Below are 72,089 nucleotides of genomic sequence, written 5' to 3'. Positions count from 1 at the left end.
GTGAACTATAAAAGGTGAACCCGAGGCACGGGTAGGCCTCAGAGCGGCAGCGGCGGGAATCTCGGCAGCGGTGAGCTATAAAAGGTGAGCCCGAGACGCGGGTAGGCCTCAGAGCGGCAGCGGCGGGACTCTTGGTGGCGGCGAGCTATAAAAGGTGAGCCCGAGGCGCGGGTAGGCTTACCAATCTCAGAGGGAGAGAAGTAAAAAGTAATCGAAGTGTGACATCACCAGAAAGCAGGTAAGTGATTGGTTGGTAAGTATTTCTCTCTTTTTAAACTTTAACTCTGTGGTTTATATTTTCTAAGCTCTCTGTGGTGTAACGGGAACTGTTTGTAAAACAGGGCCCTTAAATATATCATTTAACTGTAGTGAAATTGGTGGGATTGATTTGTTTAATTTAATTTGAATTAATTAAAGGGTAAGTCATGGCAGGACAGCCTGGTGCAGTGGTATGCTCCTGCGCTATGTGGGAACTCAGAGACACTTCTTCTGTCCCTGACAACCATGTGTGCAGGAAGTGTGTCCAGCTGCAGCTACTGACAGACCGCATTGCGGCGCTGGACCTGCGAATGGATACATACTGGACCATTCACGATGCTGAGGACATCGTGGATATCACGTTTAAGCAGTTGGTCACACCGCAGATAAAGGTGGAACAGGCAGAAAGGGAATGGGTCACCAACATGCAGAGTAGTAGGCGCAGGCAGGTAGTGCAGGGGTCCCCTGTGGCCATCCCCCTCTCAAACAGATATACCGCTTTGGATACTGATAGGGGGGATGGCTTACCAGGGGAAGGCAACAGCAGCCAACCTTTGGCACCAGGGTTGGTTCTGCTGCACAGGACGGGAGTAAAAAGAGGGGGAAAGCTATAGTAATAGGGGATTCTATTGTAAGGGGAATAGATAGGCGTTTCTGCGGCCGCAAACAAGACTGCAGGATGGTGTGTTGCCTCCCTGCTGCAAGGGTCAAGGATGTCTCAGAGCGGTTGCAGAACATTTTGGAAGGGGAGGGTGAACAGCCAGTTGTCGTGGTGTATATAGGTACCAATGATATAGGTAAAAACTGGGATGAGGTCCTAAAAGCTGAATATAGGGAGTTAGGAGGTAAATTTAAAAAATAGGACCTCAAAGGTAGTAATCTCAGGATTGCTACCAGTGCCACATGCAAGTCAGAGTAGAAATAGAAAGATGTTTCTGATGAATACGTGGCTAGAGGAATGGTCCAAGGGGAGGGATTCAAATTCCTGGGACATTGGAACCGGTTCTAGGGTAGGTGGGACCAGTACAAAATGGACAGTTTGCACCTGGGCAGTGCCGGGACTGAGGTCCTAGGGGGAGTGTTTGCTAAAGCTCTGGGGGAGGGTTTAAACTAAAATGGCAGGGAGTTGGGAACCTTTGCGGGGAGACAGAGGAAAAGGAAACAAGGATAAAAGCAAAAGATAGGAAGGCGAAAAACAAAAGTGGCAGTCAGAGAAAGCAAGGGTTTAAATCAAACATGGCCACAGTAAATAATAATTCTAAAAGATCTAAGAGCGTTAAGAAAACAAGCCTGAAGGCTTTGTGTCTTAATGCGAGGAGCATTTGTAATAAGGTGGATGAATTAGCTGTGCAAATAGAGGTAAACAGATATGATATGATTAGGATTACGGAAACATGGCTCCAGGGTGACCAGGGCTGGGAACACAACATCCAGGGGTATTCAATATTCAGGATCGACAGGCAAAAAGGAAAAGGAGGTGGGGTAGCATTGCTGGTTAAAGAGGGGATTAACACAATTGAAAGGAAGGATATTAGCTCTGATGATGCGGAATCTGTATGGGTAGAACTGAGAAATACCAAGGGGCAGAAAACGTTAGTGGGAGTGGTATATAGACCTCCAAACAGTAATGCAGAGGTCGGGGATGGCATTAAACGGGAAATTAGAGAAGCGTGCAATAAGAGCACAGCAGTTATCATGGGTGACTTTAATCTACATATAGATTGGGTTAACCAAATTAGTAACAATACTGTGGAGGAGGAATTCCTGGAGTGTATACAGGATGGTTTCCTGGACCAATATGTCGTGGAACCAATTAGAGATCAGGCCATCTTAGACTGGGTATTATGTAATGAGAAAGGATTAATTAGCAATCTTGTTGTGCGAGGCCCCTTGGGTCAGAGCGATCATAACATGATAGAATTCTTCATTAAGATGGAGAGTGAAATAGTTGACTCAGAGACTAGGGTCCTGAATTTAAATAAAGGAGACTGCGATGGTATGATGTGCGAGTTGGGTAGGATTGATGGGGGAATGCCACTCAAAGGGTTGACGGTGGATGGGCAATGGCAACCATTCAAAGATCGCATGGATGAACTGCAGAATTTGTTCATCCCAGTTTGGCATAAAAATAAAACAAAAAAGTTGACTCAACCGTGGCTAACAAGGGAAATTAGGGATAGCATAAGATCCAAGGAGAGGACATATAAATTGGCCAGAAAAAGCAGTAAACCTGAGGATTGGGAGCAGCTAAGGATTCAACAAAGGAGGACAAAGGGATTAATTAAGAGGGGGAAAATAGAATATGAGAGTAAGGTGCAAGGAACATAAAAACTGACTGTAAAAGCTTTTACAGATATGTGAAGAGAAAAAGGTTGGTGAAGTTAAGCATAGGTCCCTTGCAGTCAGAATCAGGGAATTTATAATGGGGAACAAAGAAATGGCAGACCAATTAAATACATACTTTGGTTCTGTCTTCACAAAGGGGGACACAAATAACCTCCCAAAGATGTCGGGGAACATAGGGTCTAATGAAAGAGAGGAACAGATAGAAATCAGTATTTGTAGGGAAATGGTATTCGGGAAATTGGTGGGATTGAGGGCCGATAAATCTCCAGGGCCTGATCATCTACATCGTAGGGTACTTAAGAAAGTGGCCCTAGAAATAGTAGATGCATTGCTGGTCACCTTCCAAAATTTGATAGACCCTGGAACAGTATCCATGGATTGGCGGGTAGCTAATATTACCCCACTGTTCAAAAAGGGTGGTAGAGAGAAAGCGGGGAATTACAGACCAGTAAGCCTGACATCGGTAGTGGGGAAAATGCTAGAGTCCATTATAAAGGATGTAATAGCAGAGCACTTGGAAAAAAGTGACCGGATCGGACAAAGTCAACATGGATTTACAAAAGGTAAATCGTGCTTGACTAGTCTACTGGAATTTTTTGAGGATGTAACTGCTAAAATAGATAAGGGAGAACAAGTGGATGTGTATTTGGATTTTCAAAAGGCTTTTGATAAGGTCCTGCATAAAAGATTAGCGTGTAAAATTAAGGCACATGGGATTGGGGGCAAGGTATTGACTTGGATAGAGAACTGGTTGGCAGACAGAAAGCAAAGAGTTGGAATAAACGGCTCTTTTTCTGAGTGGCAGGCAGTGACTAGTGGGGTACCGCAAGGATCGGTCCTTGGACCCCAGCTGTTCACAATATATATTAATGATCTGGACGAGGGAACTAGATGTAATATCTCCAAGTTTCCAGATGACACAAAGCTGGGTGGGCGTGTGTGCTGTGAGGAGGATGCCGAGAAACTCCAGGATGATTTGGACAGGTTGGGTGATTGGGCAGAGGCATGGCAGATGCAATATAATGTGGATATATGCGAGGTTATCCACTTTGGTGTCAAAAACAGGAAGGCAGATTATTATCTGAATGGCAATAGATTGGGAGAAGGGGAAGTGCAACGAGCCCTGGGCGTCCTTGTGCACCAGTCGCTGAAAGTAAGCATGCAGTTGCAGCCGGCGGTTAAGAAGGCAAATGGTATGTTGGCCTTCGTAGCGAGAGGGTTTGAGTACAGGAACAAGGATGTCTTGCTGCAGTTGTACAGGGCCTTGGTGAAACCACATCTTGAGTATTGTGTGCAGTTTTGGTCGCCTTATTTGAGGAAGGATGTTCTTGCCATGGAAGGAGTGCAGCGAAGATTCACCAGGCTGATACCTGGGATGGCAGGAATGACGTATGAGGAGAGATTGGGTCAATTGGGCTTGTACTCGTTGGAGTTTAGAAGAATGAGAGGGGATCTCATCGAAACTTATAAAATTCTAACAGGACTAGACAGACTAGATGCAGGAAGGATGTTCCCGATGGTCGGGGAGTCCAGAACCAGGGGTCACAGTCTAAGGATAAGGGGTAAGCCATTTAGGACAGAGATGAGGAGGAATTTCTTCACCCAGAGAGTGGTGAACCTGTGGAATTCTCTACCACAGAAGGCAGTAGAGGCCAATTCATTAAATATATTCAAGAAGGAGTTGAATATATTTCTTAAGGTAAAGGGATCAAGGGATATGGAGAGAAGGCAGGGACAGGGTACTGAATTTGGATGATCAGCCATGATCTCATTGAATGGCAGAGCAGGCTCGAGGGGCCGAATGGCCTACTCCTGCTCCTATCTTCTATGTTTCTATGTTTTTGAACACCTCCCAGTCATCTTCTGTCATTTTACCCATTAACAGATTTTCCCAGTTTACTGTGGACAGTCTCTGTCTCATCCCATTGAAATTGTCCTTATCTAACACTAGAATCTTAGTAGCTGTTTTGCGTTTCTCCTTTTCAATCATAACGTGAAACTCGATCATGTTATGATCATTGTTAGATAAATGTTCACGCACCATGAGGCTGTTCACTAAATCTGGCTCATTACTAAATCTAATATGGCCTGCCCCCTTGTTGGTTCTAGGACATATTGTTGCAGAAAATGATTCTGGACACTTGAGAAATTCACCCGAGAAGACGATAGAGACCAAAGTGCCATTTGCCCTCTCAGTGTGGCCCTGAAGGACTGTGTCCAGGCTGAAGTTCTGTTCCCGCCGCACGATCCTCCCCCCAGATTGTCCTTTCTGAGCTCCAGCCAGGTGATGCTAAACACTCAGGTGGGAAAGACAAAAATCTACAACAATGTATTTAAAACAAAGCTGATTTATTTGACATATATATCCAGAATATTAAACTCCAGCTCAGTTACAGGAATTACTGACATCAGCAGAAACAACCGTCAGAATGAATATGGTTCAGTCCTGGATGTGATTAACAGCAGCAACAACAGCAGAATCCAACCCCTGCCGTCACTTGTGAACTCGCTGGTGTGTCAGCAGGCTGGAGTGCTGAGTGAATCCCTTCCCACACACTGAGCAGATGAACGGCCTCTCCCCAGTGTGAACTCGTTGATGTCTCAGCAGGTTGCCTACCAGAGTGAATCCCTTCTCACATACGGAGCAAGTGAATGGCCTCTCCCCAGTGTGAACTCGGTGGTGTGTCAAAAGGTTGGATGACTGAGTGAATCCCTTCCCACACACGGAGCAGGTGAACGGCTTCTCCCCAGTGTGAACTCGCTGGTGTCTCCCCAGCTCTGCAGAACTTTTAAAGCTGTCCCCACAGTCAGAGCATTTAAAAGGTTTCTCCCCAGTGTGAATGAGCTGGTGTGTTCGGAGCGAGGATGAGTGAGTGAATCCCTTCCCACAAACGGGACAGATGAACGGCCTCTCCCCAGTGTGAACTCGCTGGTGTGTCAGCAAGTGGGATGACTGAGTGAATCCTTTCCCACATACGGAGCAGGTTAATGGCCTCTCCCCGGTGTGACTGCGTCGATGAATTTCCAGCTGGTGTGGGTAATGGAATCCCTTCCCACAGTCTTCACATTTCCATGGTTTCTCCATGGTGCGGGTGTCCTTGTGTCTCTCCAGGTTGGACGATCAGTTGAAGCCTCGTCCACACACAGAACACATGTACGGTTTCTCCCCGCTGTGAAAGGTGCGATGATTTTTCAGGCTGTGTAATTGGTTAAAGCTCTTTCCACAGTCAGTGCACTGGAACACTCTCACTCGGGTGTGGGTGTCTCAGTGCTTTTCCAGTCACACTGATGTTTGAAATCTGAAAAATGGAGTGACTCTGTCAGATCTTGACATGATGTTTGGTTTGAGTTTCTCGTCTGTAAATCCCCCCCTTCTAATACCCTGTAAAATGTCAGGATAGAAATTTGGATTTTTTGGCGGGTAGTTGTGGGGAGGCGGATAATGTTGAGTGTTTTAATAATGGAGCCTGGGGCCGCACTCGGGGTGTGAGCAGCCCGCGTCCCCCCGGGGTTCATGAACCCGCTCCCTGAGCTCGGGGTGTGTGCAGCCCGCGTCCCCCCGGGGTTCATGAACCCGCTCCCTGAGCTCAGGGTGTGAGCAGCCCGCGTCCCCCCGGGGTTCATGAACCCACTCCCTGAGCTCTCTCACCTGATGTGTCTGCGGCTGCTGCCAAGGTCCGCGCATGCTCAGCTCACCTTCTGTTGTTCAGGTTTAAAGGTCAAGCCCCGCCCCTCACACACGGTGATTGGTTGGAGGACCCGCTGCCCGCTCGGTCCTCCAGCCCTGCCCTGCTCTTCCTATTGGTCCGGAGCTCCCGTCAATCACCCAGGCAGTGTGAGCTGAGCATGCGCAGAAGTGACCAGCCAGGAGAAACCACAACTGGATAGACACAGCTGAGCCGCCAATCCAGAGTCGGCTTGTATCAGGGCAGGCGCTGGATGTGGAAGTCGGTCCCTGGCCGCCTGTGTAGGTCTTTTTGTTGCTTCAGTTTGAGCTGTAGTGGAGATGGTGGAGAAGCTGCTGGGTTTAACTTCTGAGCCCAGGAGGACCCAACAATTTCCAATGTGGGACTGTCAGGGGAGGTGGATTCTGGGGGAGATTAGGTTGCTGAACAGACACTGTCCCTACAATGTAAAAGAGTATTGTTTTATGAACAAGTATTTCTGTACAGGCTTTTAATCCATTTTACATATGCAGATTTTTTGAATTCATTCATGGGGTGTGGGCATCGCAAGCAAGGCCAGCATTTATTATCAAAATCCCCAGTGAGAAGGTGATGGTGATCCTTCTTCATGAACCGCTGCAGTCCGTGTGGTGAAGGTGCTCCCACAGTGCTGCCAGATAAGGAATTCCAGGATTTTCACCCAGCGACGACGTAGGAATGACGATATATGTCCAAGTCAGGATGGTGTGTGACTTGGAGGTGAACTTGGAAGTGATGCTGTTCCCATGCACCTTGTCCTTCAAGGTGGTAGAGTCGTGGGTTTGGGAGGTTCTGTCAAAGTTCTGGTCGAGTTGCAGATGAATAAAGTCCCTCACCTTCACCCCCGCCCACCTCTCTCTCCTCCCATAGAGGCCACTGAAGGACATTAGTGAACCAGTTGGATTTTTGTGACAATCCCATAGAGTCATAACGGCACAGAAAGAGGCCATTCAGCCCATTGAGTCTGTGCCAGCTCTCTGTAGAGCAATTCAGCCAGTCCCATTCCCCTGCTCTATCTCCGTAGCCCTGCAAGTTTATTTCCCCCAAGTGCCTCTCCAGTCTCCCCTTTAAAGCATTGAGTGTCTCCGCTTTTATTTGGCACCTTTCATGCTGACATTTTTCTACTGCCGGCCCCACAAATGACCAGATTCATTGAGCTCAATTTCACAGCCTGCCTTTGTGTTTTTGTGGGTTCTCTCTCACGCTCCATTTTTCCTGTTTTAAACTCATTTTACAGGCTATTAGAAGAATAGGATTTGCAGACGGGGAACTCAAACCAAACATCACTTCAAGATCTGACAGAGTCACTCGATTCATCAGGACCTGAGTATCATCACCCTTTGATCACGGAAGCAAAAAGCACCATTCACAGCGGGGAGAAACCATACACGTGTTCTGTGTGTGGACAAGGATTCAGCCAATCATCTGGCCTGTTGAGACACAAGCGCAGTCACACCGGGGAGAGGCCGATCACCTGCTCTGAGTGTGGGAAGGGATTCACTCAGTCATCCACCCTGCTGATACACCAGCGAGTTCACACTGGGGAGAGGTCGTTCAACTGCTCTGAGTGTGGGAAAGGATTCACATGTTCATCCCACCTGCTGACACACCAGCGAGTTCACACTGGGGAGAGAATGTTCACCTGCTCTGAGTGTGGGAAAGGATTCACTAATTCATCCAATCTGCTGCAACACTGGCAAGTTCACACTGTTGAGAGACCTTTTAAATGCTCTGACTGTGGGAAGTGCTATAAAAGTACCCGGGAACTGACACACCATCAACATAGAAACATAGAAGATAGGAGCATTTGGCCCCTCGAGCCTGCTCCACCATTCAATGCGTTCATGGTTGATCATCCAATTTCAGTACCCTGTCCCTGCCTTCTCTCCATATCCCTTGATCCCTTTAGCCTTAAGAAATATATCTAACTCCTTCTTGAATATATTTAATGAATTGGCCTCTACTGCCTTCTGTGGTAGAGAATTCCACAGGTTCACCACTCTCTCTGGGTGAAGAAATTCCTCCTTATTTCTGTCCTAAATGGTTTACCCCTTATCCTTAGACTGTAACCCCTGGTTCTGGACTCCCCGACCATTGGGAACATCCTTCCAGTCTCTAGTCTTGTCTAGTCCTGTTAGAATTTTATAAGTTTCGATGAGATCCCCTCTCATTCTTCTAAACTCCAGCGAATACAAGCCCAATTGACCCAATCTCTCCTCATACGTCATTCCTGCCATCCCAGGTATCAGCCTGGTGAATCTTCGCTGCACTCCCTCCATGGCAAGAACATCCTTCCTCAGATAAGGTGACCAAAACTGCACACAATACTCAAGGTGTGGTCTCACCAAGGCCCTGTACAACTGCAGCAAGACATCCTTGTTCCTGTACTCAAACCCTCTCGCTACGAAGGCCAACATACCATTTGCCTTCTTAACCGCCTGCTGCACCTGCATGCTTACTTTCAGTGACTGGTGCACAAGGACGCCCAGGTCTCATAGAAAACATAGAAGATAGGAGCAGGAGTAGGCCATTCGGCCCCTCGAGCCTTCACTCTCTGGGTGAAGAAATTCCTCCTCATTTCTGTCCTAAATGGCCTACCCCTTATCGCGTTCACACTGACGAGAGACTGTTCAGGTGCTCTTACTGCAGGACTGGGTTCAGGCGATCATCTGAACTCGCTGTACACCAGCGCACTCACACCAGAGAGAGGCAGTTCACCTGCTCCATGTGTGGGAAGGGATTCACTAATTCATCCCACCTGCTGACACACCAGCTTGTTCACACTGGGGAGAGACCTTTTAAATGTTCTGACTGTGAGAAGAGATTTAATAGAAATAAGGTTCTGCTGAGACACTAGTGAGTTCACCTGCTCCATGTGTGGGAAGGGATTCACTCACTCATCCACCCTGCTGAGACACCAGAGAGTGCACACCGGGGAGAGGGCATTCACCTGCTCCGTCTGTGGGAAGGGATTCACTCAGTCATCCCACCTGCTGAGACACCAGCGAGTTCACACTGATAAGAGACCTTTTAAATGTTCTGACTGTGAGAAGAGATTTAAAAGAAAAAAGCATCTGCTGAGACACCAGCGAGTTCACACTGGGGAGAGGCCATTCACCTGCTCCGTGTGTGGGAAGGGATTCACTCAGTCATCTGACCTTCTGAGACACCAGCATGTTCACACTGGGGAGAGGCAGTTCACCTGCTCCCTGTGTGGGAAGGGATTCATTTGTTCATCCCACCTGCTGAAACACCAGCGAGTTCACATTGGGGAGAGGCCGTTCTCCTGCTCCGTGTGTGGGAAGGGGTTCACTCAGTCATCCACCCTGCTGAGACACCAGCGAGTTCACACTGGGGAGAGGCCGTTCACCTGGTCCGTGTGTGGGAAGGGATTCACTCGTTCATTCCACTTGCTGAGACACCAGCGAATTCACACTGAGGAGAGGCCGTTCACCTGCTCTGTGAGTGGGAAGGGATTCATTCAGTCATCCCACCAGCTGAGACACCAGCGAGTTCACAAGTGACTGCAGGGGTTGGATTCTGCTGTTATTGCTGCTGTTAATCACACCCAGGACTGAACCATGTTCATTATTACAGTTGGGGTTTGTTTCTGCTGATGTTAATAACCCTATAACTGGGCTGGAGTTTAGTATTCTGGATAGATATCAAATAAATCAGTTTATGTGTTAAACACATTCCTGTAGATTTTTGTCTTTCCCCCCTGAGTGTTTAGCATCACCTGGCTGGAGCTCAGAAAGGACAATCTGGGGGAGGATCGTACAGAGGGAATAGAACTCCAGCCTGGACACAGTCCTTCAGGGCCACACTGAGAGGGGCAAATGGCACTTTGGTCTTTCTCGTCTCTCTTCACTGACAGCAAAGTCCCCGTGCAGGTAATCTTGAGGCCTGTAAGAAATGTGTCCCAGCCGCTCTCTTCCATGGTTCAGAGCTCCTAGGCATGGTACAGAAGGCTCCTTTACAACTGTGTTTAAAGTCAGGAAGAACAACGGTGAATGCTGGAAACGTGCTGTCAAATCAGAGATTGGTGTAAAACTGCGATCTGTTCCTGACTGAAAATGAAACAGCAGGTTTAAGTTTCCAGTCTAAAAGTGACTAGTAATTATTCTATGAAGATTTAACGTGTTTGTGTGACAGTCCTGAGTCTACCATTTTAAGGCAGGCATTAACTCATTTAAAATAAACCTGTTTAATATAAATTGGTTAAAGTCTGCATTAAAATAGCAGACGGAGGAGTTCACATGAGCCTGTTAACTGCTGGTACAATTATACAACAGACATTTGATCTCCAGATAAAGAAGGACCTGCAGCGTGTTCCCAGGAATTCCCTGTTTTATTGATGTGTGTGTGTTAGACACCAGGATAACTAAAAATACACGACCTGGAACATTCACTGGGGTGCGATCCCAACAGTTACTCTGGGATCACTCCCGCTGTGGAACTCCACCACTGACCCTGCCGAAGGTTGTAGGCTGAGGGTGTGGGGCCTCCAGGAGTGGACGGTAAGAAAGCTGGGTTTCAGTATCCTGACAAATATATGCCGAGGAACCAGAAGACTCCTTACTGAGGAACCGTCTGGGGTTTTACCGGTCAGCGTACGTCTAGGGGTGAATGATTCCTGACTCCCTGAACTGTCTTACATTGAACCCAGTTTGTAACAAGGTGAGTTCAGTTTACAGGAGAATAGGGACAAATATCACCCACAATTGAGGGAGTCAGAAGCAGCCATTAGAGAAGCTAAGAGATCTTTGGAAGATGGTGTACAATTGTGGTAATAATAGTAAAAGCTTTTCCAGCTATGTCAGGAGTCAGAAGACATAGTTACACAGAGTTACACAGAATTACAGAGTCTACAGTACAGGAACAGGCCATTCGGCCCAACTGGTCAATGCTGGTGTTTCTGCTCCACACGAGTCTCCTCCCACCACTCTTCATCTAACCCTATTAGCATATCCTTCTATTCCTTTCTCCCTCATGGGCTTATCTACCTTCCCCATGAATGTATCTGTGCGATTCACCTCAACTACTCCTTGTGGTAGCACGTTCCACATTCTGACCTCTCTTTGGGTAAAGAAGTTTCCCCTGAATTCCCCATTGGATTTATTAGAGACTGTGTTATAATTATGACCTGTAGTTTTGGACTCCCCCACAGGTGGAAACATTTTCTCCAGGTCCACCCTCTATAACCTTTTCATAATCTTAAAGACCTCGATCAGGTCACCCATCGGCCTTCTCTTTATTCTGGAGAAAAGAGCCCCAGCCTGTTCAGCCTTTCTTGATAAGTATATCCTCTCAGTTCTAGGATCATCCTTCAAAAGTCTTTTTCCACCTTCTCCAGTGCCTTTATATCCTTTTTATAATATGGAGACCAGAACTGTTCACTGTACACCAAGTGTGGTCCAACCAATGTCCTATACAAGTTTCACATAACTTTTCTGCTTTTCAATTCTATCCCTCTAGAAATGATTCCCAGTCCATTGTTTGCTCCTGTTATGGCCTCATTAACCTGCGTCGCTACTTTTAGTGATTTGTGTATCTGGACCCCGAGATCCCTTTGCTCCTCTACCCCATTTAGATTCTTACTTTCTAAGTAGTTTGTGGCCTCCTTATTCTTCCTACCAAAACACACCTCACATGGATCTATACTGAAATTCATTTGCCAATTACACTCCCATTCTGCAAGTTTGTTAATGTCTTCTTGCATTTTGTCACAGTCTTCCTCAGTATTAACTTTATCTCACAATTTGTTGTCATCGACAAAGTTTGAAATTATACTTCCGATTCCCGAATCCAAATCTTTTATGTAAATGGTGACCAACAGTGATCCCAGCACCAATCCCTGTGCAACACTACTTCCCACCTTTTGCCAGTCTGAGTAGCTACTCCTAACCCCTACTCTCTGTTTCCTGTTTTGTAACCAGCTTGTTATCCATAAACAGTTTGTAAGATCGACAAGATGATCCAGGTCAGGCCGTGTGGAGTGAAGGGCCAGGCAGCAGAATGGATGGAAAGATGGCGAAAAAACAGAAATCAGAGGGTTGGAGTTCAGGGAAGTGTGTGTCACAAATACATTTTGTTCTATTTTGACTAGAAATACAAAATCTCTACTAGACATGTTAAACTACAAGTTATTTAATCAGGGCTGCAGCTGCTGAAAGGTTGACTGTACTGAGGTTTGTGGCCAGAGCTGGCAGACGTGTTGTTCTGAAGTCTGATGTCTCACACCTGAAGAGTCTGTTTATGTCATGTTGTAATGACCTTTTTCTGTTGCCTGGTGTCAGAAATAGAAATCAAGGGGAGATGATGCCTCACTCTGTTAATCAATTCCTTGACACATTTCCTTGCATTTCCTTTCTTAATTTACAAAGATCACAACTCCATTAGTGAACAATGGATTGCCAGTCTGCCACTTTTTAATGAGGCGTGAAAGGATTCGCTGTGAAGCTACACCTGCCCATCTGTCTGTGTGTCACTGTGTTTGGATTGTGTTAGACAACAGTCCTAATATCTCACCTACATTCATTACAATTTTTGAAATGTTAGATTGTACTTGGAAGAAGTTGAGTTTGAATTTGACAATTCTGAAATTGGGAGCTGTTAATGATTTCTGTTTTTCACGTAAGTATAGTTATGTGATCAGTCAAAGCAAATTAAAAGATGCTGCTATTTACCGAACACAACTGAATAATTCTACAAGGATGTTATCGCAGTCTTCCTCAGTATTAACTACATCCCCCAATTTAGTGCCATCAGCAAATTTTGAAATTGTACTTCTGATTCCCAAGTCCAAATCATTCATGTAAATGATGAACAACAGTGGTCCCAGCACCGATCCCCGTGGAACACCACTTCCCACCTTCCGCCCGTCTGAGTAAATACCTTTAACTCATCCCGTCACTATAACTGGACTTGTCTCCATTCCCGTGCTGAGGGGATTGCTGTACCAGGCGGGAGGGGCAACATTTGGGGACTCTCGATTCTCCACCAATTCCCATTCCCCTTCTTTCTGGTGGATAATGGAGGTGCCACTGTGTGTAATGTGCAAGTCAGTAAGAATTGTCAGCGAGGATTAATCAGCACTTTCTAATTGGAGATGTTAATCAGTGGAACCTTTCAGGCATTGAATTGTAGATTTTGTACCAAAGATTAATATACGATTGAAGTAAAAGTCCATAATTTTATTGTAAAATATTTCAGGGACTCTCATCAGAAATTAAGGGGAAAGATCAGACAGCGATTCTTAAATGAACACTGCAGCCCCGACAAGTCAATCAACTTATATCCAGAATATTAAACTCCAGCCCAGTTATAGGGGTTATTAATACCAGCAAAAACAAACCCCAACTGTCAGAATGAACATGGTTCAGTCCTGGATGTGATTAACAGCAGCAACAACAGCAGAATCCAACCTCTGCAGTCACTTGTGAACTCGTTGGTGTCTCAGAAGGGTGAATGACTGGGTGAATCCATTCCCACACATGGAACAGGTGAATGGCCACTCCCCAGTGTGAACTCGCTGGTGTGTCAGCAGGTTGGATGATCGACTGAATTCCTTCCCACACACAGAGCAGGTGAACGGCCTCTCCCCAGTATGACCACGCTGATGTGTCCGGAGACTGGACGAGTGAGTGAATACCTTCTCACACACGGAGCAGGAGAATGGTCTATCTCCAGTGTGAACTCGCTGGTGTGTCAGCAGGTGAGATAACGGAGTGAATCTGTTCCCACACACGGAACAGGTGAAAGACCTCGCCCCAGTGTGATCTCGCTGGTGTGTCAGCAGGTGAGATAACTGAATCTGTTCCCACACACGGAGCAGGTGAACGACCTCTCCCCAGTGTGAACTCGCTGGTGTAGAATGAGGTTGGATGACTGCTTGAATCTCTTCCCACAGTGAGTGCAGCTGAATGGTCTCTCATCAGTGTGAACTCGCGGATGTGTCTGGAGATATTACGGGTGAGTGAATCCCTTCTCACACATGGAGCAGGTGAATGGCCTCTCCCCGGTGTGACAGCGTTGATGATTTTTCAGCTCAGACGGGAAATTGAATCCTTTCCCACACACGGAGCAGGTGAACGGTCTCTCCCCTGTGTGACTGCGTCGATGAGTTTCCAGCTTGGATGGGTAATTGAATCCCTTTCCACACTCCCCACATTTCCATGGTTTCTCCATGGTGCGGGTATCCTTGTGTCTCTCCAGGTTGGATGATCAGTTGAAGCCTCGTCCACACACAGAACACGTGTACAGTTTCTCCCCGCTGTGAACCGTGCGATGTTTTTTCAGGCTGTGTAACTGGTTAAAGCTCTTTCCACAGTCAGTGCACTGGAACACTCTCACTCGGGTGTGGGTGTTTCGGTGCTTTTCCAGTCACACTGATGTTTGAAATCTTTTCCCACAGAAAGAACAGACAAACATTTTTCCTTCCACATTCAAAGACCGATGATATTCAGGTCCTGATGAATTGAGTGACTGTCAGATGTTGACATGATGTTTGGTTTGAGTTTCCCATCTGCAAAGCCTTCCCTTTGAATACCCTGTAAAAGGAGTTTACAAAAGTCATCACTGTAAATACAAGATAGAAATTCAGAACAGACAATTCTAGTTTCTATGGAACATTCTTTCCTCTCTTGTTCCCCGAAAGCTGTAAATCCCCGTCCCACACACTCTCCCTCCTCCCTGTGCTAATCCAAACCCATCGCACCATCTCCAACATTTCTTTCCTCCACTCCCAGTTTTCCCCCTCCCTTTGCTCTGGTTGGGTTCAGTTCTCCACCCGCTGTGTGCAGAGTGAGATTAAAATCAATGAGTCAATGATTGTCTCTCCTGGTCACTGGGACCTTGAAGCCCCGCCCACTCTTTGTTCCTGTACCTAGATGGCCACGCATGCGCCATGACCCCGCCCTGTCCAAGATGGCGGCCAGTGACCCCGCTGACCCGGGCGGCCGGGCCTGTAACCGTGGGGCAAACACGGGGCCTGTGGGCTCTTATTCGGGACCTGCACCGGGTGTTCCTGAAGCTTCCCAGCCCAGCCACAGGTCCAATTCATCCCCGAGCCCACAATCTCCTACCACCTGCCGGAAGCGTCTCTTCCACTTCAAACCATCGAGACCACTCGCAGTGCGCATGCTCAGAGCACTGCCCGGTCCTGCGCCTGCACAGTGGGCTCCTGTAGTCATAGATAGGGTACATTCTGCCGCATGGCAGATTCTGTGTGAACTCCCCACCATTGAAAGCCCCAATTGGTGCAAAGAACATTTTTTATCATCCCATCGAGATTGAGGCTGGAGGGGCAATAAACAAAATTAATTTTAAAAAGAGCCTGGTCCCTCAGCCATCGTGCAACCCTTATACTTGCTGGAGTTTAGAAGAATGAGAGGGGATCTCATTGAAACTTATAAAATTCTAACAGGACTGGACAGACTAGATGCAGGAAGGATGTTCCCGATGGTCAGGAGGTCCAGAACCAGGGGTCACAGTCTAAGGATAAGGGGTAAGCCATTTAGGACAGAAATGAGGAGGAATTTCTTCACCCAGAGTGTGGTGAACCTGTGGAATTCTCTGTCACAGAAGGCAGTTGAGGCCAATTCATTAAATATATTCAAGAAGGTGTTAGATATATTTCTTAAGGCTAAAGGGATCAAAGGGTATGGGGAGAAGGCAGGGACAGGGTACTGAATTTGGATGATCAGCCATGATCTCATGAATGGCGGAGCAGGCTCGAGGGGCTGAATGGCCTACTCCTGCTCCTATCTTCTATGTTTCTATGAAATGTGCTTCTGACCACACATCCGCAGCATAACAAAGACCGCCTACTTCCACCTCCGTAACATCGCCCGTCTCCACCCTTGCCTCAGCTCATCTGCTGCTGAATCCCTCATCCATGTCTTTGCTACCTCTAGACTTGACTATTCCAATGAACTCCTGGCTGGCCTCCCACATTCCACCCTATGTAAACAAGGTCATTCAAAACTTGGCTGCCCATGTCCTAACTCGCACCAAGTCCTGTTTGCCCATCACCCATGTGCTCGCTAACTTACATTGGCACCCTGTTTATGACATCAGCGCTGACCTGTATGGCTGCTATTTTACGAGCTCCTCCCCAACTGGTATTTTAATGTTGTATTTAATGTATTCAATGTTGTACTTTAATATATCGTACTGTTAGTTTTTTAGTATTCTACTGTTTAGTATTTAGCATTCTAGTTTTAAGAACATAAGAACATAAGAAATAGGAGCAGGAGTAGGCCAATCGGCCCCTCGAGCCTGCTCCACCATTCAATAAGATCATGGCTCATCTGATCCTAACCTCAAATCTACTACCCCTCTCCATCCCACCCGAACCCATGTGATCTCCTGGGAGAGGCGAAAAACCAGATAAAAAACCCAATGGCCAGTTTGGGAGAAAAAAATCTGGGAAATTCCTCTCCGACCCATCTAGGCAATCGAAACTCGTCCAGGAGATCACTCTGTCCCTGTATTTTCTACAGCACTTACCTTCTGTAAAGGCAATCTCCACCCCAGCCAGGAACAGGAATAAAACTACCTCCTGAAATCTAACACAGAATTAGAACACAAGAAGTAGGAGCAGAACCAGGCTACACGGCCCCTGGGCCCACTCCACTACCCACAGGGCCATAACCATTCCGAACCTAGACTCATGTCCAATTTCCTGCCCGCTCCCCATAACCCTTAATTCCCTTTACTTCTAGGAAACTGTCTATTTCTGCTTAAAATTTATTTAATGATGTAGCTTCCACAGCTTTCTGGGGCAGCAAATTCCACAAACCTACCACTCTCATAGTGAAGAAGTTTCTCCTCATCTCAGTTTTGAAAGAGCAGCCCCTTATTCTAAGACTATGCCCCCTAGTTCTAGCTTCACTCATCATTGGGAACATCCTCACCGCATCCACCCGATTAAGCCCCTTCACAATCTTATATGTTTCAATGAGATCGCCTCTCATTCTTCTGAACTCCAATGAGTAGAGTCCCAATCTACTCAACCTCTCCTCATATGACCACCCCCTCATCCCCGGGATTAACCGAGTGAACCTTCTTTGTACTGACTCGAGAGCAAGTATGTCTTTTCTTAAGTATGGACACCAAAACTGTATGCAGTATTCCAGGTGCGGTCTCACCAATACCTTGTACAACTGCAGCAATACCTCCCTGTTTTAATATTCTATCCCCCTAGCAATAAAAGCCAACATTCCATTGGCCTTCTTGATCACTTGCTGCACCTGCATACTAACTTTTTGAGTTTCATGCACCAGGACCCCCAGATCCCTTTGTACTACAGTACTTTCCAGTTCCTTGCCATAAAGATAATAACTTGCTCTATGATTTTTCCTGCCAAAGTGCATAACCTCACACTTTCCAGTATTGTATTCCATCTGCCAAATCTCTGCCCACTTACTTAGCCTGTCTATGTCCCTTTGCAGGTTTTTAATGTCCTCCTCACTCACTACTTTCCCTCCCATCATTGTATCATCTGCAAACTTTGATATGTTACACTCGGTCCCCTCCTCCAAATTGTTAATATAGATTGTAAAGAGTTGGGGACACAGCACTGACCCCTGCGAAACACCACTAGTTACTGATTGCCAGTCTGAGAACGAACCATTTATCCCAAATCTCTGCTTTCTGTTAGAGAGCCAATCCTCCACCCATGCCAGAATATTACCCCCAATCCCGTGATTTTTTATCTTGAGCAATAATCTTTTGTGTGGCACCTTGTCAAATGCCTTTTGGAAGTCTAAATACACTACGTCCACTGGTTCCCCTTTATCCACCCTGTATGTTACTTCCTCAAAGAACTCAAGCAAATTTGCCAAACATGACTTCCCCTTCATGAAACCATGCTGAGTTTGTCCTATTAAATTATGTTTATCCAAATGTCCCGTTGCTGTCTCCTTAATAATGGACTCTAACATTTTACCAACCACAGATGTTAGGGTAACAGGTCTATAGTTTCCAGCCTTCTGCCTACTACCCTTTTTAAATAAGAGTGTTACATTAGCAGTTTTCCAATCTGCCGGGACCTTTGCTGAGTCCAGGGAGTTTTGGAAAATTATTACCAATGCATCCACAATCCCTAATGCCACTTCCCTCAAGACCCTAGGATGTAAGCCATCAGGTCCAGGGGATTTATCCGCCTTGAGTCCCATTATTTTACCAAGTACCACTTCCTTAGTGATTTTAATCATATTTAGCTCCTCCCCCCTCGAGCCCCCTGTTTGTCCAGTGTTGGGATATTCTTCGTGTCCTCTACCGTAAAGACTGATACAAAATATTTGTTCAGCGTTTTTGCCATCTCCATGTTTCCCACCATTAATTTCCCGGTCTCATCCTCTAAGGGACCAACATTTACTTTAGCCACCCTTTTTCTTTTTATATAACTATAGAAACTTTTGCTATCTGTTTTTATATTTTTTGCTAATTTACTTTCATAATCTATCTTCCCTTTCTTAATCAATCTTTTAGTTATTTTTTGCTGTCTTTTAAAGACTTCCCAATCTTCTATCCTCCCACTAGATTTGGCTACCTTATATGCCCTTGTTTTTAGTCGGATACTATCCTTAATTACTTTACTTAGCCACGGATGGCTATCTTTTCTTTTACACCCTTTTTTCCTCAGTGGAATATATATTTTTTGGAAGTTGTAAAATAACTCCTTAAATGTACACCACTGATCATGTACCGTCTTACCCTTTAATCTATTTTCCCAGTCCACTCTAATCAATTCCGCTCTCATACCTTCATAGTCTCCTTTATTCAAGCTCCGCACGCTTGTTTGAGATCCAACCTTCTCACCCTCTAATTGATTATGGAATTCAGCCATGTTATGGTCACTCATTCCAATGGGATCCTTTACTAGGACATTTTTAATTAATCCTGTCTCATTACACAGGACCAAATCTAAGGTTGCTTGCCCCCTGGTCGGTTCAGTTACATACTGCTCAAGAAACCCATCCCTAATACACTCAATGAACTCATCCTCAAGGCTGCTCTGCCTAATTTGATTTGTCCAGTTAATATGATAATTAAAATCCCCCATAATTATAGCTGTTCCCTTATTACAAGCCTCAACTATTTCCTGATTAATACTCCATCCAACAGTGTTGCAACTGTTCGGAGGCCTATAGACTGCACCCACTAGTGTTTTTTTCCACTTATTGTTCCTTATCTCCACCCAAACTGTTTCACTATCCTGCTCCTTTGACCCAATATCATTTCTCTGTATTATAGTGATTCCTTCCTTTATTAACATAGCCACCCCACCTCCCCTCCCTTCCTGCCTGTCCTTCCTGATTGTTAAATAACCTGGTATGTTTAATTCCCAGTCATAGTCACCCTGCAGCCATGTTTCTGTAATGGCTACAAGATCATACTATCTACTATTTAGTATTAGTAGTTTAGTTGTTTTTAAAAAAATATTCTACTGTTTAACTGACCTGTATGGCTCACGAGGGTAGCCGCTGTTTTACGAGCTCGTCCACAACTTTCTACTTTATTTATTATTTTATTGTTATTATTAAACAATTTTGTAAGTACTGTTTCTTCGCTTATCTGCTACGACCGTCAATCACTTCTGGACATAAGATCGTCCGGAGGTATAGGACCTACCCCCGATATTTTGAACTGGGATTCTGCTGCTACTACCATCTACCCTCCCACCTGCTTACCTGGCTTCATTCCTGTGATCAGGAAGCGACGATGGCGCAAGCGGGGCAGATGAGCAGGTGCATTAGTGAAGCTGAGGAGATGTGAACACCACCACCCCCGCCTTCCGAGTATTCTCCTGGCGAATGTGCAGTCACTGGACAATAAGCTGGATGAACTCAGGGGGAGGCTCACCTTCCAGTGAGACATTAAGATCTGCAATGTCTTGATTTTCACTGAGACTTGGCTTGATCCATCGATCCCGGCTTCGGCCATTCAACCAGAGGGTTTCAACATTCACCAGCTAGACCGAACAATGGACTCGGGGAAGAATAGAGGGGGTGGAGTATGCTTTATGATCAACAATTCTTGGTGTTCTGACGTGGAACTACTTACATCTTCTTGTTCACCCAATTTTGAACACCTGATGATCAAATGCTGACCCTTCTACCTCCCGAGAGAGTTCGCATCCGTGATCATTACAGCGGTGTATAGTCCACCACAGGCCGACGCAAATAGGGCACTAAACGAGCTGTATGGGACCATTAGCAGGCTTGAAACTTCCCATCCAGAGGCTGCATTCATCGTGGCTGGCGATTTCAACAAAGCAAATCTGAAGAAAGTACTGCCTAAATACCATCAGCATATCACCTGCCCAACGCGAGCCAAGAACACACTAGATCACATTTACACTCCGTTCCGGGATGGATACAAGGCCCTTCAGCAAATCAGATCATGACTCCATCCTGCTGCTACCCACCTATAGGCAGAAACTGAAACAGGAAAAGCCTGTGATGAGATCTCTACAACGCTGGTCGGATCAATCAGACGCTATGTTACAAGGCTGTTTTGATTCCACTGACTGGGATATGTTCCGGAATGCCTCGGACAATGACATCAACACATATACAGATTCAGTCATTAGTTTCATAAACAAGTGCATAGATGATGTTGTTCCGAGGATTGTTGTACGAACATTTCCCAACCAGAAACCATGGGTAAATGGCGATATCCGTGCTATGCTAAAAACATGGTCCATCGCATTCAACTCTGGGGACATAGATGAGTACAAGAAATCAAAGTATGAGCTAAAAAAAAAATCAAAAATGCGAAAAGACAATACACGGATAAAGTGGAGTCACACTATCATAGCTCAGATTCGCGAAGGATGTGGAGTGGACTACAATCTATTACGGACTACAAAGGGAAACCCAGCTGTGTCATACCCAGCAAAGCCTCTCTCCCGGATGAGCTTAACACTTTTTACGCCCGGTTTGAGGCCAACAACAACTGGCCTGTTACAAGGGCACCCGCGGCTCAGGACAACCGGGTCTTCTCAATCTCCATGGCTGACGTGAGCAAGACCTTTAAGAGAGTGAATACCCACAAAGCACCCAGTCCAGATGGAGTCCCTGGGCGTGTCCTTAGAGCATGCGCTGACCAGCTGGCAGCCGTGTTTACGGATATAGTCAACCGTTCACTGTACCAGTCTGTAGTCCCCACCCGCTTCAAGATAACATCAGTTATTCCAGTCCCCAAAAAAACAAAAGTAACCTGTTTAAACGACTACCGCCCCATAGCACTCACTTCTGTCATCATGAAGTGCTTTGAGAGGCTGGTCAAAACCCACATCAACTCCTTACTAACTGACACACTGGACCCACTCCAATTTGCCTACCGCCCAAACAGATCTAGGGATGATGCCATCGCCACTGTACTGCACACTGCCTTATCACACCTGGATAAGAGGAACACCTATGTGAGAATGTTGTTCGTTGATTATAGTTCAGCATTCAATACCATTATCCCCTCCAAGCTTGTCAACAAGCTCAGTGAGCTAAGACTTAACACCTCCCTATGCAACTGGATCCGGGCTTCCTGACGGGCAGACCCCAGGTGGTGAAAATAGGCAGTAACACCTCCTCAACACTGATCCTGAATACGGGAGCTCCCCAGGGTTGTGTGCTCAGCTCCCTTCTGTACTCCCTGTTTACTCACGATTGCATGGCCACGCACAAATCCAACTCCATCATCAAGTTTGCTGATGACACTGCCGTTGTAGGCCTGATCACAGATGGCAACGAGACAGGCTACAGGGAGGAGGTAAGAGCTCTAGCAGAATGGTGCAAGTACAACAACTTCTCCCTCAACATCAGCAAAACAAAGGAGATGGTCATGGACTACAGGAAATGGCAGGGGGAGGGACACACCCCAATCTACATCGAAGGGGCTGAGGGGGAGAGGGTCAGCAGCTTCAAATTCCTGGGTGTATTCATTACGGAGGACTTAACGTGGTCACATCACATCGATGTCGTAATGAAGAAGGCATGCCAATGCCTGTTCTTCCTCAGGAGACTGAAGAAATTTGGAATGGCCCCACAGATTCTCATCAACTTCTACTGGTGCACCATCGAGAGTATCCTGTCCGGCTGCATCACTACCTGGTATGGCAACTGCACCGCCACAGACCGCAAGGCTCTACAGATGGTGGTGAAAGCTGCACAACACTCTATAGGAATTAAACTACCTGCTGTCCAGGATATCTACCCCGAGAGGTGCCGGGGGAAGGCCCTGAGAATCATTAAAGACGTGAGCCACCCCAGCCACAACCTCTTTGCCCTGCTCCCATCTGGTAAGAGATACCGAAGCATACGGTCTCGTACCAGCATGTTTTGAAACAGCTTCTACCCCCAGGCCATAAGACTCATGAACGTATAATTTATTATTATTTATTTACTGTTGTTTTATTTATTATTACTGTATTTCTATTAGTATTTTATTATTGTTATGCCATATTTATTCCAATGTTGGGAGGACTCGTAAAAATCAACATTTCACTGTGCAGTACACACGTCTGCTGCATATATGACAAATAAAATTGAATTGAATTGAATTGAATTGGTTAAGCAACGCCTCAATTTCAAAATCTCATCCTTGTTTTCAAATCCCTCCATGGCCTCACCCCTTCCAATCTCTGTAATCTCCTTCAGCCCCACAACCCCCTGAGATATCTGCGCTCCTCTAATTCTGCTCTCTTGAGCATCACTGATTATAATCTCTCAACCATTGGTGGCCGTCCCTTCTGTTGCCTCGGTCCTAAGCTCTGGAATTCCCTGCCTAAACCTGTCCACCTCACTGCCTGTCTTTCCTCCTTTAAAATGCTCCTTAAAACCTACCTCTTTGTCCAAGCTTTTGGTCACCTGCCCTAATTTATCTTTATGTAGATCGGTGTCCATTTTTTTGTCTTAAAAAGGTCCTGTGCAGCTCCTTGGGATGTTTTACTACGTTAAATGCGCCACATAAATAAAAGTTGTTGTTGTTGTTGAAGTACGATGGCCGCCAATTTTCAGTTACCAACTCCTACCTCAGGCCCCGCCCAGTCTGGTGTAACATTTTTTTATTCGTTCATGGGGTCTGGGCGTCGCTGGCAAGGCCAGCCTTTATTGCCCATCCCTAATTGCCCTTGAGAAGGTGGTGATGAGCTACCTTCTTGAACTGCTGCAGTCCATGTGATGCAGATACACACACAGTGCTGTTAGGGAGGGACCCAGCAACGATGAAGAATCAGCGGTATACTTCTAAGTCAGGATGGTGTGTGACTTGGAGGGGAACATAAGAACATAAGAACATAAGAAATAGGAGCAGGAGTAGGCCAATCGGCCCCTCGAGCCTGCTCCACCAGTCAATAAGATCATGGCTGATCTGATCCTAACCTTAAATCTACTATCACTCTCCATCCCACCCGAACCCATGTGATCTCCCGGGAGAGGTGAAAAACCAGATAAAAAACCCAATGGCCAATTTGGGAGAAAAAATCTGGGAAATTCCTCTCCGACCCATTTAGGCGATCGAAACTCGTCCAGGAGATCACTCTGCCCCTATATTTTCTACAGTACTTACCTTCTGTAAAGGCAATCTCCACCCCAGCCAGGAACAGGAATAGAACCATCTGCTGAAATCTAACACAGAATTAGAACACAAGAAGTAGGAGCAGAACCAGGCTACATGACCCCGGGGCCCGCTCCACTACCCACAGGGCCGTGACCATTCCAAACCTAGACTCATGTCCAATTTCCTGCCCGCTCCCCGTAACCCTTAATTCCCTTTACTTCTAGGAAACTATCTACTTCTGTTATAAATTTATTTAATGATGTAGCTTCCACAGCTTTCTGGGGCAGCAAATTCCACAGACCTACTACCCTCATAGTGAAGAAGTTTCTCCTCATCTCAGTTTTGAAAGAGCAGCCCCTTATTCTAAGATTATGCCCCCTAGTTCTAGTTTCACCCATCATTGGGAACATCCTCACCGCATCCACCCGATCAAGCCCTCTCATTCTTCTGAACTCCAATGAGTAGAGTCCCAATCTACTCAACCTCTCATCATATGTCCACCCCCTCATCCCCGGAAGTTTCCGAGTGAACCTTCTTTGTACTGACTCGAGAGCAAGTATGTCTTTTCTTAAGTATGGACACAAAAACTGTATGCAGCATTCCAGGTGCGGTCTCACCAATACCTTGTACAACTGCAGCAATATCTCCCTGTTTTTATACTCTATCCCCCTAGCAATAAAAGCCAACATTCCATTGGCCTTCTTGATCACTTGCTGCACCTGCATACTAACTTTTTGAGTTTCGTGAACCAGGACCCCCAGATCCCTTTGTACTACAGTACTTTCCAGTTTCTTGCCATTAAGATAATAACTTGCTCTATGATTTTTTCCTGCCAAAGTGCATAACCTCACACTTTCCAGTATTGTATTCCATCTGCCAAATCTCTGCCCACTTACTTAGCCTGTCTATGTCCCTTTGCAGGTTTTTTGTGTCCTCCTCACACACTACTTTCCCTCCCTTCTTTGTATCATCTGCAAACTTTGATATGTTACACTCGGTCCCCGCCTCCAAATCGTTAATATAGATTGTAAAGAGTTGGGGACCCAACACTGACCCCTGCAGAACACCACTAGTTACTGATTGCCAGTCTGAGAATGAACCATTTATCCCAACTCTCTGCTTTCTGTTAGAGAGCCAATCCTCCACTTACGCCAGAATATTACCCCCAATCCCATGATTTTATATCTTGAGCAATAATCTTTTGTGTGGCACCTTGTCAAATGCCTTTTGGAAGTCTAAATACACTACGTCCACTGGTTCCCCTTTATCCACCCTGTATGTTACTTCCTCAAAGAACTCAAGCAAATTTGTCAAACATGACTTCCCCTTCATGAAACCATGCTGAGTTTGTCCTATTAAATTATGTTTATCCAAATGTCCCGTTACTGCCTCCTTAATAATGGACTCTAAAATTTTACTGACCACAGATGTTAGGGTAACAGGTCTATAGTTTCCAGCCTTCTGCCTAGTACCCTTTTTAAATAAGGGTGTTACATTAGCAGTTTTCCAATCTGCCGAGACCTTTGCTGAGTACAGGGAGTTTTGGAAAATTATTACCAATGCATCCACAATCCCTACCGCCACTTCCCTCAAGACCCTAGGATGTAAGCCATCAGGTCCAGGTGATTTATCCACCTTGAGTCCTATTATTTAACCAAGTACCACTTCCTTAGTGATTTGAATCGTATTTAGCTCCTCCCCCCCTAGAGCCCCCTGTTTGTCCAGTGTTGGGATATTCTTAGTGTCCTCTGCCATAAAGACTGATACAAAATATTTGTTCAGCGTTTTTGCCATCTCCATGTTTCCCACCATTAATTTCCCGGTCTCATCCTCTAAGGGACCAACATTTACTTTAGCCACCCTTTTTCTTTTTATGTAACTATAGAAACTTTTGCTATCTGTTTTTATATTTTTTGCTAATTTACTTTCATAATCTATCTTCCCTTTCTTAATCAATCTTTTAGTTATTTTTTGCTGTCTTATAAAGACTTCCCAATCTTCTATCCTCCCACTAGATTTGGCTACCTTATATGCCCTTGTTTTTAGTCGGATACTATCCTTAATTACTTTACTTAGCCACGGATGGCTATCTTTTCTTTTACACCCTTTTTTCCTCAGTGGAATATATATTTTTTGGAAGTTGTAAAATAACTCCTTAAATGTACACCACTGATCATGTACCATCTTACCCTTTAATCTATTTTCCCAGTCCACTCTAATCAATTCCGCTCTCATACCTTGGAGGTGGTGGTGTTCCCAAGCACCTGCTGCCCTTGTCCTTCTAGGTGGAAGAGGTTGCGGGTTTGGGAGGTGCTGCCGAAGAAGCCTTGGTGAGTTGTTGCAGTGCATCTTGTAGATGGTACACACTGCAGCCACGGTACACCGGTGGTGGAGGGAGTGAATGTTTAAGGTGGTGGATGAGGTGCCAATCAAGTGGGCTGCTTTGTCCTGGATGGTGTTGAGCTTCTTGAGTGTTGTTGGAGCTGCAGTCATCCAGGCAAGTGGAGAGTATTCCATCACACTCCTTACTTGTGCCTTGTAGATGATGAAAGGCTTTGGGGAGTCAGGAGGTGAGACACTCGCCGCAGAATACCTAGCCTCTGACATGCTCTTGTTGCCACAGTAATTATGTGGCTGGTCCAATTAAGTTTCTGGTTAATGGTGACCCCCCAGGATGTTGATAGTGGGGGATTCGGCGATGGTAATGCCATGGAATGTCAAGGGGAGGTGGTTAGACTCTCGCTTGTTGGAGATAGTCATTGCCTGGCACTTTTGTGGCATGAATATTACCTGCCACTTATCAGCCCAAGCCTGAACATCGTCCAGGTCTTGTTGCATGCGGGCATGGACTTCTTCATTATTTGTGGAGTTGTGAATAGCGCTGAACACTGTGCAGTCCTCAGCAAACATCCCCATTTCTGACCTTATGTTGGAGGGAAGCTCATTGATGAAGCAGCTGAAGATGGTTGGGCCTAGGACACTGCCCTGAGGAACTCCTGCAGCGATGTCCTGTGGCTGTGATGATTGACCTTCAATAACCACAACCATCTTCCTTTGTGCTAGGCATGACTCCAGCCAGTGGAGCGTTTTCCCCCTGATTCTCATTGACTTCCATTTTACTAGGGCTCCTTGATGCCAGACACGGTCAAATGCTGCCTTGATGTCTTGGCGGAACCCAAACTGGGCATCAGTGAACAGGTTATTGGTGAGTAAGTGCTGCTTGATAGCACTGTCGATGACACCTTCCATCACTTTGCTGATGATTGAGAGTAGACTGATGGGGTGGTAATTGGCTGCGTTGGATTTGTCCTGCTTTTTGTGGACAGGACATACCTGGGCAGTTTTCCACGTTGTCAGATAGATGCCAGTGTTGTAGCTGTACTGGAATAGTCTTCTCTTTTCCAGGGAAAAGAGCCACTGGCTGCTCAATCTTGCTTGATAGTTGCATCCTCCTAATTCTGGTAACATCCTTGTAAATCTTTCCTGCACTTTCTCCAGTGCTTCAATCACATTTTTGTAGTATGTAGGCCAGAACTACATGCAGTGCTCCAACTGTGGTCAAACACAGGATCCATATAAAGTTAACATTACCTCCCTGCTTTTTTATTCTATTCTAGAAATTAATTCCTCTACATTCCTTGCACTCTTTATAGCCTTGTCAACGAATAGAAGGATACTTCAGATGAATATGTGGCTAGAGGAATGGTGCCAGGGGGAGGGATTCAAGTTCCTGGGACATTGGAACTGGTTCTGGGGGAGGTGGGACCAGTTCAAACCGGACGGTTTGCACCAGGGCAGGGCTGGAACCAATGTCCTAGGGGGAGTGTTTGCTCGTGCTGTGGGGGAGGGTTTAAACTAAAATGGCAGGGGGTTGGGAACCTGAGCAGGGAGACAGAGGAAAGGGAAACAAGGATAAAAGCAAAAGATAGGAAGGAGAAAAACAAAAGTGGCAGTCAGAGAAATCAATGGTTTAAATCAAACATGGCCACAGTAAATAATAATTCTAATAGATCTAAGAGCATTAAAAAAAACAAGCCTGAAGGCTTTGTGTCTTAATGCGAGGAGCATTTGTAATAAGGTGGATGAATTGGCTGCGCAAATAGAAGTAAACAAATACGATTTGGTTGGGATTACGGAAACGTGGCTCAAGGAAGGCCAGGACTGGGAACTCAACATCCAGGGGTATTCGATATTCAGGAAAGATAGGCAAAAAGGAAAGGGAGGTGGGGTAGCATTACTGGTTAAAGAAGGGATTAACACAATTGTAATGAAGGATATTAGCTCTGATGAGGTGGAATCTGTATGGGTAGAATTGAGAAATACTAAGGGGAAAAAAACGTTAGTGGGAGTGGTTTATAGACCTCCAAACAGTAAGGCGGAGGTTGGGGATGGCATTAAAAGAGAAATTAAAGAAGCGTGCAATAAGGGCACAGCAGTCATCATGGGTGACTTTAATCTACATATAGATTGGGCCAACCAAATGAGTAACAATACTGTGGAGGAGGAATTCCTGGAGTGTTTACGGGATGGTTTCCTGGACCAATATGTCGAGGAACCAACCAGAGATCAGGCCATCTTAGACTGGGTATTATGTAGCGAGAAAGGATTAATTAGCAATCTTGTTGTACGAGGCCCCTTGAGTCGGAGCGATCATAATATGATCGAATTCTTCATTAAGATGGAGAATGAAGTAGTTGACTCGGAGACTAGGGTCCTCAATTTAAATAAAGGAAACTACGATGGTCTGAGGAGCGAGTTGGGTAGGATTGATTGGGGAATGGCACTCAAAGGGTTGACGGTGGATAGGCAATGGCAAACATTCAAAGACTGAATGGATGAACTACAGAATTTGTTCATCCCAGTTTGGCATAAAAAGAAAACAAAAAAGGTGACCCAACCATGGCTAACAAGGGAAATTAGGGATAGCATAAGGTCCAAGGAGAGGGCATATAAATTGGCCAGAAACCGCAATAATCCTGAGGATTGGGAGTAGTTTAGGATTCAACAAAGGCGGACAAAGGGATTAATTAAGAAAGGGAAAATAGAATATGAGAGTAAGCTTGCAGGGAACATAAAAACTGACTGTAAAAGCTATTATAGATATGTGAAGAGAAAAAGATTGGTGAAGTCAAGCGTAGGTCCCTTGCAGTCAGAATCAGGGGAATTTATAATGGGGAACAAAGAAATGGCAGACCAACTAAATACATATTTTGGTTCTGTTTTCACAAAGGAGGACACAAATAACCTCCCAGAGATGCCGGGGAACATAGGGTCTGATGAAAGGGTGGAACTGAAAGAAATCAGTATTTGTAGGGAACTGGTGTTAGGAAAATTGATGGGACTGAAGGCCGATAAATCCCCAGGGCCTGATAATCTACATCCCAAGGTACTTAAGGAAGTGGCCCTAGAAATAGTAGATGCATTGCTGGTCATCTTCCAGAACTCGATAGACTCTGGAACGGTACCCATGGATTGGCGGGTAGCTAATGTTACCCCACTATTCAAAAAGGGTGGTAGAGAAAAGGCGGGTAATTATAGACCGGTAAGCTTGACATCGGTAGTGGGGAAAATGCTAGAGTCCATTATAAAAGATGTAATAGCAGAGCACTTGGAAAGCAGTGACTGGATCGGACAAAGTCAACATGGATTTACAAAAGGTAAATCATGCTTGACTAATCTACTGGAATTTTTTGAGGATGTAACTGGTAAAATAGATAAGGGAGAACCAGTGGATGTGGTGTATTTGGACTTTCAGAAGGCTTTCGATAAGGTCCCGCATAAGAGATTAGCGTGCAAAATTAAGGCACATTGGATTGGGGGCAAGGTATTGACTTGGATAGAGAACTGGTTGGCGGACAGAAAGCAAAGAGTTGGAATAAACGGGTCATTTTCCGAGTGGCAGGCAGTGACTAGTGGGGTACCGCAAGGATCGGTCCTGGGCCCCAGCTGTTCACAATATATATTCATGATCTGGACGAGGGAATTGGATGTAATATCTCCAAATTTGCAGACGACACAAAGCTGGGTGGGAGGGTATGCTGTCAGGAGGATGTCTTGAAACTCCAGCACGATTTGGACAGGTTGGGTGATTGGGCAGAAACATGGCAAATGCACTATAATGTGGATAAATGTGAGGTTATCCACTTTGGTGGCAAAAACAGGAAGGCAGATTATCATTTGAATGGCAATAGATTGGGAGAAGGGGAAGTGCAAAGAGACCTGGGTGTTCTTGTCCACAGGTGGTTAAGAAGGCAAATGGTATGTTGGCCTTCGTAGCAAGAGGGTTCGGGTACAAGAACAAGGATGTCTTGCTGCAGTTGTACAGAGCCTTGGTGAGACCACACCTTGAGTATTGTGTGCAGTTTTGGTCGCCTTACCTGAGGAAGGACATTCTTGCCATGGAAGGAGTGCAGCGAAGATTCACCAGGCTGATACCTGGGATGGCAGGAATGACGTATGAGGAGAGATTGTGTCGATTGGGCTTATACTCACTGGAGTTTAGAAGGTTGAGAGGGGATCTCATCGAAACCTATAAAATTCTGTCAGGCCTGGACAGACTAGATGTAGGAAGGATGTTTCTGATGGCCAGGGAGTCCAGAACCAGGGGTCATAGTCTAAGGATAAGGGGTAAGCCATTTAGGACAGAGATGAGGAGGAATTTCTTCACCCAGAGAGTGGTGAACCTGTGGAATTCTCTGCCACAGAGGGCGGTGGAGGCCAGTTCATTAAATATATTCAAGAAATTGTTGGATATATTTCTTGAGGCTAAAGGGATCAAGGGATATGGGGAGAAGGCAGGGACCGGGTACTGAATTTGGATGATCAGCCATGATCTCATTTAATGGTGGAGCAGACTCGAAGGGCCGAATGTCCTACTCCTGCTCCTATCTTCTATGCTTCTATGTTCCTATGTTTCTAGATGGAGAAATGGTACAGATCACCCAAGATCTAACTGAATGGTGAAACAAGCTAGATGGACTCAATGGCCTCCTCCTGTTCCTGTGTACATCCATTTTATGATCCAAATGATTGTGAACAAAAGTGGTCCCAGCACAGACCCCTGCACGACACCACTTTTCACTTTCTGCCAGTCCCGTTACTACTACCCGCCGATTTCTGTTTTGTAGCGAAATTTCCATCCATTCTGCTCATTGGCCCTTGAATCCAAACGGCCTGATTTTGGTCATCTTGCAGATTGTGCATACCGCAGGGTTCGGGCACTGTTTTACAAAAAAAAAGTAATTTGTTACTTTTATTTATTTCCCATCCGGCCCCAAACTCGATGGTTTGACAAAAAAAATTCTGTTCAACAACTGGAGCATTCAATGGCAGGATATTTACCCAGACACCCCCACGCGGCAGAATGTGCCCTATTATTGACTAGAGGAGCCCAGTGCGCAGGCGCAGGACCGGGCAGTGCTCTGAGCATGCGCAGTGTGAGTGTTCTCGATGGTCTGAACCGGAAGAGACGGTTCCAGGAGGCGGTAGGAGATTGTGGGCTCGGGGAGGAATTGGAGCCGCGGGTGGGCTGGGAAGCTTCATAAACACCCGGTGTAGGCCTCAGGCCCAGAATAAGAGCCCACAGGCCCCGTGTTTGCCCCGCGGTGACAGGCCCGGTCTCCCGGGTCAGCGGGGTCGCTGGCCGCCATGTTGGACAGGGCGGGATAACGGCGCATGCGCAGTCATCTTGGCCAGGAACACAGAGTGGGCGGGGCTTCAGGGCCTCTGTTCCCAACCAGGTCCCAGTGCCCGGGAGATGGAGCATCCTGGGCAACAGGTTTTTAATCACCTTCACCCACTCCCAGGCCGCATGTGATGTTTGCGGCCTAGAGGAGTCCACGGGCCGTGTATATATTCAGTGTGAGAGGTTGCAGCCCCTGTGTAGTTACCTGAAGGGGCTGCTCCTCAACTCTTGGTTACACTTTAGCCCCACGCTCCCAATCTTTGGCCGCCCGGTACAGAGGGGGGTGGGTAAGTCAGAGGATCTTCTCCTGAACCTACTCTTGGGCCTGGTGAAAACAGCAGTTTGTAGGACCAGGGGAGGGGAGTTGGGGGGGGGGTCACTCTGGCTGCCTGCCTCTTTTCCGTGGTCAAGAAAGGAGGGAGAGAGAAAACGGGGAACGACAGGCCAGTTAGCCTGACATCAGTCATTGGGAAAATGCTGCAATCCATTGTTAAGGAAGTGGTAACTGGGCACTTGGAAAACCATAATATGATTAGGCAGAGTCAACATGGTTTTATGAAAGGGCAATCATGTTTAACAAGTTTATTAGAGATTTTTGAGGATATAACTAGCAGGGTGGGTAAAGGGGAACCAGTGGATGTAGTATATTTGGATTTCCAAAAGGCATTTGATATGATGCCACATAAAAGGTTGCTATGCAAGAGAGCTCAGGGAGTTGGGAGTAATATATTAGCATGAATAGAGGATTGGTTAATGGACAGAAAACCGATAGTAAGGATAAACTAGTTATTTTCTGGTTGGCAGGCTGTAACTAGTGGGGTGCCGCAAGGATCAGTGTTGGGGCCTCAGCTATTTACAATCTATATTAATGACCTAGATGAAGGGACCGAGTGTAATGTATCCAAGTTTGCTGATGATACAAAGCTAGGTGGGACAGTAAGCTGTGAGGAGAACACAGAGTCTGCAGAGTGATATAGATAGACTAGTGAGTGGGCAGTAAGGTGGCAGATGGAGTATAATGAAGGGAAATGTGAGGTTATTCACTTTGGTAGGAAGAATAGAACAACAGAATATTTTTTTAAACGATGAAAAACTAACAAATGTTGGTGTTCAGAGAGGTGTCCTCGTACAGGAAACACAGAAAGTTAACATGCGGGTACAGCATTAGGAAGGCAAATGGCATATTGGCCTTTATTGCAAGGGGGTTGGAGTATAAGAGTAAGGAAGTCTTGCTACAGTTGTACAGGGCCTTGGTGAGACCACACCTGGAGTACTGTGCACAGTTTTGGTCTCCTTATCTAAGGAAGGATATACTTGTCTTGGAGGAGGTGCAGCAAAGGTTCACTGGATTGATTCCTGGGATGAGAGGGCTGTCCTATGATGAGAGATTGTGTAGAATGGGCCGATACTCTCTGGAGTTTAGGAGAATGAGAGGTGATCTCATTGAAACATACAAGATTCTGAAGGGGATTGACAGGGTAGATACTGAGAGGTTGTTTCCCCTGGCTGGAGAGTCTAGAACTAGGGGGCATAGTCTCAGGATAAGGGGTCGGCCATTTAAGACTGAGATGAGGAGCAATTTCTTCTCTGAGGGTTGTGAATCTTTGGAATTCTCTGCCCCAAAGGACTGTGGATGCTGAATTGTTGAGTATATTCAAGGCTGAGAGAGAGAAATTTTTGGACTCTGGCGGAATCAAGTGTTATGGAGATCCAGCAGGAAGGTGGAGTGAAGGTCAAAGATCAGCCATGATCTTATTAAATGGCGGAGCAGGCTCGAGGGGCCGTATGATCTATTCCTGCGCCTAATTCTTATCGTCTTTTGTCTTGTCCATGCCCGAGAGGCCCTGGAGAGGGAACATTCGATGTCCACGGGTTCACTTGATAGCTTCCTCGACCGGCGGGCACCTCAGGGTACAGAGTGTCTCTCAGATACTGGGAACAACATTCTGGTTTAATTGGAAAAGTCCCTTTGCTTTTGTTGGGACTTTGTTGCTTATTTTGGCTTCTTTTAGTTTGATTGGACCACATGTTTGTGGGAACAAGAGAAGGATGAATGTTCCATAGAAACTAGAATTGTCTGTTCTGAATTTCTATCCTGTACTTACAGTGATGACTTTTGTAAACTCCTTATACAGGGTGTTAGAAGGGGAAGATTTACAGACAGGAAACTCAAACCAAACACCACATCAAGATCTGACGGAGTCACTCAATTCATCAGGACCTGAATATCATCGGCCTTTGAATGTGGAAGGAGAAATGTTTGTCTGTTCTGTCTGTGGGAAAAGATTTCAAACATCAGTGTGACTGGAAAAGCACCGAGACACACACACCCGAGTGAGAGTGTTCCAGTGCACTGACTGTGGAAAGAGCTTTAATCTGTTACACAGCCTGAAAAAACATGGCACCATTCACAGCAGGGAGAAACCGTACACGTGTTGTGTGTGTGGACGAGGCTTCAACCGATCGATCAATCTGGAGAGACACAAGGACACCCGCACCACGGAGAAACCGTGGAAATGTGGGGACTGTGGGAAGGGATTCGCTCAATCATCCCAGCTTCTGACACACCAGCAAGTTCACACTGGGGAGAGGCCGTTCACCTGCATTGAATGTGGGAAGGGATTTAATGCTTCATCAAACCTCCTGGCACACCAGCGAGTTCACACTGATAACAGACCTTTTAAATGTTTTTACTGTGAGAAGAGCTTTAAAAGCACTAATGGTCTGCTGAGACACCAACGCAGTCACACTGGGGAGAGGCCGTTCACCTGCTCCATGTGTAGGATGGGATTCCCTCTGTCATACACCCTGGTGAGACACCAGTGAGTTCACACTGGGGAGAAGCCGTTCACCTGCTCCACGTGTGGGAAGAAATTCACTCTGTCACACCACCTGCTGAGACACCAGCGAGTTCACACAGAGAAGAGGCCATTCACCTGCTCCGTGTGTGGGAAAGGATTCAATCAGTCTTTCACCCTGCTGAGACACCAGCGAGTTCACAAGTGACTGCAGGGGTTGGATTCTGCTGTTATTGCTGCTGTTAATCCCATCCAGGACTGAACCATATTCATTCTGACAGTTGGGGTTTGTTTCTGCTGATGTTAAACTCCAGCCCAGTTATAGGGGTTATTAATATTCTGGCAATCTGTTTGCTTTAATCTGTAACCTTTACTCTTCAAATAAAGTCACCCTCTTCGGTCTATTCTCTAGGTTTCTTGGGATGAAACCGAACATTGATTTACTTGTACTCCTTGCAATTTAGTATATTGTATTCGCTGCTCACGATGTGGTCTCCTGTACATTGGGGAGACCAAACACCCCTTGAGTGATCCTTTTGCTGAACACCTCCGTCCAGTCTGCAAGCATTACCCTGAGCTTCCGGTCGCTTGCTATTTTAATTCTCCGCTCCACTCCCACTCTGACCTCTCTGTCCTCGGCCTCCGACACAGTTCCAATGAAGCTCAACGGAAGCTCGAGGAACAACACCTCATCTTTCGATTGGGCACTTTACAACCTTCTGGACTCAACATCGAGTTCAACAATTTCTGTACCAGCCGAGAGTTGTCAGGATCTGGAACGCTCGACCTGAAAAGGTCATGGAACCTGAATCCATAAATAATTTTAAAAGGGTGCTGGACAGGTACTTGAGGATGAGGAACAAAAGGTGTGTGTGTGGGCCTGAGCACAACTACTCCTTCAAAGACACAGGCACGACAGGTCAAATGATCTCCTGTGCTGTATGTTTCTGTGATTCGAGGAGTTGGCCATTCAATGAGATCATGGCTGACCTGGGAGGGTTCAGGTGAAGGGGAATTTAGAAAGTCAAAGAGAAAGGAGAAGGCAATAGAGCAGGGTGGGGATAGGGTTAATGATAACCAGAGTGTGACAGGAGGAGACAGAGCGTACCAACATAAGCGGGCACCAGCAAGTAGAGTCAGAGTAGGGAAAAATGGTATAAAGAAAAAATTTAAAGCTCTTTATCTGAATGCACACAGCATTCATAACAAGATAGATGAGTTGATGGCACAAATAGAAATAAATGGGTTTGATCTGATAGCCATTACAGAGACATGGTTGCAAGGTGACCAAGGCTGGGAACTGAATATTCAGGGGTATTTGACATTTCAGAAGGATAGGCAGAAAGGGAAAGGAGGTGGGGTAGCTCTGTTAATAAGGGATGAGATCAGTGCAGTAGTGAGAAATGATATTGGCTTAGAAGAGCAAGATGTAGAATCAGTTTGGGTGGAGATAAGAAATAGTAAGGGAAAGAAGTCACTGGTGGGAGTGGTCTATAGGCCCCCTAACAGTAGCTACACTGTGGGACAGAATATAAATCAAGAAATAATAGGGGCTTGTAAGAAACATCATCTCCCTTTGATTTCTATTTCTGACACCAGGCAACAGAAAAAGTTCATTACAACACAACATAAACAGACTCTTCAGGTGTGAGACATTAGACTTCAGAACAACACGTCTGCCAGCTCTGGCCACAAACCTCAGTACAGTCAATCTTTCAGCAGCTGCAGCCCTGATTAAATCACTAGTAGTTTAACATGTCTAGTAGAGCTTTTGTGTCAAAATAGAAGAAATGTATTTGTCACACACACAATTAATAATTACATCACAATGTGATTGTGAGGATCGATTATCGCCTCTTGATACCTTCCGTGCCCACCAGTCGAGGAAGGTATCAAGTGAACCGGTGGACACCACCTGCTCCCTCTCCAGGGACACCCGGGCAGGCGGGAGAGAGGCAGGCAGCCAGAGTGACCCCCATGGGCCCCGCCCATCCTGGGCCGACAAATTGCTGTTTTCGCCAGGACCAAGAGCAGGTCCAGGAGAAGATCCTCCGACTTACCCACCCCACTCCACACCGGGCAGCCAAAGATTAGGAGCGTGGGGCTAAAGTGTAACCAAGAGTTGAGGAGCAGCCCCTTCAGGTAACTGTACAGGGGCTGCAACCTCTCACACTGAATATATACACGGCCCATGGACTCTTCTAGGCCGCAAACATCACATCTGGCCTTGGAGTCCAGAAAGGAGTTTAAAAACTGTTGCACATGACAGCTCCTTACAACAGTCTCCACCCCAGATCCCCAATGGTGCAGGGAAGGACCCCCGCGTAGAGAGCCCTCCATTGGGGAACCTCGCCTCCGCCGGACAGCAAGATGACCCACCCGTCTGATTGAGATTGGGCAATAAACAATCAATAAATGATACAGAAACCCGAGTCCCCGGGTCCTCAGCCCTGGTGTGAAGTACGCTGGCCACCAATTTTCCGTTACTGACTCGCACCTCAGGCCCCGCCCAGTCTGGTTTAATTACTAAATGTTTTCTAACTCGGGTTCAGGCCTGTCATTGTGAGGGAAGCAAGGCCTCATTTATTGGTGTGTCCCACCCGAGCGGCTGTTAATGGCTTTAATAAACTGGCAGCAAGGTTGTTTTTTAAAGGTGGAAAGTGGTGAAAAATGCCACTAGCGATGCCTCAAAACTCACAGAGAAATCCACTTCATCAGCGCCCCTGCCACAGGACTCAATATCCACCCCCTCCACCACTGCTGCACTGTGTCTGCAGTATGTACGGTCTACAAGATGACCACGGTCAGGCCGTGTGGAGTCAAAGGTCAGGCAACAGAATGGATGGAAAGGTGGCAACAAACTTCCCTTAACTCCAACCCTCTGATTTCTGTTTTGTAGCCAGCTTTCCATCCATTCTGCTGTCTGGCCCTTCACTCCACACAGCCTGACCTGGGTCATCTTGTCGATCTTACAAACTGTTTATGGATAGCAAGCTGGTTACAAAACAGAGAGTAGGGGTTAGGAGTGGCAAAAGGTGGGAAGTGGTGTTCCACAGGGATCGGTGCTGGGACCACTGTTATTCACCATTTACAGAAACAATTTGGACTCGGGAATTGAAAGTACAATTTCAAAATTTGTCAATGACACGAAATTGGGAGGTAGAGTTAATACTGAAGAAGACTGTGACAAAATCATGGGTTAAACTCCCTCTCTAACAGCATTGTGGGAACAACTTCACCACACGGACTGCAGTGGTTCAAGAAGGCGGCTCACCACCACCTTCACAAGGGCAAATAGGGATGGGCAATAAATGCCAGTGACGCCCACATCCCATGAACTAATATTTTAAAAAATGCAAGGAGACATTAATAAGCTTCCAGAATGGGAGGGCAATTAGCAATTTAATGTTATAATAAGTGGTGCATTTTGGTAGGAATAATAAGGCGGCCACACACTACTTAGAAAATAAGAGTCTAAATGGGGTAGAGGAGCAAAGGGATCTCGGGGTCCAGATACACAAATCACTAAAAGTAGCGACGCAGGTTAATGAGGCCATAACAGGAGCAAACAATGGACTGGGGATCATTTCTAGAGGGATAGAATTAAAAAGCAGAAAAGTTATGTTAAACTTGTATAGGACATTGGTTGGACCACACTTGGCGAACAGTGAACAGTTCTGGTCACCATATTATAAAAAGGATATAGAGGCACTGGAGAAGGTGGAAAAAGGCTTTGCAAGGATGATCCCAGAACTGAGAGGATATACTTATCAGGAAAGGCTGAACAGGCTGGGGCTCTTTTCTCTGGAATAAAGAGAAGGCCGGTGGGTGACCTGATCGAGGTCTTTAAGATGATGAAAAGGTTATAGAGGGTGGACCTGGAGAAAATGTTTCCACGTGTGGGGGAGTCCAAAACTACAGGTCATAAATATAAAACAGTCTCTAATAAATCCAATGTGGAATTCAGGAGAAACTTCTTTACCCAAAGAGAGATAAGAATGTGGAACGTGCTACCACAAGGAGTAGTTGAGGCGAATCGCACAGATACATTCATGGGGAAGGTAGATAAGCCCATGAGGGAGAAAGGAATAGAAGGATATGCTAATAGGGTTAGATGAAGAGTGGTGGGAGGAGACTCGTGTGGAGCAGAAACACCGGCATTGACCAGTTGGGCCGAATGGCCTGTTCCTGTGTTGTAGACTCTGTAATTCTATGTAACTCTGTGTAACTATGTCTTCTGACTCCTGACATAGCTGGAAAAGCTTTTACTATTATTACCACAATTGTGCACCATCTTCCAAAGATCTCTTAGCCTCTCTAATGGCTGCTTTTGACTCCCTCAATTGTCTGTAATATTTGTCCCTATTCTCCTGTAAACTGAACTCACCTTGATCTGAACTGGGTTCAATGTAAGACAGTTCGGGGAGTCAGGGATCATTCACCCCTAGACCTACGCTGGCTGGTAAAACCCCAGACGGTTCCTCAGTAAGGATTCCTCTGGTTCCTCGCCATATATTTGTCAGGATACTGAAGCCCAGCTTTCTTACCATCCACTCCTGGAGGCCCCACTCCCTGAGCCTACAACCTTCAGCAGGGTCAGTGCTGGAGTTCCACAGCGGGAGTGATCCCAGAGTAACTGTCGGGATCGCACCTCCGTGGATGTTCCAGGTCGTGTATTTTTGGATGTCCTGGTGACTAACACACACACACATCAATAAAACAGGGAATTCCTGGAAACACGCTGCAGGTCCTTCTTTATCTGGGGATCAAATGTCTGTTGTATAATTGTACCAGCAGTTAACAGGCTCCTGTGAACTCCTCCGTCTGCTATTTTAATGCAGACTTTAACCAATTTATATTTTAACCTGCCTTAAAATGGTAGACTCAGGACTGTCATATAAACACTATAAATCTTCACAGAATAATTACCAGTAATTTTTAGACTGGAATCTTAAACCTGCCGTTTCACTTTCAGTCAGGAACAGATCGCAGTTTTACACAAATCTCTGATTTGACAGCATGTTTCCAGCATTCACCGTTGTTCTTCCTGACTCCAAACACAGTTGTAAAGGAGCCTTCTGTTCCGTGCCGAGGAGCTCTGAACCATGGAAGAGCGCGGCTGGGACACATTTCTTACAGGCCTCAAGATTACCCACACGGGGACTTTGCTGTCAGTGAAGAGAGACGAGAAAGACCAAAGTGCCGTTTGCCCCTCTCAGTGTGGCCCTGAAGGACTGTGTCCAGGCTGAAGTTCTGTTCCCGCCGTACGATCCTCCCCCAGATTGTCCTTTCTGAGCTCCAGCCAGGTGATGCTAAGCACTCAGGTGAGAAGACAAAAATCTACAAAAATGCATTGAAAACAAAGCTGACACATATCCAGAATAATAAACTCCAGCCTAGTTGTAGGGGTCATTAACCTCAGCAGAAATAAATCCCAACTGTCAGAATGAACATGGTTCAGTCCTGGATGTGATTAACAGCAGCAATAACAGCAGAATCCAACCCCTGCAGTGAATTGTGAACTCGCTGGTGTCTCAGCAGGGTGGATGACTGAGTGAATCCCTTCCCACACACGGAGCAGGTGAACGGCCAATCCCCAGTGTGAGTGCATTCGTGTTATATCAGTTTCCTTTTGCTTTTAAAGCTCTTCTTCAGTCAGAACATTTAAAAGGTCTCTCATCAGTGTGAACAAGTTGATGATCAGTGAGGTGGGATTAGCGAGTGAATCCTTTCCCACACACGGAGCAGGTGAACGTCTTCTCTCCAGTGTGAGTGCGCTGGTGTACAGTGAGTTCAGATGACTGCCTGAAATCAGTCCCAGTGAGAGCACCTGAACAGTCTCTCATCAGTGTGAACACGTTGATGGCATGTCAGTTCCCCAGAACTTTTATAGCACTTCCCGCAGTCCGAGCATTTAAAAGTTCTCTCGTTAGTGTGAACTCGCTGGTGCCTCAGCAGGTGGGATGAACGAGTGAATCCCTTCCCACAGTTGGGGCAGGTGAACGGCCTCTCGTCAGTGTGAACTCGCTGGTGTGTCAGCAGGTTGGATGAATTAGTGAATCCCTTCCCACACTCGGGGCAGGTGAACGGCCTCTCCCCGGTGTGAGTGCGTTGGTGTTTCAGCAGACCATTTGCACTTTTAAAGCTCAGCTTACACTTAGAACAATTAAAAGGTCTCTTATCAGAGTGAACAAGTTGGTGTTTCAGCAGGTTAGATGACTGAGTGAATCTCTTCCCACACATGGAGCAGGTGAACGGTCTCTGCCCAGTGTGAACTCGCTGGTGTTGCAGCAGTGTGGATAAATGAGTGAATCCATTTCTACACATGGAGCAGGGGAACGGCGTGTCTCCAGTGTGAACTCGCTGGTGTCTGATCAGGTAGGATGATTGAGTGAATCCCTTCCCACACACGGAGCAGGTGAATGGCCTCTCCCCGGTGTGAATGCGTCAATGAGTTTCCAGGTGGAATGGGCAACGGAATCCCTTCCCACAGTCCCCACATTTCCACAGTTTCTCCATGGTGTGGGTGTCCTTGTATCCCTCCAGGATGGACGATCAGTTGAAGCCTCGTCCACACACAGAACATGTGTACGGTTTCTCCCCGCTGTGAATGGTGCGATGATTTTTCAGGCTGTGTAACTGGTTAAAGCTCTTTCCACAGTCAGTGCACTGGAACACTCTCACTTGGGTGTGTGTGTCTCGGTGCTTTTCCAGTCACACTGATGTTTGAAATCTTTTCCCACAGACAGAACAGACAAACATTTCTCCTTCCACATTCAAAGGCCGTTGATATTCAGGTCCTGATAAATTGTCTTACTCTGTCACATCTTGATGTGATGTTTGGTTTTGAGTTTCCCGTCTGCAAATCCTCACCTGTAAAAAGTTTACAAAAGTGATCACTGTAATTACAGGATAGAAATTCAGAACAGACAATTCTAGTTTCTATGGGACATTCTTTCCTCTCTTGTTCCCCCAAAGCCGTAAATCCCCATCCCTCCCTGTGCTGAAATCCAAACCCATCGCACCATCTCCAACATTTCGTTCCTCCACTCCCAGTTTTCCCCCTCCCTCTACGCTGGTTGAGTTCAGTTCTACACCCGCTGTGTGCAGAGTGAGAATAAAATCAATGAGTCAATGATTGTATCTCCTGGTCGCTGGGACCCTGAAACCCCGCCCACTCATTGTTCCTGTACCAAGATGGACGCGCATGAGCCCTGCTGCAGCTGGAACCGCTCTGTCTTTCCTCCACCAAGATGGCACCGCGTAACCCGGGCCTGTCACCGAGAAAAAGCCTCACCGCTGCCGTCTGGTGGAACACACACCGGGCCGCTGGATCTCATTCAGGCCTGAGGCCATTCTTCAACTTTATAAACCCTGCTGCGTGGCCTACCCGCAGTTTATTAATCTCCCGACCCTGCTCCCTCCGACCTGCAGCTCCGCCCGACGACCGCGCGAGGCTTTCTTTGTAAAGTCGGTGAGAGACACGTGACCCGGGCCCACGGCCTGATTGACAGGAGCTTCCGACCAATAGGGAGCGAGCGGGGTGGGGCCTCCAACCAATCGGGGAGCCTGAGGGGCGGGACTAGCGCCAGCTGATTGTCTGATCCGCAGGGCAGCGAGTTTCTCCAGTCCCTTAGTAAGATAGCAAAATACTGCAGATGTTGGAAATCCGAAATAACAACAGAAAATGCTGGAAAAACTCAGCAGGTCAGGCAACATCCGTGGAGAGAAATTTGAGTTGATGTTTCGGGTCGAACCCTTCTTCAAAACTGGAAAGAAAAGAAAATAGATCGAAGGCAGGGCTGCGATCGGACAAAAGAAGTGAAAGAAACAAAAGCAGTAAAAGAGCTAGACGAGATGGTAATAGGCTGAGATTAGGTGTAAAGTGTACTGGCAGGGCAAGAGATAGCTGCCAGGTGTGAGAGAGAAACAAAAGGAAAGGGGGTGGGGGGGAAAGGAGTGGAAAAATTACAAGAAAAAATGTAATAGGGGCCGAGGTTATGATCTGAAATTGTTGAACTCGATATTGAGTCCGGAAGGCTGCAGAGTGCCTAATCGGAAGATGAGGTGCTGTTCCTCGAAACAGCCCTTCCCCATCGCCTGGCACCTTCCCGTGCAAGCACAGGAGATGTAACACCTGCCCCTATACCTCCCCCCTTCCCACTGTCCAGGGCCCCAAACACCCCTTCCAGGTGAAACAGCGATTTACTTGTACTTCTCGCAATCTAGTATACTGTATTCGCTGCTCACGATGCGGTCTCCTCTACATTGGGGAGACCAAACGCCGATTGGGTGACCGCTTTGCAGAACACCTCTGTTCAGTCCATAAGGGTGACCCCGAGCTTCCGGTCACCTGTCATTTTAATTCACCGCTCCATTCCCACTTGGACCTCACCGTCCTTGGCCTCTTGTATTGTTCCACAGAAGCTCAACGTAAACTCGAGGAACAGCACCTCATCTTCCGATTAGGCACTCTGCAGCCTTCCGGACTCAATATCGAGTTCAACAATTTCAGATCATAACCTCGGCCCCCATTAATTTTTTTCTTGTAATTTTTCCACTCCTTTCCCCCCCCCCTTTCCTTTTGTTTCTCTCTCACACCTGGCAGCTATCTCTTGCCCTGCCAGTACACTTTACACCTAATCTCAGCCTATTACCATCTCGTCTAGCTTCGAATACCTTTTATTGTCTCTTTTACTTCTTTTGTTTCTTTCACTTCTTTTGTCCGATCGCAGCCCTGCCTTCGATCTATTTTCTTTTCTGTCCAGTTTTGAAGAAGGGTTTGACCCGAAATGTCAACTCAAATTTCTGTCCACGGATGTTGCCTGACCTGCTGAGTTTTTCCAGCATTCTCTGTTGTTATTTCTCCAGTCCCTTGTTCAGGGCCCGGGGCCAGGGGAGGCTGTGGGCCTTTATTCCCCTTATTGGACACAAGGCTCTTTGTCTCACAACACACTGGCTCAGGTTTTAATAGAGACTTTTTAAATTCATGAATAAAAGTAGATAAACCCCGTGCTTCTGTAGACCAAACATTTTAATATTTGGGAGTAAAAGTACAAGTTTTTTTCCCTCTGGGGAATTTATTATTAGTTTCACGAAACAACAACAACCACTTGTATTTATAAAGCGCCTTTAATGTAGTAAAACATCCCAAGGCTCTTCACAGGATCATTAGAAAACAAAATTTTACACCGAGCCACATAAGGAGATATTCGGGCAGATGACCAAAAGCTTGGTCAAAGAGATAAGTTTTAAGGAGCATCTTAAAGAAGGAGAGAGAGGTAGTGAGATGGAGAGGTTTAGGGAAGGAATTCCAGAGCTCAGGGCCCAGGCAGCTGAAGGCACGGCCACCAATGGTAGAGCGATTAAAATCGGGAATGCTCAAGAGGCCAGAATTAGAGGAGCGCAGATATCTCGGGGGGTTGTAGGGGCTGGAAGAGATTACAGCGATAGGGGGGGCGATGCCACGGAGGGATTTGAAAACAAGGATGAGAATTTTAAGGATGAGACGCTTGAGGAAAAGCAGGGTGTGCGGGAGGGTCAAGCCCTTATGGGACAGGGTCGCTTATTCTGTTCTGCGACAGTTACTGGGACAGACTGTATCTCCCCCTCTCCTCCACACAGGGATTTGTGGTAGTTAAAGGGACAGTGATTCTCCTTGTTCTGTGAGATTGTAATTAAAGGGACACTACTCTGAGATGGCTGCGAACTTTTAGTGCCGCCAGCCTTTCTAAAACATCTTCCTTTCTTTGAGGATCTGTGTGAACTCGCTGGTGACTCAGCAGGTGGGATGAACTCTGAAACTTCTTTACACAGTCAGAACATTTAAAGGGCCTCTCATCAGTTCTGGGGCAGGAGGGATCTGGTTAACAGTGATCACAATATCATTAGGTTTAAAGTAGTTATGGAAAGGGACAAAGAAAAATCAATGGTGAAAATCCAGCTGGAAGAGAGCCAATTTCAGTGATGTGAGAAGGGATCGAGCACAGGTGGACTGGAAACAAAGTATATCCAGGAAAACAGTGATTGACCAATGGCAGGCCTTCAAGGCTCAGATAGTTCAGGTACAAACCAAACATATTCCCATAAGGAGGAAAGACGGGGCATCCAAAGCTGGAGCTCCCGGTGACAAAGGACATCGAGGTTAGAATAAAACAGAAAAAGGAGGTTTACGACAAATGTCAGGTACAGAATACAGTCAAAAACCAGGCAGAATACAGAGAGTGCGGGGGAAAATGCAACAGGATATAAGAAGGGCAAAGAGACAATATGAGAAAAGATTAGCGGGTAACATAAAAGAGAACTTAAAAATCTTCTATAAACATATGAAAAGTAAAAGGATAGTTAAAGGAATGGTGGGGCCGATTAGTGACCAAACAGGAGCCCATCATACGGAGGCAGAGGGCGTGGCTGAGGTACTGAATGAGTACTTAGCATCTGTCTCCACAAAAGAAGAGGATGAAGTTAATGTCGCAGTAGAGGGGGAGCAGAGAAATTGGATAAAAATGGATAGAAAGGAGGTGCTAAATAGGTTGTCATCACTCAAAGTTAACAAGTCACCCGGTCCAGATGCGATGCATCCTAGATTGCTGAGGGAAGCTAGGGTGGAGATAGCAGAAGCTCCGACCACAATCTTTCCATCTCCCTCAGATATATGGGAGTGGTGCCAGAAGACTGGAGGATTGCAAATGTTACACCCTGTTTAAAAAAGGGGAGAGGGATAAACCTGGTAACTACAGGCCAATCAGTCTAATGTCAGTGGTGGGTGAACGACTAGAGACCATTGTCAAGGACAAAATTAATTCTCACTTGGAGAAGCATGGGTTAATAAGGGGCAGCCAGTATGGATTTGTTAAAGGTAAATTGTGTCTGACTAAACTGATTGAGTTTTTTGATGAAGTAACAGAGGGTTGATGAAGGTAGTGCAGTAGATGTTGTATATATGGACTTTCAAAAGGCATTTGATAAAATACCACATAAGAGACTTACTTGGAAAATAGAAGAACAGGGAATTAAAGGGCTGATGGTAATTTGGGTATAATTGGCTAAGGGAGAGGAGGCAGTGAGCAGTGCTGAGGGATGTTTTTCTGACTGGAGGGAAGTATGCAGTGGGTTCCCCCAGGGGTCGGTATTAGGACCACTGCTTTTCTTGTTATATATAACTGACCTGGACTTGGGTATAGGTGTATAATTTTGAAGTTTACGGATGATACAAAACTTGGCAACATAGTAAATAGTGAGCATAGTAGTAGCAGACTTCAGAAGGACAGAGACAGACTGTGAAATGAGCAGACACAAGTCAGATGAAATTAAATGAGGATAAGTGTGAAGTGATGCACTTTGGGAGAAACAACAGGGAGAGGCCGTATAATCTAAATGGGACTATTTTGAGGGGGTGCAAGAGCAGAGGGACCTGGGGGTCCATAGTCACAAATCTTTGAAAGTGCCACGGCAAGTTGGTGAGGCGGTTCAGAAAGCGTATGGGATACTTGGCTTTGCAAAGAGGGCCATTGAATACAAAAACAAGGAAGTTACACTGAACCTTTACAAATCACTAGTTAGGAACATAGGACAGGAGGAGGCCATTCAGCCCCTCGAGCTTGTTCCGCCATTCAATGAGATCATGGCTGATCTGCGACCTAACTCCATACACCCGCCTTTGGCCCATATCCCTTAATACCTTTGGGTAACAAAAACCTATCAATCTCAGATTTAAAATTAACAATTGATCTCGCATCAATTGCCGTTTGCGGAAGAGAGTTCCAAACTTCTACCACCCTTTGTGTGTAGAAGTGTTTCCTAATGTCACTCCTGAAAGGTCTGGCTCTAATTTTTAGACTATGCCCCCAGTCCTAGAATCCCCAACCAGCGGAAATAGTTTCTCTCTATCTACCCTATCTGTTCCCTTAATATCCTGAAAACTTCGATCAGATCACACCTTAACCTTCTAAATTCCAGGGAATACAACCCTAATTTGTGTAATCCCTCCCCGTAACTTAACCCTTGAAGTCCGGGTATCATTCTGGTAAACCTACGCTGCACTCCCTCCAAGGCCAATATATCCTTCCTAAGGTGTGGTGCCCGGAACTGCTCACAGTACTCCAGGTGTGGTCTAACCAGGGTTTTGTACAGCTGCAGAGTTTTGGCCTCAGCTGGAGTCTTGTGTACAGTTCTGGGCACCACACTTTAGGAAGGATGTCAAGGCCTTGGAGAGGGTACAGAGGAGGTTGACCAGGATGGTACCAGGGATGAGGGACTTCAGTTATGTGGAGAGATTGGAGAAGCTGGGATTGTTCCCCTTAGAGCAGAGAAGGTTAAGAGGAGACCTAATAGAGGTGTTCAAAATGATGAGGGGTTTTGATCGAGCAAGTAGGGAGAAACTGTTCACTCTGGCAAGTGGGTCAGTAACCAAAGGTCACAGATTTAAAATAGTTGCTAAAAGAACTAGAGGGGAATGAGGAGAATTGTTTTCACACAGAAGGTTGTTCAGATCTGGAACGCACCATCTGAAAGGATGCTGGAATCAGGTTCCACAGGAACTTTCAAACAGTAATTGGACATGTACTTGAAGAGGACTAGTTTGCAGAGTTCTGGGGATAAAGCTGGGGTTTGGGACTAAATTGGACAGCTCTTTCAAAGAGCCGGCACAGACACGATGGGCCGAATCACCACCTTCTGTGCTGTTAGATTCGATGATCAGTGTGAAGACGCTGGTGTCTCTTAAGGCTCTTAGAGCTTTTAAAGCTCTTCCCACAGTCAGAACATTTAAAGGGTCTCTCGTCAGTGTGAACAAGCTGGTGTGACAGGAGGGTGGATGACACAGTGAATCCCTTCCCACACATGGGGCAGGTGAACGGCCTCTCCCCAGTGTGTAGGTGTTGGTGTCGCTTCAGCTCCCAGGAGCTTTTAAAGCTCTTCCCACAGTCAGAACATTTAAAGGGTCTCTCGTCAGTGTGAACTCGCTGGTGCACCAGCAGGTTGGTGGGCTGAACGAATCCCTTCCCACACATGGAGCAGGTGAATGGTCTCTCTCCAGTGTGAACTTGCTGATGTGCCAGCAGGTGGGATGACTGAGTGAATCCCTTCCCACACACAGAGCAGGTGAATGGCCTCTCCGCAGTGTGAACAAGCTGGTGTCCCTTCAGATCCCTGGAGCTTTTAAAGCTCTTCCCACAGTCAGAACATGTAAATGGTCGCTCATCTGTGTGAACAAGCTGGTGTTCCTTCAGATACTGGGGACTTTTAAAGCTCTTCCCACAGTCAGGACACTGAAATGGTCTCTCGTCAGTGTGAACAAGCTGGTGTCGCTTCAGTTCCCCGGGGCTTTTAAAGCTCTTCCCACAGTCAGAACATTGAAATGGTCTCTCCCCAGTGTGAACAAGCTGATGTCCCTTCAGTTCCCTGGGGCTTTTAAAGCTCTTCCCACAGCCAGGACACTGAAATGGTCTCTCATCAGTGTGAACAAGCTGGTGTCCCTTCAGTTCCCCGGGGCTTTTAAAGCTCTTCCCACAGTCAGAACAGTTAAACAGTCTCTCATCAGTGTGAACTCGCTGGTGTGTCTGCAGGTGGGATGAACAAAAAAATCCCTTTCCACACATGGAGCAGGTGAACGGACTGTCCCTGGTGCGACTGCGCCATTGAACTTCCAATGCAGACGGGGAACTGAATCCCTTCCCGCCATCCCCACCTTTACCAGGTTTCTCCCCGGTGTGACGGTGCACGTGTCTCGCCAGGTCAGGCAATTGGTTGAATCCGCATCCACACACCGAACACGTGTGCAGTTTGTCAACGCTGCGATCGCTGCTTTCTCCTTCCATGTGCAAAGGCCGATGATATTCAGGTCCTGATGAATTGAGCAACTCTGTCAGATTTTGACGTGAGGTTTGGTCTGAGCTTCCCGCCTGTAGCTGCTCCACTTCTATAACCCTGTAAATTGAGTTCAGAAAAGGATCAGAGGCAAACTATTGTTTAATTTTCCTCTTTCCGACCCTAGGGGCAGTGAAGCTGATTTTCAGGCCCAAGCTGCTGCACAGGTTGGTTGAAAGAATCAGCAGTAATGGCGGCTGCAATACCCACAAGCCCCCATGCTCCAGAAAGCACTCTGTTGACTCTGAGTCCCGCGCATGTGCTCATGGCCCCCGCGCTCTCCCTCCTGCTCCACAATCGCCCGTCCCGATCGGTCCGCAAAAAGTTGGTGGTGGGTTTTGGGGTGCTGTTTTCAGGTTTCAGGGCCTTTTTGGCCCACAAAAAACAGCCAGATGACCGCTGAGGGGGCCGGAGACGGACCCCTCAGAGGACAGTGTTCCCAAGAGGAATTTAATTAGGTAAGAAACTGTGGTTGGAAGGGAAAGAAAAAGGCCCAAAGATTTGGGCCGGGTCCCCAGGAGGTTTGGAAAAGAAAACACGGTGGTGGTTCAGTGCGAGGATAAGGAGATAGGAGCTTGGGATATTATCCAAGTGGTATATGAGGACTGTGGCGAGGGAAGCTGCTTTGCCTGCCGACCAAAGCCGAATGTTGGGTTCGAGGTGACGGTCAGTGGCCGAGAGGAGGTGGAAAGACTTTTACTCAGTCTGAAAGTTGGCGATAAGTTCTTGGAGGTATCTCTGCTATATTCGGAAGAGGTGGTGGTCTCATTCTTAAACTTGCCAGTTTATATTGAGGACGATGTGCTAATCAAAAAGTTAGAGTCGTGGGACATTAAAATTTGCTCAGCAATAAAGAGGAGGTACTATCCAGGAACACGGGTAGCAGATGGAACCCGTTACGTAAAGGTGCGGTTCCCAGAGGTGGTGAGGTCATTACCGTACAGCATGAAATTTGAGACACTGGAAGGAGTGCAGTACTTTCGAGTACTGCATGATAACCAAGTGAAGGTTTGCTATTATTGTCTTGGACACGACCATCTTGTAAGAAACTGTCCAGACTTGCACTGTTATAATTGCGGCAAGTCTGGACACATCGCTCGGAGCTGCAAGGCAGCGAGCTGTGGGGTGTGTCACAAAGGCCCCACCCGCTGTGAGTGTGAGGCAGAAGAAAGCTCTATGAGTGATGAGGAGATGGGAGAAGGAGCAGGAGGTGTGAGTGGAACGGCTGGAGGAGCGGAGCAGTCGGAGGACATAGCTGGTAAATTGAAGGAGAAAAGAGCACAGGAAGAGGCAGAAAACTGCGGAGCAGAGAACAGGATGGAGATGGTGGAAAACACACCAAGTACAGTGGAAAAGAACAAAGACAGCAGCGGGCAGCAAGGGTTGAGTGCAGACTCGAGCCTTAATACGGTTCAGTTCTCCCTAAAGAATCTGATGTCCACGGGGGGAGAGGAGGCGGGAGCGGGGTGCATGGTAAACGTAAGTACTCCAAAGAAAGACGAGGAGTTGGACATCTCGATGAGCAGGAGGGGGCAAGACAAGGAGAGGGTGCAAGAGGCAGGAGCCTAAAAGGGGCAGCAGGACGAGAGCGGCGAGACAAAGACGCCAGAAGGGAACAATATAGGTGTGCCATTGTCCCAGGGAGCAAGGGTCAGAGGTGGAGATGAGGTCGAAGGGAGCGGCACTGTTGGAAAAACTGCGATAGCAGGAAGACCCTCTATGGGAGGTGATGTATCTGACGGGGAGCAGGATTATGTATCTGACGGGGAGCAGGCACAGAGGGTTGCAGAAGAGCTTGAGAGTGAGGAATTAGAGGGGGACAGAGACATGGAAGTTCGGGATGGGGTGTCATCATGTGGAAAGGGAAAGGTTAGTGAGGGGCAGAAGGAGGGAGAAAGGGCAGCTCCTTGGTCCAAACTTAATGCAAGGAAGAGGCTGAAACAGCAGGGAAGGTTCAAACAGGAGGTGAAAAGGAGTCGGAGGCTGCAGGAAAAAGCAACAGCTGGCCGAAAAGTTGGGAAGGAGCATGTGAGGAGGGAAGGGCCAGAGATTAAATGATGGGGAGATTATCAGGCATACTTCCCTTCTTTGGAGCCATGATTACATTGGTCTCGATTAATGTGAACGGACTGAGGGGTGAGAGGAAATTGCAACAGTTGTTGCAGGGTTTTAAAGGCACGGACTTGTTGTGTCTGCAAGATACCTTTTGGGATGAGGATATTCTAGAAAGAGTTCAGAAGGTTTGGAAGGGAGAGGTGTTTGCAAGTTATGCATCAATAACCGTAGAGGGGTGGCTGTTTTGGTGAGTCCGTCCATAAAGGAGAATGTTGCCTTGGTGGACAAGGACGCTGAGGGGAGATTTTTATGGCTAAGGGTAAAAATGGAGGGATTTAATTGCGATCTCTTTAATATCTATGCACCGAACGACCATTGCAAGCGTCGCGAGTTTTTTCGGGGGTTATTCACTGAAGTGGCAGAGGTGGAAAATCCTTGTATAGTGGGGGATTTTAATGTATTTTTATCTCGGATGGACATTTCAGCCCAGATGACCTTTAAGGATGTTAACTCCAGAGGGATGATTGTAAAAATGATAGCAAATTTAAATGTGAGAGACTTATGGAGGGACCGGAACCCCATAAAAAGGGATTTCTCCAGATCAGGTTGGGTGGGTGATGTTTTAAAACAGAGCCGAATAGATTTTGTGTTAATGCGGGAAGGGTTAAGTTCTGAGGTGATGGAGATTTATTATAAAAAAGTATTTTTTAGCGATGGTTCTTAGAATTAGGAACAGCAGAGTTAAGATCGGTTCAGGGGTGTGGATTTTAGACAATCAATACCTGAAAGAAATTGCTTATAAAGAAGGGATTATAAATAAAATAAAGAATGCTCAGAAGGAACCTTTGTTCTTGAAAGAAAGAAGAGTTTGGTGGGACAATTTCAAATATGAGGTAAATGTTTTTTCGGTATGTTATGGGAAAAAGAGAGCGGCAGCTAACCGGAGTCGAGAAGAGAATATAAACAAAAGGTTTACGGATGTCTGTAAAGCAGTTGACGGAGGGGATAAGGGAGCAGGGACTAAGTTCCGGGTGCTAAAGGAAGACTGGAAATTATTGCAAGCTGAAAAATGCAAGGGGGCCATTCTCCGTGCAAAGGCTAGAGATGCATTGGAGGGCGAAAGGTGCACTAGATATTTTCTAGAGCAAGAGAAGCTGTGACAGAGATTATCGTTAATTGAAGAGTTGAAGGTTGGGGAGAAGATCATTCATGAAAGTGGGGAGATTTTAGAGGCGGCTAGCAGCTTTTATCAAGAGTTATATACAAAAGAAGACATTTCCAATTTGGCGATGGAGAAGGTTACTGCTTTTATTGAAGAGGGTTTAAAGGAGGATGAGAGAAGCATGTGTGACAAAGAAGTAGGATTAGCGGAAATAAAAGTAGCAATAAGTGGAATGAAGGGGGGGAAAAGCCCAGGGTCCGATGGACTAAGTGCAGAATTTTATAAAGAATTTTTCGAGATTTTAAGTCCATTGCTCTTAGAAGTTTTTAAGGAAATTAAAATTGAGGGAAGCCTGGCCCCATCTATGAGGAGAGGTATCATAAGCTTAGCTTATATAAAAATAAAGGGGATAGACTGGATCTGAAGAATTGGAGGCCCATCACATTATTAAATGTAGATTATAAGATTTTGGCGAGGGTTATGGCAAATCGTTTGAAGGAGGTGTTGCTGCAGATAGTTTTGCCCTCTCAGTCCTATGGAGTCATAGGCCGGGACATCGCAGACTCTGTGGTCTCAATCCGAGATGCAACAGAGCTCATGGAAGAGAGTGGGAGGGAGGCTTATGTATTAAAGATAGATCAAGAGAAAGCCTTTGATAGGGTCTCTCATGAGTTTTTATTGAAGGTTTTGGAAGCATTTGGTTTCAAGGAGAATTTCATTCAGTGGATAAGGATTTTTTATTCAAACATATTTAGCTGTGTTAAATGTAATGGTTTTTTATCCAAGTATTTTCTGATACAGAGATCAGTGAGACAGGGTTGTCCTCTGTCCCCATTGCTGTACACACTGTTAGCAGAACCATTAGGTTACATGATGCAAAAGAAACAAGGTGTAGTTGGGATTGTGGTCCCCAGTTCTGGGCTGGTGTTGGTGATACACCAATATGCAGATGACACAACCTTAACATTGAGAAATGGGGAGTCAGTGAGAAAAGCTATGGAGGTAGTGGAGGAATATTGTAGAGCTTCAGGAGCCAGAGTGAATTATAGTAAGTCCCAATGCCTGGTTGCAGGAACGGGTAGGGGCAATGGTTGGGGGAAAGTCCCTTTAAGGTGGTGGAGGTTTTGGAAGTTCTGGGGGTGCATATGGGGTGCAAGAAAGACAGGGATGAAGTGGATCAATTAAATTGGGAACCGAAGGTTATGAAAATTAAAAAGATTTTGGGAAGATGGGAAAGAAGGTGGTTGAAAGCGCAAGGAAGAGCGACAGTGGTGTCTACTCTCCTGCTATCTAAGCTATGGTACTTATTGCGGAGGTTTTTATGGGACGGGAAACCAGCCTTGGTGGCTTACAATACCATCATTGGACGGTGAAATCAGGGAGGGCTCAATTTCCCAGATATTGATTTGAAGAAGAAATCCTTTAGAATCAAATAGGTGAAGAGATTTCTTCAGAAGTCAAATACAGGAAAAGTTCTGATATCCGGCACCGACGGGACCGAGCTGCTGCCGATCTATCAAAACTTCCGGATAGACCAGCGCTAATGTTGAAGGACACGGAGGTTTAAATCTCCGTATCTGACAACACACTGTTGCTTAGCAACAGCTTGTAAACACTCGACCCGTACCTTGGAAGCGTCTCTGAAGCTGTTGCTAAGCTACAGAGACGCTTTCCAGAGCCTGACTGTTAAAAAAATGCTAGGAGAAGAAAAAAAACCTAACCAAAATGGCTGCTGATTTCTGCCGTTAGATCGAGGTTTCCGGATAAACCAGAGTTTCCTGTACAAGTTTTTGGAAGAGTTGTTTTGAGCATTTATTAAAACGAAGTGGGATAGGAGAGCAGCGGATATTGTATATGGAATACAGTATGTTTTTGAAATTGATTAAACTTCTCCCTAGGTTTTATAAGGGGGTTGTAGAGACTTGGGCCCAATTTTTAAAAAGTGTGCAGTTTATGCCCAAGGGGACTGAGGAATTTTTAGAACAGCCCTTATTTTTGAACAGGTGGGTCAACATCGAAGGAGAGGTTTTATTTAATCAAGCTTTTATAAAAGCTGGTATTATATGTGTGAAAGATGTATTATACGAGGTAATTCTAGGTTGGTTGCCGGAAGCGATAGTGAGGGACATGGTGTGGGAGGAGGATCAGGAGGTAGAGGAAAAAGCAATAGGGATCATGTATGAGAAGATTGTGAGGGCAATGCCACAGGATTGGATGGAAGAAATAAATGCGGAAATCTCCAAAGGAAGTAAAATGCGTCCCGCTTTTCCAAGCTTTCTGCTGGAGAAAGGGGGAGAGTTGGTCCAATTTGACAACTGTAATACTCGAGATTTCTATGAGGTATTTAGAGAATGGAGATTCAAGACACCTGCTGGTCAGGAGTTTTGGCAGAGTATATACCCACAGCTGGACTTCAACAGGATTTGGAAGGGAGTGTGGGCAAATTTTAAATGTCCAGAGTGGATTGAACTGGATTTCAAATTGGTTCATAACCGGATTTTTACCATGACGGTCTTGTGCAAGATTGGACGAGTGGAGGCGGTAACTTGCCCAGTGTGTGGGACACAGGATGAGACTCTGTCCCATTTACTGGTGTTATGTCCGCAGTTAAATTACTTTAAGTGCTATGTTCGACAGTTGTGTGAAGCTTTTTTGCTGGGTGGGGACCAAAGAGCGAGAATGGGAATCCCGTGGGACTCAATTTTGAGATGGGGATTGCAGGAGAGTCTGCCCGAGTCTAATGGAGCGGCAATTAATTTAATGTTCAGTTTGGCTAGATTCGTGATTGTGCAAAGAAGGAATGTTCTGTTTTTTTAAGGGGAGGAGAATCAATCCAGAAGAGTATTTTAAATATAAGCTAAAAGATCATTATAAGGCTCTGTGGATGTTTTATTCAGAAAGGAATTTAAAGATTGTACTTTAAAAATTGATTGTAAAATACTATCGATTAATATATGTTACAGGAGACAAATTAAACTTCAGGTTTTGATGTTAAAATGTGGTGGCGGAATGGCTGTGCAGAGCGGCGGAATTGATTTGTATGATACAATGAAATGATCACGATGTTGTAAATGTTCTTAATGTTCAATAAAGTATATTAATAAAAACACTCGCCTCTGAGTCAGAATAGTTGTGGGTTCAAATCCCACTCCAGGGACTTTGAGCACCAAAATCCAGGCTGACACTCCAGTGCAGTGCTGAGAGAGTGCTGCACTGTCGGAGGGCAGTGCCGTCTTCCCGTTTCTCAGAAGAGCAGGGGAGCGATCCCCGTGTCCTGGACAATCTTTATCCTCAGTCTTGCTGTGCGCTAATTGGCTGCCGAGTTTACAACAGTGACGTCACTTCATTGGCGGTTTGGGCCGAGTCCGGAACATCGACCCCTCCCGGTCACCAATTGTAATAACCGCGCATGCCCAGAGGAGACCAACCCCCTCCCCCACTCGGAGCTGCGCATGCGCATTCGCATCCTGTCGGACGGAGTCGGCGCGGGGCATTCCGGGGAAAGGCCTTGGTGTCGGTTCCAGAGTCGCGATCGGTGACGCAAAGTGAGTTTTCTCCGCTCCGATTGAGTGGAGAATCGCGCGGGGTGGGGGGAGGGGTGGATCGGGAGAGAATAAAGAGAAATAGAAAAACCTGAGAGTCCGCGAGCCCCGGACCGAACGGCGTCAGTTGGACGGTTTACGTGACCTCCTCGGGACACGTGATCCGGGCCCACGGCCTGATTGACGGGAGCTTCCGACAAATAGGGAGCGAGCAGGGCGGGGCTGGAGGAGTGAGCCGGCGGTGGGTCCTCCAACCAATCGGGGAGTCCGAGAGGCGGGACTAGAGCCGGCCGATTGTCTGATCCGCAGGGCAGCGAGTTTCTTCAGTCCCTTGTTCAGGGCCCGGGGCCAGGGGAGGCTGTGGGCCTTTATTCCCCTTATTGGACACAAGGCTCTTTGTTTCACAACACACTGGCTCAGGTTTTAATAGAAACGTTTTAAATTCATCAATAAAAGCAGATAAAACCCGTGCTTCTGTGGCACAAACTTTCTAATATTTTATAGAATCATAGAATGTTTACAGCACAGAAGGAGGCCATTCGGCCCGTCGAGCCCGTGCCGGTTCTCTGCAAGACCACTTCAGCGAGTCCCACTCCCCGCCCTTTCCCCGTAACCCTGCAAATTTCTTTAATTCAGGTACTTATCCAATTCCCTTTTGAATTTTTTGAGGATGTAACTGGTAATATAGATAAGGGAGAACCAGTGGATGTGGTGTATTTGGACTTTCAGAAGGCTTTCGATAAGGTCCCACATAAGAGATTAGCGTGCAAAATTAAGGCACATGGGATTGGGGGCAAGGTATTGACTTGGATAGAGAACTGGTTGGCGGACAGAAAGCAAAGAGTTGGAATAAACAGGTCGTTTTCCGAGTGGCAGGTAGTGACTAGTGGGGTACCGCAAGGATCGGTCCTAGGACCCCAGCTGTTCACAATATATATTAATGATCTGGACGAGGGAATTGGATGTAATATCTCCAAATTTGCAGACGACACAAAGCTGGGTGGGAGGGTAAGCTGTGAGGAGGATGTCGTGAAACTCCAGTACGATTTGGACAGGTTGGGTGATTGGGCAGAAACATGGCAAATGCACTATAATGTGGATAAATGTGAGGTTATGCACTTTGGTGGCAAAAACAGGAAGGCAGGTTATTATTTGAATGGCAATAGATTGAGAGAAGGGGAAGTGCAAAGAGACCTGGGTGTTATTGTGCACCAGTCGCTGAAGGTAAGCATGCAGATGCAGCTGGCGGTTAAGAAGGCAAATGGTTTGTTGGCCTTCGTAGCAAGAGGGTTCGAGTACAGGAACAAGGATGTTTTGCTAAAGTTGTACAGGGCCTTGGTGAGACCGCACCTTGAGTATTGTGTGCAGTTTTGGTCACCTTACCTGAGGAAGGACATTCTTGCCGTGGAGGGAGTGCAGTGAAGATTCACCAGGCTGATACCTGGGATGGCAGGAATGACGTATGAGGAGAGATTGTGTCGATTGGGCTTATACTCACTGGAGTTTAGAAGATTGAGAGGGGATCTCATCGAAACCTATAAAATTCTGTCATGTCTGGACAGACTAGATGCAGGAAGGATGTTTCCGATGGCCGGGGAGTCCAGAACCAGTGGTCATAGTCTAAGGATAAGGGGATAAGCCATTTATGACTGAAATGAGGAGGAATTTCTTCACCCAGAGAGTGGTGAACCTGTGGAATTCTCTGCCACAGAGGGTGGTGGAGGCCAGTTCATTAAATATATTCACGAAAGAGTTGGATATATTTCTTGAGGCTAAAGGGATCAAGGGATATGGGGAGAAGGCAGGGACAGGGTACTGAAATTGGATGATCAGCCATGATCTCATTGAATGGCGGAGCAGGCTCGAAGAGCCGAATGGCCTACTCCTGCTCCTATCTTCTATGTTTCTATGAAAGCTGTGATAGAATCTGCCTCCACCACCCTTTCAGGCAGTGCATTCCAGATCCTAACCACTCGCTGCATAAAAAAGTTTTCCCTCGTGTCGTCTTTGGTTCTTCTGCCAATCACCTTAAATCTGTGTCCTCTGGTTCTCGACCCTTCCACCAATGGGAACAGTTTCTATCTACTCTGTCCAGAACCCTCATGATTTTGAACACCTCCATCAAATCTCCTCTCAACCTTCTCTGCTCTAAGGAGAACCACCCCAGCTTCTCGAGTCTATCCACGTAACTGAAGTCCCTTATCCTTGGAACCATTCTTGTAAATCTTTTCTGCACCCTCTCCAAGGCCTTCACATCCTTCAGAAAGTGCGGTGCCCAGAATTGGGCTCAATACTCCAGTTGAGGCCGAACCAGTGTTTTATAAAGGTTCATCATAACTTCCTTGCTCTTGGACTCTGCCTCTATTTATAAAGCCCAGGATCCCGTATGCTTTTTTAACCCTTTCTCAACCTGCCCTGCCACCTTCAATGATTTGTGCACACATACTCCCAGGTCTCTCTGTTCATGCACATAGAAACATAGAAGATAGGAGCAGGAGTAGGCCATTCGGCCCCTCGAGCCTGCTCCGCCATTTAATGAGATCATGGCTGATCATCCAAATTCAGTACCCTGTCCCTGCCTTCTCCCCGTATCCCTTGATCCCTTTAGCTTTAAGAAATATATCCAACTCCTTCTTGAATATATTTAATGAATTGGCCTCAACTGCCTTTTGTGGTAGAGAATTCCACAGGTTCACCACTCTCTGGGTGAAGAAATTCCTCCTCATTTCTGTCCTAAATGGCCTACCCCTTATCCTTAGACTGTGACCCCTGGTTCTGGACTGCCCGAACATCGGGAACATCCTTCCTGCATCTAGTCTGTCTAGTCCTGTTAGAATTTTATAAGTTTCAATGAGATCCCCTCTCATTCTTCTGAACTCCAGCGAACATAAGCCCAATGGACCCAATCTCTCCTCATACATCATTCCTGCCATCCCAAGTATCAGTCTGGTGAATCTTCGCTGCACTCCCTCCATGGCAAGAACATCCTTCCTCAGATAAGGCGACCAAAACTGCACCCACTTTAGAATTTTACCCTTTAGTTTATATTGCCTCTCATCGTTCTTCCTACCAAAATGTATCACTTCTGCTTTAAATTTCATCTGCCACGTGTCTGCCCATTCCACCAGCCTGTCTGTCCTCTTGAAGTCTATCACTATTCTCATCGTTGTTCACTGTACTTCCAAGTTTTGTGTCATCTGCATATTTTGAAACTGTGCCCTGTACACCCAAGTCTAAGTCATTAATATATATAAAGAAAAGCAGTGATCCTAGTACCGACCCCTGGGGAACACCACTGTGTACCTTCCTCCAGTCCGAAAAACAACCGTTCACCACTATTCTCTGTTTTCTGTCACTTAGCCAATTTCGTATCCATGCTGCCACTGTCCCTTTTATTCCATGGGCTTCAACTTTGCTGGCAAGCCTATTATGTGGCACTTGTCGAACGCCTTTTGGAAATCCATGTACACCACGTTAACCGCATTACCCTCATCAACCCTCTCTGTTACCTCATCAAAAAACTCAATCAGAATCAGAGCGGCCGGGCCCGGCGGACATGCAGCCAGGGCCCTGGCACCAGGAAATCCAGGGTGCAGCGCCTCCCCCATCCGAGCCGCCGCTTCCCGGTTTCACCGAGTCCAACTCGGGACAAAGGACAGGAGCCAGGCTCCCAGAATGGCCGGCGGCCCCGGGGAGCATGCGCACTCTCAGCGGGGAAATCAGCGCCTTGGATAGAGTGGTTTCTGGGGCGCAGGGAATTGTGGGTGCTGCGGCCGCCATTAGTCAGCGGCTGTCAGGAAGTTTTATTGCAGGCTGACAGAAGATAGATCCCTGGCCACCTGTGTAGGTCTTTTTGTTGCTTCAGTTTGAGCTGGAGTGGAGATGGAGGAGAAGCTGCTGGGTTTAACCCCCAGTACTTCTGAGCCCAAGAGGACCCAACAATTTCCAATGTGAGACTGTCAGGGGAGGTGGATTCTGGGGGAGATTAGGTTGTTAAACAGACACTGTCCCTACAGTGTAAAAGAGTATTGTTTTAGGAACAAGTATTTCTGTACAGACTTTTAATCAAGTTTACATCTACAGATTTTTAGAATTCATTCTTGGGATGTGGATGCCGCTTGCAAAAGCAGCATATATGGCCAATCCCCAGTTGCCCGTTGAGAAGGTGGTGGTGAGTCACTTTCTTGAACTGCTGCAGTCCGTGCGGTGAAGGTACTCCCACAATGTTGTTCGGTAAGGATTTCCAGGATTTTGACCCAGTAACAGAATCACAGAATCACAACAGTGCAGATAGAGGCCATTTCGGCCCATCGAGCCTGCACCGACACATATCCCACCCGATCCCCGTAGCCCCACGTATTTAATCCCCCTAACACTAAGGGTCAATTTATCATAGCCAATCAACCTAACCCGCACATCTTTTGGACTGTGGGAGGAAACCGGAGCACCCGGACGATGCATATGTCTAAGTCAGGATGGTGTGTGACTTCGAGGGGAACTTGGAGATGATGGTGCTTCCATGCAACAGCTGCCCTTGTCCTTCTAGGTGGTGGAGGTTGCGGGTTTGGGATGTTCTGTCAAAGTTCTGGTCGAGTTGCAGATGTATAAAGTTCCTTTCCTTCGCCCCCTCCCACTCCCACCTCTCTCTCTCTCCTCCCATAGAGTCAGAGTCATGTGTAGGCCCAGACCAGGTGGCGGATTCCCTTCCCTGAGGGACATCAGTGAACCAGTTGGATTTTTATGACAGTCCGGCAGCTTTCATGGTCACTTTTTTCCAGTGCCGACCCCACAACTGACCAGATTCATTGAGCTCAATTTCACAACCTGCCTTTGTTTTCTTGTGGGTTCTCTCTCAAGCTCCCTGTTTTAAATTAATTTTACAGGGCATTAGAAGGGGAGGATTTACAGATGGTAAGCTCAAACCAAACATCACGTCAAGATCTGACAGAGTCACTCGACTCATCGGATCTGAATATCACCAACCTCTGAACATGGAAGCAAAAATCACTGTTCACAGCGGGGAGAAACCGTACATGTGTTCTGTGTGTGGACGAGGCTTTAGCCAACCCTCTGGCCTATCGATACACCAGCGCAGTCACACTGGGGAGAGGCCGTTCACCTGCTCTGAGTGTGGGAAGGGATTCACTCAGTCATCCAACCTTCTGACACATCAGCACAGTCACACTGGGGAGAGGCCGTTCACCTGCTCTGAGTGTGGGAAGGGATTTACTAATTCATCTCACCTACTGAGACACCAGCGAATTCACACTGGGGAGAGGGCGTTCACCTGCCCTGTGTGTGGGAAGGGATTCACTAATTCATCCGACCTGCGGGAACACCAACTTGTTCACACTGATAAGAGACCTTTTAAATGTTCTGACTGTGAGAAGAGATTTAAAAGCAAAAAGCATCTGCTGAGACACCAGCGAGTTCACACTGGGGAGAGGCCATTCACCTGCCCTGAGTGTGGGAAGGGATTCACTCAGTCGTCCCACCTGCTGAATCACCAGCGTGCTCACTCTGATGAGAGACCTTTTAAATGCCTGGACTGTGGGAAGTGCTATAAAAGTTCTGGGGATCTGACGTACCATCAACGTATTCACACTGGGGAGAGGCCGTTCAGGTGCTCTCACTGCGGGACTGGGTTCAGGCTGTCATCTGAACTCACTGTCCACCAGCGCACTCACACTGGGGAGAGGCCGTTCACCTGCTTCGTATGTGGGAAGGGATTCGCTCGTTCATCCAGCCTGCTGAGACACCAGCAAGTTCACAAGTGACTGCAGGGGTTGGATTCTGCTGTTATTGCTGCTGTTAATCACATCCAGGACTGAACCATGTTCATTTTGACAGTTGGGGTTTGTTTCTGCTGATTTTGATAACTCATAACTGGGCTGGAGTTTAATATTCTGGATAGATGTCAAATAAACGAGCTTTGTTTCAAACACATTGTTGTAGATTTTCTTCTTTCCCACCTGTGTGTTTAGCATCACCTGGCTGGAGCTCAGAAAGGACAATCTGGGGGAGGATCGGACGGCGGGAACAGAACTCCAGCCTGGACACAGTCCTTCAGGGCCACACTGAGAGGGCCAAACGGCACTTTGGTCTTTCTCGTCTCTCTTCACTGACAGTAAAGTCTCCGTGCGGGTTAATCTTGAGGCGTGTGAGAAACGTGTCCCAGCCGCTCTCTGCTCCTAGGCACGGAACAGAAGGCTCCTTTATGTATCTGTATCCCAGGATCCCTCTGCTCCTCCAGCCCATTTAGACTCTTAGGGGAAAAATTTGGCGATGCCCCCTTTGGGTCGCTAACGTTCTCGGGACTAATTTTAGCCCCCCGAAAAAGTTATCGCCCCTGTGCATTAAATTCAGTGGTAGCGCCCCAGGCAGGAGGCGGGGTGCTAATGGAAGCGCTTCCCTCCCTCTTGAGGCGCTGCTAGTGAATTTCACGGCGCTTCGCGTAACAGCGCCACGCCGGTCGGCACATAGCACTGTGTCATAGCAGACCTCCCTCCCTGATTAAAGGGGAGGGGCCTAGCACTGCGCACACCGGGGCCCTGCTGGATCACCGGGGAGCGGGGTGTCGGATCAAGAGGAGCGCCGGGCTGAGCAATCGCGGCCGACACCCCGAAGAAGAAAGGGGAAGGGGGCAGGTGCTGGCAATCGGCCAAAATAAAAAGTTGCCGCCTGACACCTGCCCTTTAAGTGGCGCCGCCGCGGCTCCAAATATTACCTTTGATCCTGTCGGACATATCTTCCGGCGATAGGTCAGGGGTCACAACCCAAGGTTGCAGCCGGGGCGCTGCGCATGGCGATGACGTCATTGCCGGCAGTGCAGTGCCACGGGCCGCTACCGACTACCGCCGCCGCTAACCTCCCGCTGAATATTGCGGGAGGCGCAAAGCAAACCAATTTCACCCCCTTGTCCAAGTAGTGTGTGGCCTCCTTATTCTTCCCACCAAAACACACCACCTCACACTGATCTATAGTGAAATTCATTTGCCAATTACACGCCCATTCTGAAATTTATTAATGTCTTCTTGCATTTTGTCTTCCTCAGTATTAACTCTACCTCCCAATTTGGTGTCATCGACAAACTTTGAAATTGTTCTTCTGATTCTCGAGTCCAAATCGTTTATGAACAACAGTGGTCCCAACACCGATCCCTGTGGAACACCACTTCCCACTTTTTGCCAGTCTGAGTAGCTACTCCTAACCCCTACTCTCTGTTTTCTGTTTTGTAACCAGCTTGTTATCCATAAACAGTTTGTAAGATCGACAAGATGACCCAGGTCAGGCCGTGTGGAGTGAAGGGCCAGGCAGCAGAATGGATGGAAAGCTGGCTACAGAACAGAAATCAGAGGGTTGGAGTTAAGGGAAGTTTGTTGCGATCTTTCCATCCATTCTGCTGCCTGTCCCTTGACTCCACACGGCCTGACCGTGGTCATCTTGTAAACTGTACATACTGCAGACACAGTGCACCAGTGGTGGAGGGGGTGGATATTGAGTCCTGTGGCAGGGGCACCCTGACAGGGTCACAGACCTTTCAGCCACTGGAGAGACATGGAGAGCTGAGCTCGGCAGCATTAGTCCTGTTTTGCATCCTCCCTCCATCTCTCACCTGCTGCCTCACCCACAGTTGCCACCGCCACCCGCACATGCTCAGCTCACACTGCCCGGGTGATTGACAGGAGTTCCGGACCAATAGGAAGAGCGGGGTGGGGCTGGAGGACCAAGCGGGCGGCGGGTCCTCCAACCAATCGGAGTGTGTGAGTGGCGGGGCTTGCGGCACCCAGTGAGCGGGGCTCAGCCCGGAGCTCCCTCATTGGCTGAAACTCTGCATCATTTTCAAACCTGATTTCTCAAACTCCAGGAGAAAACTGGAGCTTTCTGTTGTGGCTTTAAACAGATGAAACCCTGTGGGGTGGAGCAAACATTGCAACATTTGGTAGTGAAATGGATTCATTCAGGACAGACAGCAGGGACTATTTCAGGAAATAACTCAGTGTAGTGAGAAAGGAAATGCAGTGGATGTGTAGATGGATTGTCAAAAGGTGTTTGATAAGGTGCCGGACAGGAGGCTTGTTGATCAAATTAAGGCTCACGGTGTTAAAGGGAGTGGGGCAGCGTGGATAGGAAGTTGGGTAAAGGGCAGAAAACAGAGAGTAGTGGCTAATAGATGTTCTTCAGACTGGAGGGATGTAAACAGTGGTGTCCCCCAGGGTCAGTGTTGGGACCACTGATCCTTAATGTAAAGAAATGATCTCGGCTTGGGTATATGAGGCACAAGAGATCGGTAACATAGTGGTAATGTCACTGGGCTAGTAATCCAGAGGCCTGGCAGAAAAGAGAGAGTAGTGGTTAATGAATGTTCAGACTGGAGATATGTGAGGTGACAGATTTTAGGAGGAAGAAAAACGTAGGAAATTTACATGAATAGGTAAAACTTTGAAAGGAATAGAGGAGCAAAGACATAGGAGTATAAGATTCTGGCTAACACCTTGCCCTATTAATTTGCGGGTTCAAGTGTCCAGTGTCACCAACTTTAATACTCTATTAAGAAGCTGATGGGTTTATATTCTATCATCTTTGGGTTAAATGTTGTGATCATCGAGATGAGCACTACAAGTCCCATCAAACTATCTCCAGTCAGCTACAGCACAGGTTAGATACAGAGTAAATCTCCCTCTACACTGTCCCATCAAACAGTCCCAGGGCAGGTACAGCACAGGTTAGATACAGAGTAAATCTCCCTCTACACTGTCCCATCAAACACTCCCAGGGCAGGTACAGCACAGGTTAGATACAGAGTAAATCTCCCTCTACACTGTCCCATCAAACAGTCCCAGGGCAGGTACAGCATGGGTTAGATACAGAGTAAAGCTCCCTCAACACTGTCCCCATAAAACACCTCCAGGGCAGGTAGAGCACGGGTTAGAGGTTGAGTAAAAATCCCTCTGTGAATGATAAGGAGGCTGTGATTCTCTAATTATTTACACAGGTGATTCCCATTACCCACATTCCCGACTATCCACCAGAATTTTCACAGGGCAAGACCTTGCAGAAGACATCATTAGATTTAAACTAATCTACTGTCTGATATAAACCAACTCCAGTCACTGACACCAATCTCCTCCTGTCTGATATAAACCAACCCCACAGTCACTGACACCAATCTCCTCCTGTCTGATATAAACCAACCCCACAGTCACTGACAACAATCTCCTCCTGTCTGATATAAACCAACCCCACAGTCACTGACAACAATCTCCTCCTGTCTGATATAAACCGACCCCACAGTCACTGACACCAATCTCCTCCTGCCTGATATAAACCAACCCCAGTCACTGACACCAATCTCCTCCCGTCTGATATAAACCAACCCCACAGTCACTGACACCAATCTCCTCCCGTCTGATATAAACCAACCCCACAGTCACTGACACCAATCTCCTCCTGTCTGTTATAAACCAGCCCCACAGCCACTGACACCAATCTCCAGTGTATGTCAGACTGAAGTTGTTTACAATCCTCATGAGCTTTTACGCTATTCCTAGTTGAGTTCAAGATCTCCAATGAAACACTCCACACACCTTAATCCCCGAGCACAGGCTTTATTTTTAATATGTAGATTCCACAATAATACAACTCCTATACTAAATGAGTGCAAAATATTCATATGGGAGATGCTACAAAGGAATACTTATTGTAATATTCTTACAATATTATAGTTATATAGCAAGACTCATAATCTAACAAGCTGTATCCATGAACTCAGACTTTGATAATTGCCAAGCCTGGGAGGCACAAAAGGATGTTCGACTCTTTTAAAAGGCCAATTAGAATGACATTGTCATCAATCGATGTCACATTACCCAGAGAGCCCCCTTTTTAAAGGGGCACAAACAATCAACTCCCAATTAAAATTAAATCCTGACTCCCCAAAGCCTTTCCACCATTTACAAGGCACAAGTAAAGAGTGTGATGGAATACTCTCCACTTGCCTGGATGAGCGCAGCTCCAACAACACTCAAAAAGCTCGCCATCATCCAGGACAAAGCAGCCCACTTGATTGGCACCCCATCCACCACCTTAAACATTCACTCCCTCCACCACCGGCGTACCGTGGCTGCAGTGTGTATCATCTACAAGATGCACTACAGCAACTCGCCAAGGCTTCTTCGGCAACACCTCCCAAATCCACGACCTCTTCCACCTAGAAGGACGAGGGCAGCAGGCGCAGGGGAACACCACCACCTCCAAGTTTCCCGCCAAGTCACACACCATCCCAACATGGAAATATATCGCCGATCGTTTATCGTCGTTGGGTCAAAAACCTGGAACTCCCTCCCTAACAGCACCGTGGGAGTACCATCACCACACGGACTGCAGCGGTTCAAGAAGGTGGCTCACCACCACCTTCTCAAGGGCAACTAGGGATGGGCAATAAATGCTGGCCTTGCCAGCGATGCCCAGATCCCATAAACAAATTTTTTTTAAAGTCCCAGGGTTGGAATCCCCGTGTACAGTCCCAGGGTTAGAATCCATGCGTTGGCAATGAGCTTGTGCCCCAGTAAAACCCAGGTCAAGGGCAGGCCCACTGTGCCCACTCTGAACCCGGTTTGCTGCTCCCTCTGTGCCCAGCACTGCCTGCACCCCCAGCGCACGGAAATTGAATTTCAGCCTCAGTGTTACAAGTTTCATTGGTTACAGGCTGGAGAGAGGAGTAATTCAAACTGACCCACAGCTGTGTGATTGGTTTAGTCTGTATATGACTGATGGGCCCTTTTAAATTTGAGTGGTCAGGTATTTCTTCCAAAATTCTATAGACTCTGGAACAGTTCCCATGGATTGGAGGGTAGCTAATGTAACCCCACTATTCAAAAAAGGTGGTAGAAAGAAAACGGGGAATTATAGACCGGTAAGCCTGACATCGGTAGTGGGGAAAATGCTAGAGTCCATTATAAAAGATGTAATAGCAGAGCACTTGGAAAACAGTGACCGGATCGGACAAAGTCAACATGGATTTACAAAAGGTAAATCGTGCTTGACTAATCTACTGGAATTTTTTGAGGATGTAACTGGTAGAATAGATAAGGGAGAACCAGTGGATGTGCTGTATTTGGACTTTCAGAAGGCTTTCGATAAGGTCCCGCATAAGAGATTAGTGTGTAAAGTTAAAGCACATGGGATTGGGGGCAATGTACTGACTTGGATAGAAAACTGGCTGGCAGACAGGAAGCAAAGAGTTGGAATAAACGGGTCTTTTTCCAAGTGGCAGGCAGTGACTAGTGAGGTACCGCAGGGATCGGTCCTAGGACCCCAGCTATTCACAATAAATACTAATGATCTAGACGAGGGAACTAGATGTAATATCTCCAAGTTTGCAGACGACACAAAGCTGGGTGAGCGTGTGTGCTGTGAGGAGGATGCCGAGAAACTCCAGTATGATTTGGACAGGTTGGGTGATTGGGCAGATGTTTGGCAGATGCAGTATAATGTGGATAAATGTGAGGTTATCCACTTTGGTGGCAAAAACAGGAAGGCAGATTATTATCTGAACAGCAATAGATTGGGAGAAGGGAAAGTGCAACGAGACCTGGGTGTCCTTGTGCACCAGTCACTGAAGGTAAGCATGCAGGTGCAGCAGGTGGTTAAGAAGGCAAATGGTATGTTGGCCTTCGTAACAAGAGGGTTTGAGTACAGGAACAAGGATGTCTGGCTGCAGTTGTACAGGGCCTTGGTGAGACCACATCTTGAGCATTGTGTGCAGTTTTGGTCGCCTTATCTGATGAAGGATGTTCTTGCCATGGAGGGAGTGCAGTGAAGATTCACCAGGCTGATACCTGGGATGGCAGGTATGACGTATGAGGAGAGATTGGATCGATTGGGCTTGTACTCGCAGGAGTGTAGAAGAATGAGAGGGGATCTCATTGAAACTTATAAAATTTTAACAGGACTGGACAGACTAGATGCAGGAAGGATGTTCCCGATGGCGGGGGAGTCCAGAACCAGGGGTCACAGTCTAAAGATAAGGGGTAAGCCATTTAGGACAGAGATGAGGAGGAATTTCTTCACCCAGAGAGTGGTGAACCTGTGGAATTCTCTACCACAGAAGGCAGTGGAGGCCAATTCATTAAATATATTCAAGAAGGAGTTGGATATATTTCTTAAGGCTAAAGGGACCAAGGGATATGGGGAGAAGGCAGGGACAGGGTACTGAATTTGGATGATCAGCCATGATCTCATTGAATGGCGGAACATGCTCGAGGGGCCGAATGACCTACTCCTGCTCCTATCTTCCATGTTTCTATGTTTCTAGACGAGGGAACTAGATGTAATATCTCCAAGTTTGCAGACAACACAAAGCTGGGTGGGCGTGTGTGCTCTAAGGAGGATGCCGAGTAACTCCAGTATGATTTGGACAGGTTGGGTGATTGGGCAGATGCATTATAAAGTGGATAAATACAAAGTTATCCACTTTGGTGGCAAAAACAGGAAGGCAAATTATTATCTGAACGGCAATAGATTGGGAGAAGGGGAGGTGCAACGAGACCTGGGTGTCCTTGTGCACCAGTCGCTGAAGGTAAGCATGTAGGTGCAGCAGGCGGTTAAGAAGGCAAATGGTATGTTGGCCTTCGTAGCGAGAGGATTCGAGTACAGGAGCAAGGATGTCTTGCTGCAGTTGTACAGGGCCTTGGTGAGACCACACCTTGAGTATTGTGTGCAGTTTTGGTCGCCTAATCTGAGGAAGGATGTTCTTGCCATGGAAGGAGTGCAGCGAAGATTCACCAGACTGATACCTGGGATGGCAGGAATGACGTATGAGGAGAGATTGGGTCGATTGGGCTTGTACTCGCTGGAGTTTAGAAGAATGAGAGGGGATCTCATTGAAACTTATAAAATTCTAACAGGACTAGACAGACTAGATGCAGGAAGGATGTTCCCGATGGCGGGGGAGTCCAGAACCAGGGGTCACAGTCTAAAGATAAGGGGTAAGCCATTTAGGACAGAAATGAGGAGGAATTTCTTCACCCAGAGAGTGGTGAACCTGTGGAATTCTTTACCACAGAAGGCAGTTGAGGCCAATTCGTTAAATATATTTGTCGTATACCTCCTTTTTCTGTTTTATTCTAACCTCAGTATCCTTTCTCCTCCAGGGAGATCTATCTTTGGATGCCCCATCTTTCCTCCTTATGGGAATAGGCTTGGATTGAACACCATCGGATGTTCCCGATGGTTGGGGAGTCCAGAACCAGGGGTCACAGGCTAAGGATAAGGGGTAAGCCATTTAGGACAGAGATGAGGAGGAATTTCTTCACCCAGAGAGTGGTGAACCTGTGGAATTCTTTACCACAGAAGGCAGTTGAGGCCAATTCGTTAAATATATTCAAGAAGGAGTTGGATATATTTCTTAAGGCTAAAGGGATCAAGGGATATGGGGAGAAAGCAGGGACAGGGTACTGAGTTTGAATGATCAGCCATGATCTCATTAAATGGCAGAGTAGGCTTGAGGGGCCGAATGGCCTACTCCTGCTCCTATCTTCTATGTTTATGTTTTCACTTTCCCGGTAACTCTAATACCAGATATAAAAGAGGGGAGAGCTGTGTTTAAATTAGAGTCCCCTTGGAGATTCTCTGAGTGAAGGAACTGGTCAGCTTGAAATTCGAAACAGAAAAACCAGTGAGAAATTTCCAATTAGTAGATTTTGACCATAGAATCAATGGTTACAGCACAGAAGGAGGCCATTCGGCCCATCAAGCCCGTGCTGAAACAGCGTAGCTCATCAGGACAGAGATTGAACCCACGACATTGATGTTATTAGCACCATGCTCTAACCGTCTGAGCAAACTGACCAATATTAACTCCCACACGGATGGGGAATTCTAGAATAAGAAGGAACTGGTCACAATTTAAAAGGTATTAAAGTACTTGAGGGGCCCTTACATTTGGGATCTTTCTTTATTTTGTCCACTCGAGGAGTTAGATAACAGACTTCATCTTGTGAATGTAGAGCTGGATTATTGGGCCATGATGTGTTTCCTTGTTGATCTTCTGTTAAATACATTTCCTAAGTTAATTTAAATATAAACCAGATTTGCAGGCGTGATGTTCTATTCACACATCGAAGGTGAGAGAGATGCTGTGGGTCACACACTAAGTCCGGTATCTGAAAGTGATTAATAGACTGGGTTTTGTGTTTAATGATCCCGGGCGTGTTACCGATACCTTCCCTGGATACCAGGGCTAGGAGGGGCACTCTGGAATGTATGGGGAGCTGGGTCTTGTCCATGAGAGTAACCGAGTTAGAAGGGAGAAAAGGCCCAAATCTGCAGCAGTCGGTAACAGGACATCAATTAGTCTCCTGTTATCTTGGAGACATCAAGGGCTCAACACACTGTGTGTTGGAAACAAAGCTGATTTATTTGGCATATATCCAGAAGATTAAACTCCAGCCCAGTTAGGGAGTTATTAACATCAGAAACAAACCCCAACTATCAGAATGAACATGGTTCAGCCCTGAATGTGATTAACAGCAGCAATTATAGCAGAATCCAACGCCTGCAGTCACTTGTGAACTCGCTGGTGTTTAAGTAGGCTAGATGACTGAGTGAATCTCTTTCCACACACGGTGCAGGTGAACGGCCTCTCCCCAGTGTGAACTCGCTAGTGTGTCAGCAGCCCATTTTTCCTTTTAAAGGTCTTCTCTCAGTCAGAACATTTAAATGGTCTCTTATCAGTGTGAACAAGTTGGTGTGAAGTGAGGTTGGCTGATGAAGTGAATCCCTTCCCACACACGGAGCAGGTGAATGGCCTCTCCCCAATGTGAACTCGCTGGTGTCTCAGCAGGTGGGATGAATTAGTGAATCCCTTCCCACACACGGAGCAGATGAATGGCCTCTCCCCAGTGTGAGTGCGTTGGTGTGTCAGCAAGTTGAATGAACGAGCAAATCCCTTCCACACATGAAGCAGGTGAATGGTCTTTCCTCTGTGTGAGTGCGTTGGTGTGCCAACAAAGAATTTCTGCTTTTATCGCTCTTCTCACAGTCAGAGCATTTAAAAGATCCATCATCTGTGTGAACAAGCTGGTGTGTAGTTAGGTGGGATGAACGAGTGAATCCCTTCCCACACACGGAGCAGGTAAACGGCCTCTCCCCGGTGTGAATACGCTGGTGTACAGTGAGGTTCCTTGAATGAGTGAATCCCTTCCCACACATGGAGCAGGTGAACGGCCTCTCCCCAGTGTGACTGTGCCGATGAATTTCCAGCTCAGATAGGCAAGAGAATCCCTTCCCACAGTCCCCACATTTCCACGTTTCTCCGTGGTGCGGGTGTCCTTATGTCTCTCCAGGTTGGACGATCAGTTGAAGCCTCGTCTGCACACAGAACACATATATGGTTACTCCCCGCTGTGAAAATTTTCCTCATATAACAGATTCTACAAACAAATACTAATTATGATATTCATACAATATTATAGTTGTGTAGTAAAGTTCTTCTAACAGGCAGTGTCCACCAACTGAGCAGACCGATAGTTAGCAGATCTGGGAGGCACCACAAGATGTTCCACCTTGACTGCAGCAGTCAGCTTTCTTATCCCTGGGGTTCGGACTCTCAACCAAGCTGCTAACTGCCCCTCTATTAAGGCCCGAAAAGTAGAGCCTGCGTGATTCTTGTTACATCTGTCAATCAGATCATCCTGCTGAAGGAAAGTTACAGAACAAACAACCTCAAACTAAACTTACAATTAATGAACTAACAAAGGGCCTCCATCGAACTGCAAGGAATATTACTTCCAGCTGCATTCCTTTTACGGATGTGCTCGCTCTAACTCAATCTTCCGCAGACATAGGCTTGGCAAATTGTTTTTGTAACTAACAGCTCCTTCAGTATATTTTCTTCCCACAATTGAGTGTTGTACCTCAGGAGTTAATTGGAACTATAAACTTCTTAAATTGATAGTTAAGACAGATGGCTTTGCCCGTTGCCGAGACAGCACAATGATATTTATGGACCTCTCAACAGGGAAGGTCTGTGTAGAGAATAACAACAACTTGGATTTATGTAGCACCTTTAACATAGTAAAATGTCCCAAGGTGCTTCACAGGAGCGTTATCAAACAAAATTTGACACCAAACCACATAAGGAGATATTAGCGCAAAAGAGGTAGGTTTTAAGGAGCGGCTTAAAAGAGGAAAGAGAGTCGGGGAGTTTGGGGAATAAATTCCAGAGTTTAGGGCCCAGTAGCTGAAGGCACGGCCACCAATGGTGGAGCGATTAAAACTGGGGACGTGCAAGAGGCCAGAATTGGAGGAGCGCAGCAATCTGGGAGGGTTGTAGGGCTGGAGGAGGTTACAGAGATGGGGAGGGGTGAGACCAAGGAGGGATTGAAAAAAAGCATCAATTCAAGAGTTTCTGGGCAGTTAGTCTTTTAATTCAGAATCTAGCAGCCTCTATGTAAACATACAATAGCAAAATACTGCGAATGCTGGAAATCTGAAATAACAACAGAAAACACTGGAAACATTCAGCAGGTCATGTGTATCTCTATATATAAATGGATCGATCTGTCTGTCTGTCTGCCTGTCTGTCTATCTGTCTGTCTATCTGTCTGTCTATCTGTCTGTCCTCCGGTGTGCGTCTGTCTGGCTATGCACTCGAAAGCTATAGAGCGTACCTACGCATGCGTTACGTCGAAAGAAAGCTTACCGTTCCAAAATGGTCGTAAGCGTATTTCCGTTTTGGCCGGACAAAAATTGCGCCCGCGGTATCCAAAAAACGTTCAAAATTCCGCTCATTAGCATCTCATTATCCGCTCATTAGCGATAGAGTGACCTCGAGGTCGACCAATCGTACGCCGGGTTCCTGGCGCGTGCGGCCGGGCCCTCCTATGGTCGAGTGACGGGACGATTGACCAATCCTACCTTTTGGTGACCTGACGGTCGACCAATCGGTGCATGTGTGGGCGGGCCTTATCGTTCTGAACCGAGGTGAGTCGCCGCCATCTTGAGTCCAAACTTTTCATTTCTTTTTCCCGCTTTCTGCATCTTTAAAAAAAAAGTTGCTTTTAAAACACATATTGTTTTTAAAAAAAGTTAATTACTTTCTAA

The 72,089-nt window shown here is 46.6% G+C and overlaps 2 protein-coding genes and 1 pseudogene across 2 annotated transcripts in view; 1 reads left to right on the top strand and 2 right to left on the bottom strand.

The window, feature by feature from the left end:
* LOC147119001 (uncharacterized) overlaps positions 1-15,451 on the bottom strand; it is a 17,027-nt gene extending 1,576 nt beyond the window's left edge. Inside the window, 3 exon segments of the mRNA XM_085984006.1 lie at positions 5,120-5,680; positions 13,756-14,238; positions 15,395-15,451. Coding sequence (XP_085840132.1) covers positions 5,120-5,680; positions 13,756-14,238; positions 15,395-15,451 — 1,101 coding nt within the window.
* A 23,953-nt stretch (positions 15,452-39,404) lies between these two features.
* LOC147119000 (uncharacterized) lies at positions 39,405-48,260 on the bottom strand (annotated as a pseudogene).
* Positions 48,261-59,827: 11,567 nt separating this feature from the next.
* Positions 59,828-60,921, top strand: LOC147118999 (uncharacterized). Its single transcript, XM_085983733.1, has one exon. The coding sequence runs from the start codon at positions 59,975-59,977 to the stop codon at positions 60,758-60,760; it is 786 nt and encodes a 261-aa protein (XP_085839859.1). The 5' UTR covers positions 59,828-59,974; the 3' UTR covers positions 60,761-60,921.
* Positions 60,922-72,089: the final 11,168 nt, after the last annotated feature.

This window comes from Somniosus microcephalus, chromosome 4 (genome assembly GCF_052327205.1).
Source record: "Somniosus microcephalus isolate GS21.2 chromosome 4, FLI_Smic_1.0, whole genome shotgun sequence".
NCBI lineage: Eukaryota > Metazoa > Chordata > Chondrichthyes > Squaliformes > Somniosidae > Somniosus > Somniosus microcephalus.
Note: the sequence above shows the minus strand (reverse complement) of the source record. Positions and strands in the feature narration are given on the sequence as shown.

Bases quoted from the DNA above. Each gene is read 5' to 3' on its own strand.
- LOC147118999 (XM_085983733.1), top strand. From the start codon at position 59,975: ATGGAAGCAAAAATCACTGTTCACAGCGGGGAGAAACCGTACATGTGT.